This window comes from Schistosoma haematobium, chromosome 1, assembly GCF_000699445.3.
Source record: "Schistosoma haematobium chromosome 1, whole genome shotgun sequence".
NCBI classification, from domain to species: domain Eukaryota; kingdom Metazoa; phylum Platyhelminthes; class Trematoda; order Strigeidida; family Schistosomatidae; genus Schistosoma; species Schistosoma haematobium.
This window is the reverse complement of record NC_067196.1, coordinates 31,503,356-31,575,444: the sequence shown is the minus strand read 5'-3', so window position 1 is coordinate 31,575,444 and position 72,089 is coordinate 31,503,356. Positions and strand designations below refer to the sequence as shown.

Genomic DNA, 72,089 nt, shown 5'->3' with positions numbered 1-72,089 from the left:
AGTTGTAAATTTTTGTAACTTGTACGGTGAAAGGTCGTAAACATTTCACAAATGCACCTGAATAGGTTATACAATTAATTGACATAATGATCTGTTCGAACGCACAAGGAAACAGATAACTTGTTGAAGTATCCAGATGGAAGGAACAGGTAGCCGAGATATTCAAGCAGGCCTCCCGTATCATTAGAATATCATTAATGATCTCATTAAAGATTCAACAATCAACGAACAATCAATCAACTCAGTTATGCTAAGAGCCCTTTGAAATTTGTTCAGCTATCTTGTGAATCATAAAAAAATGTCGAAAACATCTTCAAACTTTTTCCCTCGTCTTCTTCCATATAGAATTCTTTCAGTGAGATTTTTGTGGTTTATTTTATTGCATAAAGTAGGATTACGTCAATAATGAAATATTTTTTTGTACAATCTGACATGTAATTTTGATTACAACACTTTCAACTCCGTGTTTTTTAATTCTGTATCATGTAATAATTCATGAAAAAAATTAACAATAGTCGCCTAATTATTCACAAAGTAAATGTAACACAGCTAGGCCTAAAAATTACTTTACCATGTTTATAACTTCGTTTAACATTGAATAAGTTATATAGGTTAATCGTCATATACTGGATATACCACCAGTTAATTAATTATTTTCAGAATGAGGGTTTGTGATGATTATAGTAATTTTATCAGTTGAATTCATGTGTCGATCTAAGATAGACCACCATTGAAAAGCTAGAAGCACTAGATGGCTGTTTCGTCCTAGCGTGAGACACCTCAGTAGTGCTCATCCACGGTCATGCAGGCGGGACTCTAACCTAGATCTTTCGGTCTTGTATGCGAATGCTTAACCTCTAAACCACTGAGCTGGCATCCGACAATATTAATGTCTAACTTTAATCGATCCATGATTTTGCGCAACCCTTCATCCATTGTCTTCGCTGGATAACGGTCTCACACTCGATGCTGAGTAAACACCACTGGTCACAGTTGCGCAAGATTATGGATCAACTGAAGCTAGACATTAACACGGTTGGATGTCTCGCGTTTGCGCGCGAGAATAAAGGTGATGTGTTCAAGTGATGCTAGTGTATGTACATTGCTAAGGAGTCCCATACTGAGACGAAACGGCCATCTAGTGTTTCCAGGTTTCCAATGGTGGTCTAACTTGATCGACTCATGAACTAAACTATTAAAATTAAATATAAATCGACCATTTTCACAAAAAGTAAATGCATATAATAGTATTTAAAAATGTTATTCTGTAACATTTAACCTTAACACGTTTGTATAAGTGAAACGATACACTAGATAGAAACCGATAACTTTATTATACTTTGAAGTCATTTATTTATCTAAAGCTAGTTAAGCTTTGATGTAAAGTAATGATAAGAATTAAAAACAAAACTGTTTATGAAAAATAATTCGCAATAACTCAATGTTATACTGAGTGACACAAAGCAAATCATCGTCAGAAGTATTACATCGCTGCATCGATGCATACTGCTCCTCTGAAAATGCATTGGATGTCCTAGAACCTGTAAGTATATCTCATTCCACAAGTGATATTATAGGAACCTTAAATGTTTAGCCATTTTTACTAGTGAATTCCCCAAGTAAAACCACCTACTTGCTGTCACTTTATGTTAACACCGTCCACAGCAAGTTTAACTAATTTGAATAACATCAACAGTATATCACTGTCACATGACACATGCATTTTGGTAGACTTGATTGACATATTTTGGTAATTACTGCTTTGTTGTTCTGTGCTCTCTGTTTTCGTTTTAATCTCTCTAGTTGTAGATGATTATCATTGATTCGATCTGGCACACGAAATGATCTTAACTACACCGTTCATAAATCAACAGACTGTCCATTTAAGAAAAATTAAAAGTTCCCGGCTGATGCATCGGATCATTGTAACGCAAGTACTACCTAAACAATTACTGAACTAGCATAGTTAAAACTTTCTTCTATTACATTTAATGTTACTATTTATATCAAATTGATCATACCTGTAAACTGGTATGAATTCTATAATTATTATTTTCAGAATATATAAATTATTATAACGTCTTCTGGATGTATAAAATTAATTAAGAAAATTAAAACCAATAATCTAACAATATAGTCTAATGTTATTAGCATACTTTACTAAATATAAATAATCTTACAAATGAACACAAGGGGATCATAACTATGAATGGTAATGATATCAAAGAGAATAAACAAATTAATGATGCAAAAATAAGGAAATAATTAAAGGTCAATATTACAAAATAAATAGAAGGAAAAAAGGGATGAAAATAAAAAATAAGAAAGGGTCAAGATCAAGACAAAGGTAAGATATATATTACTCTCTTATTAAAGACGTTATTGTTTAATTTTGTAATTAGTTCACTTATGATCATGATAATAAACAGTTTGTAATTCTGATGATTCAAATCAACTAATTTACATGGATCAACTTCATTTCATGTTAATGAATAGATTATTGTTTATAGTTTCGGTACTATATTTTTTTTTATAAATAAATAAATAAATAATTTTTAAAAAAATGTTGAAATGAACTTTGAGGTGAATTCCTGTCTGAAATATCTATTGTTTGTTTTTAAATGACAATGTACTATTATTTGTTTTATTTTTTTTTCATATTTTGTTGTACCTTCAATACATGAACTTGGGAGATAGACTGTTTACTAAACAATATATATACATAGAATAAAACAGGTCGAATTGTAGATAGATTTATTATAACGTGGAACAACTTCATTTTAACAATTCGGTAAATATAAATCTCATTTCTTTTTATATTTCAACTAAATTGAAATGAAAAATCTGGAAGCAGTAGAAGACTGTTTCGTTCTATTGTGGAACTCTTCAGCACTGAGCATTCACGATCTGGCCTCGCGAGATTCCAGGTTTTCCATTGTGGTTTAACTTCATTTGAGTCATAATCCCAACTATTGAAATTACTATAATATCCACAAAAACCGCTTCTGATACTCAATCCAAATGTTTAATAAGCAGTAAATGATCAATATTGAATTGGTATTTTCTCACTGTTTGAGGCATTTTAAATAGTTTAAATTCAATAACAGTTTATAAATGTTTATTGTTTATAGAAACGGTAACGTCTAGGATTAACTTGTGGAATATTATTATGTATATTCATATTGTATAATTGTTAAGTAAGTAGATTATTGTACACAGATGTAATGTGGTCTGGTATGTATGTAAATAAAGTACGTCTGCTTGAAATATAATGTAGTGAAGGCTGATTATTGACTTCTGAACTCAAAAGGCAGAGGAAGGTAAGAAGCTACAGAATCGAGGACCAGTAAGGACTTGGAAGTTACCTCAAGTTTACCAGTGCTAGTTGAACGTGTAGTTGGTCAGTTCAGAGTGACCAAACCAGAGAAATCCGGAATTCTCATTTGTGGTTTTTATCGTATGATTTTAGTTAGCGATTGAAAAACGTAATAAAACCCAAAAAGAAATTGTTGTTATTTGTACTGGGTGAACTTTGTCATATTCAACTTCACCATTTTAGCCGATTTCCGTTGTTTTTACATTTTGAAATTCAGTGATACAACACATTTTTACAAATTTGCCGTTGTTTCTATGACTTATTGACTCATAAAAATTCACAAGTCAAATATTATATATAAGATAGTCATTTCTTAACATAGTTTATCTATCTAAAGCATCGGAGTTTAGAAATACATCAGCTAATACAATGACATGGTAGCTCAGCTTATATAAGTCATCTGAGAAATACAGGATGTGGATAGACACATACATACCATCATAAACGTATAAATCACGATCAGGGTTACACGTGAGTAATTCAAAGGGCCAAATATTTGGATGACGGAATAAATGAAAATATTAGAATAACTCATCTCTCCACAGTTTGGAAAAAATCAAATAGGCGTGTATCAATACTAATTGTGGCACTGAGCTACCAAGTTAAGATAGCCACTAATTTGCTTGTCGGGGATGGTTTTTGTTCGTGAAGATTTGTATTATCCTATTGTTTATAGTTAGGACTAAATATTGAGCATTCTTTGTTGATATATATGCATTCAGATAAGTCGCTTTAACACAACAGCGTCTTTACATGTCTTGTCACCAGAAGGGTATATCAGAACTCGTGCTGTATCCTATTTATTCGTAAGGTTGTAACGTGTAACCAACAGAGTAAATTCTGTAAATAGATGTAGTTTCTTTGGACTGTAATGATAAACGGATTCATGTATCATTCAATGAACACACTGAGTACACCACTAAACAGGTACATTTAGTACTCACCTCAGGTGACTGCCATCCAATGTTTATACTTTTTGAAAACACTATAAATGGCCTTAACAAACAGCAACATATAAATAATATTAAAAAACCCTAAGTCTTTTAGCTCGCATTTTCAAAACCATTACGTATAAACAATTAAGTCTTAAACGCAATCCAAAATTCAAAAACTAGTAGAATAAATACTAGGCAGGTTGACTTGGGTTAATTTAAGTTCTTATATTATAAATTCAAAAACCTTTAGTTTTATATTCATTTTCTCAATAAGCAAAATTCAAGAAACCAATATCTAGAAAAAAATCAAGTTTATAACCTGGATGTTACTACATTTCACCAAGAATATGTAAATATGGTTTTCTATAATAAGAGTATACAGAAGTAACAATGGTTATTGACGAAATAAAATCGTCAAAGTATGACGACACTAATTAATATATTCAGAAAAACAATAATATTCACATTTTATCTACATGAAAGGTAATGTATTCAAAGTATGTTGACGAATAACTAAAATATTTCTCAGTACGTGGTTGTATAGATCATTATGTTTATGGTTGAGATCATGAATCAGTTGATGTTAGACCACCATTGAAAACCTGGAAGCACTGGACGGCCGTTTCGTCCTATTGTGCGATTCCTAAGCAGTGCGCATCCATGAACCTGCTCGCGCGATTCGGACCCAAGACATTCGGTCTCGAGTGCGAACGCTTAGCCTCTATTCGTTAAAACTTTGTTGTTAAAATATGGAGTTCCTTAACCCTCTTGACGAAAAAATGTGAAATTGACATCGAATATTAGAATTCATACTAAATAATATATTTAATAATGTGATCCCCTCATTCTCATTTGTATCGTTATATAAGTGAAATTATTATTATTATATTAGTGTTTATTTTGTTATATGGTCTTCGGCAAAATGATTTTTATTTTACATCATAATCATCCCTTCATTCATCATCCTTTTCATTCACTTAATTATTCAGACTTAAACTTTTCAAATCCTATTTATTTATTACGTATCTCATCTTATTGATTTCTATTTCTAGACAATTACGGATTCCACTGATTGAAATCATGAGTCAATTGAAGCTAGGCCACCATGGAAAACCTGGAAGCACTAGACGGCCGTTTCGTCCTAGTATGGGACTCCTCAGCAGTGCGCATCCACGATCCCGCACCCCACCAGACTCGAACCCAGGACCTATCAGTCTCACGGCCGTCCAGTGCTTCCAAGTTTTCCATGGTGGTCTAGCTTCAATTGACTCACGACTTCAATCAGTGAGATTTCTAAAAATCTCCACAAAACCCATTCTGATAGAATTACATATGTTAAGGGCTTAATTTTTCTTTTTGTTCACTTACACTTCATAAATTTTAGCAACATGAATTATATTCAGAGGTGAAAATTTCAGATAATTGATAATCAAACCAGAAATTTCATTCCCATATCTTCCGCTTATATTAAGTGTTCAATCCAGTGTAAATAATTTTATTTTTTATTTAGACCTTAGCCATAATGATAATCAACACCAGTGGTTCATAAAAATTTACTTTATGAAACCGGTAGTTCTTAAGCTATCTGAATACTAAATTCAGATTTATTCTAGTCAAAGCCCTGTAGATCGAAAATCATAGTAAAAATTTCATTTTCATTTATATTAAGATAAAAAAGGCTATGAACTGTTGAAATTTGGTAGAAAAGTCAAAGAAATTAAAACATACAGTGGAAAGTGTCTTTTGGTATGGTTGATTCGGGTATATATATATATATTAACAGTAATACAATACGAAACAATTCATGCCGATTATTGACATTTGTCAAAAAAAACCGAAGTTTTCGTATCCAAGGGTGATAAGTGAACTAGAAACACGCTATAATAAATATTAATGACTGCTGAATAATAGAATCGGCTTACGATAATATATAGATTGAAAATTTTGAAAGGTTTATGACTCCTCATAGATTTTACGAACGAAAAAACATTACTGAGCATTGCAATTCTTCAAGGAAAAGAGGATAATTTGATATAGAAGAACATAATAATAAAAGGATTTATAGACTATGAGCTCTTTTTAACTATGACTTCGTGTATTTCAAAAATTTTTCTAAAGCGTTTGTTGTTGATTTTCAAGATAAAATTAAGACAAGTATGTGTAAAAAAACAGTTACTTGTTTAGTGATCTCTTAACTGTAAGTGATTGAAAGTTGTAATAAATAGTTCACAGAAATCGTCTATTTCACTGATTTACACTTTAAATAGAGATTTAATAAAAAAACTAACCATGTGCTTACTAATGACGAGCTTTGTGAGGGAATTCTCCGAGTTCTAGTGAGACGCCGTGACCAGTTCAACTAATCCGTGTCAGGTAGAGACAGGTATCTACCTCAGCACAATGGAAGATAGTCGCGCAATTTCGTGGATTGGCTGAGGTTAGACATTAACACTGTTGAATGCCAGCTCAGTGGTTTAGATGTTAAACGTTTGCGTGCGAGACTGAAGGTTCTGGATTGGAACCCCGCGCTCTGCTGAGGAGTCCGGCTTCCAGGTTATCAATCGTAGTCTAACATCAATCGGTCCATGATCTTAATCAAAAAATAATAATCTCTACAATCCCATACTGATAATTAATTAATTATAAATTTCCCATGTGTATAAAATATTAAATATCTATATCTATTCGCAGTTTTTAATTAAAGTAACATATATACTAACTAAACTGTTTAGACTTGTTTACTGTTTGAAACTTTGTTTATTTTTAAACTTAAAACACTTTCTTTTTATTCTTTGTGCAGTTAAAAAGTTACAAACATAGCGGTCATTATAAAGGAGTCGTTATGGACACTAGATGTGGTTGAAAATTAGAGCGATTATTATCTATGAAATACAGCTAAAATGTAACATGTGAAACTATACTTTACAAGTATAGATACTATGAAAATGAGCTTAATTATTCAAAGTAAATAAAATCCTTTTTATATAGTTTAAGATAGTTTTATTGGTTAAATGAGTTAATAAATTGTTTGTTATATAAATACATCTGTTTGAAAACCTTAACATTCAGAAAGTAAAGAATATCTGTTTCATGGTTGTGATGTTTTAGGAGTACTTAACAGAGTATGTCCGCTATTCTTTATGTAAGGTAAATCCAACATCTTCATTTATCGCTACTGGCATTATCCTGTTCAGTCACTGAATCACAGTACAACTATTCAGAACTGTAGACTTTTTAACTGAATTCTTTAATTAGTTTCAATGATTAATCAATGTCCCATACAAAGTGATGTAATAAATCCAGAAAACCCATCATTACAACAAATATAAGATAAAGAAAGTTTAGTAAGAAAAAGTTTCTTTTTAGCCTTCTGATTTACTTGATCTGTAGAATTGTATTTATATTTAATTTAATTTGTTCAATTAGTACTCTATAGTATGATAAAATCGAGAGAGGTTTTGTGGATATTATATTAATTTAACAGTTGAATTCAAGGGTCAATTAAAGCTAGACCACTATGGAAAACTTGAAAGCACAGCTGTTTCGTCCCAGTATGGGGCTCCTCAGCAGTGCGCATCCCGCTTCGCGAGATTCCAACCCTATTAGTTGTTTGCAAATGTCAGATATTTAAAGTTATGTAATAGTCGGCTGGTGAAAAATGTTAAGATGAGGATAAGTATTCACCTGATAGCTATTTAAAAGAAAATAACTACAAGTTGTAATAATAGCTAATTAATATCTGTAAAAATAATTGCAAAGTAGTAGAGATTTAAAACAAAATGCATAGTTATTTACAAAGATTATTAAAGCTAGATTACTTAGTGCAACAGTCATTCATATATAACATGAAATCAATCTCGTACAATACAATAGGTTAACCAATAATGTATTTCATGTTAGTGACTAAATAATAATGTGCTAGTTATCATTCCTACATGCCTTCGGTTTGGTTGCGTCTAAGGTCATATATTCTATACACTGGATAAAGTTGCTTGCTACTCCCTAACTTCTGGTTTTTCGTTTACTTCTTGACGCTAATTCAAACCATCGTCATATGACATCGTATGTACTATACCATTTAAGTAGAGCAAAAAAACATTCTTTTTATGTTCTAATCATTAGAAATTTGACTAAGTGAATAATAAAAACGATAAACTAATAGGAAATCGTGGGACATCTTATATCGGTATAAAACGTTTGAGATGTATCAGGAAGGGTATATACTATAGTGTTCTTTAAAAAAACAACAGTTAAATAAACGCCTTAAAATTCTTTGTTTGATCCTTGTGCATAGATTTTATCATTATTAATTAAGCGTTATAAATTTATAATTAGGAGTATCACTGTCGCCTGTTTCACTTAAATACAATAACTTGAGAATTTTCTTTGTGAAAACTATGTACTGAATTGATTATGAGTTCTTTTGGTAAAATGCTGTTTGTTTGTTTGTTTTTTAAAAATAAAAAGCCATTATCATTTCTTCAAACTATTGCAATTCACTGAATTCACTACTGTTAAGACTTCGTTTTCTTCTATTATTTTTACGTTAAACTTGTTGGAGAACATTCGAACTATAAGTCTTTCCAACTATTAATTATATCTAGAGCTTTTATTCTTGATATACTACGTATAAATTGAGCACTAGAACGCTAGAACCCTTCCAAGTCGCAATGGGAAGACAGAAGACTAGTGAAAGAATGTTATTCCTGACAGTGTCGACGACCCTAGTCGAAAATACACTCATTTATATATTGATTCGTACACCCATTTTGAGTAATAATTAGGATGAAATCACTTATATAAAAATACTCAGGTATCACAAATCACAGACTAAGCATAGTTCATGTCAATATTGTATATTATACAGAATAAAATATTATACGAGAAAAGAAAACAAATACTACACAGAATGAATCAGAAAGGAATTAATGTTGAACAAAGCTCATAATTATTAAATCAATCGAATTTTGACTTTTCTGTCTTATCACCAACGAACGGATTTTTTACAGTTATATATAGTAAAGAATTATGAAGAATCATTCGCGAGGCGGGATTGTGGATATGCACAGTTGAGGAGTCCTACAATAGAACGAAATGGGTGTCCAATACTTCCAGATTTTCCATGGTGATCTAGCTTCAATTGACTTCTGATCTCAACTATTACATTAAATAATTGTTTAAAAGTAATCATTATTCAGTCTAAATGTGATTTTCACAAGCCTTATCATATCCCACTTGACAGATGATTTGAATTATTGTCTGATCTCTCTTTTTTTAGATTATCAAATCAAAATGATATGCACTAAAGAATACATTCATAAGCAGATATTTAAGAGGAAACTTCTACTGTTTATAAGTAGTATACCTTCAAAATTTTGAGAGCAGAAAAATTTCATTATCCTTTTTTTAATCATCCCTATGGATATACATTTACAAGACATGTTCATTAAATGTCACAAACATTTTACTGTTACGTCAATAAAAGTTTTGATAATGTAATAGATTTTCTTAACTGTTATATCATGTAATTTCAATGGTTAATATCATGAGTCAGTTGAAGCTAGACCACCATGGAAAATCTGGAAGTATTGGACAGCCGTTTCGTCCTATTGTGGGACTCTTCAGCAGTAGGACGAAACGGCGGTCCAGTGCTTCAACTGACTCATGATTTCAATCAGTGAAATTTCTAAAAATCTCCACAAAACCCCTTCTGATTATTTTAAATTGTTTACACAAACAGGGTTAAAAAACTTTCTCAGTTTATACTTAGAATATGAACATGTAAACATCGGGACTTGGTAGATTTTCAAACAATTATAGTTTCTTTCATAAACGTCACTCAAATGAACTACTGATACAATCCTCTAGTAAGATCTTTATTTAGAATATTTAATTAATCCAATAGAAAGTTTATTGTAGGATCAACTATTGTGATGGACTATGAAAAAGTTCTTCATTGAAGTGAAATGATATATTTCTCTTCAAATATACTTTATCTGATTTTATAACAAATCTAAAACTTCATGGTTAACACAGAATGAAGCTTAATTCATAACTGAATAATAGTACTTTTCACATGGGAGTTGTATTTGTTTAGATACTTTTTACAAACTCTTCTATACTATATCAGTTAATTAATTTTTAACGCTAGCCATTATTTATTAATTAGTAGTAATTAAAAGTATGCGGATAATTAACCTGAAAATGAAATGATCTTCCATTTATTACTCAATTGTTATATCCCGCTGAGAATAATGAATGGTAACTGTTGGAATCTATATGTGAACTAATATGATACATATATTTTTTATTGTGTAATTATTAAGTAGTTAAGATATGCATATTCATGTTCCTCTTATTATAAGCTTCATTTTGACCCATAGACTATTATTACAGGATTTACATTTCTTGTGTTATGTTCAGTCTATTAATTACAGTCTCCCACATTCACAACCACTTTTGTCTAGATCTCGTACAAATGTTGTTTCCTATTTTATAGTGTGATATGATCTGTTTGGTTTGGATATAAACCCAACATGTTTGAAATACATGATTTATATGGCGGAGGCTGAGATTTGTGTTCTAGACTCAACAGGCAGGACTAGTCAGGAAGAAGGATAGATAAGGACTGTAGACTGCTCATATGAGTTTATCCGTCATTGGTGCGGTCGATAAGTCACTGTTCTCTAATTGGCACAAGGCCACAAATTATAACAGCAATAATAATTTTAAATAGAACATTAAATTAATATTAAATGAAATAGTAATTAATTAGCTTATTGGAAGCTATTGTAAATAAACGAAATATTTGATAAAACATCCATTAAGATTGTTATGACTAGTTTGTTCTTTAGTTAGTGTAACTATCGGATTGTCGTTTTCATTACTGACAAACATCAAAAGATTTTCATGAAAACCAGAAAGAACAAGAAAGTAAGTTTTCCTGATTACGAGACCACTCTTAATAACGTCTATAATAAAACTCGAAACTTTTATGTGTTCCTAATACAGCACTGAAATAAAATTTACGAGACCACTAGAGCAACTCTCCTACAATCAATTTCGATTATGGTTAAATTTTGTTAAGTCCTTTGATTTGCCTACTTAACAGACAATTTTATTTGGACAGAAACAATTTGCATATTTCTTTGTACTATTATAATCACTACCATATCTGTATAAACGTGTTCGCTTGATCAAATAACAGACTCGAGCTAAAATGGTAGTCGCTTAAATATCTCTCGATAAGTCATTCTCTTCCCCACGAATATATATGTACGCGAATCCTATTATTAGCCTTTCATTTGCCTTACTGTGCCCTTATGCGATTTGACTATAAATTTACCTCTATATTTGCTCTAATATACATATTCGTCTCTCTGAATCAAATTCGCTCGATGTGTTTGTAGCCTTGTGATCTATGCCATCCGCTAGGAAGCTGTAGTTGCCGCTTCTTGTTGCCTTCTTGCTTCAAACACCGTTGAAATTTATATAATGACGGTTATCAAGGTGATTGATTAAGGAAGCTAAGCCACTACACTTCATTCTCGATTTCGCAACCTGAAGGTCCTGAGCTAAAACATCGTTGAGTAGACATCTACTAAGATGAAAATTTCTCTCAGTTACCCATGGATTCCAGTAGAATTTCATATCAGTTCTTAACAGAGTTGTCTTAAATTTTGTCATTAGTTAATCCACAAAAATAATTTATATTTATTCACCGTCGGAATTGTACCAATACTGATTACAAGTCTAGAAGTTTCAAAGTTTGAAATATGTTCTGGATTTTCATTCACTGACTTTAATAATGTTGTTTTACTAGTTTTCTTCATAACATGCTATTTTACTTTGGATGATATATATAAAAGTTATAAGGGATTCCCTATACAAGTTTCCAGGTGCAATTTTCTTAAAGAACAAACTGAACAAGCGGAAATTAGTTTTCTTCCGAAATCCATTATACCTGTCTTATTTGTAAAATCCATTCATTTTTATCAATTAGTTAGTTTTTAAACAGAAACATTATTTTATTTAAAGCTTGACCCAGTATGCTTTGTGATTATTACCACCAAACGTCTTCTAACTTGATTTGATTTATTTTTTTTATAAATTAGAGTTTTTAATAGATGAGATCATGAGTCAATTGAAGCTAGATCACCATTGAAAACCTGGAAGCACTGGACAGCGGTTTCTTCCTATTGTAGCACTCCTCAACAGTACTCATCGAACCCAGGACATATCGGTCTCGCGCGCGAACTCTTAACCTTTAGACCACTAATTGTTTAGATTTAGTTATAAAGAATTCAACAATTACTAATATAATAAAAATTAATAATTTCTTTTTAACAGATTGGGAATTTATTTCAACTTTTATAGAATCAAGGTTAGTTGTCAGTAAACATACTGTAGTGAAGGAGAACACAGGTGAGGACAACCGAATCATACTCAGCAAAAATATTACATTTACTTGGTAAAATATAAAAACCATACTATAATACTTAATTTGCAAAATGTTCAATAATTGTCTCGAACTTCATTGTTCTTGCATTTCCATACTAATTGCTTTCTGTTCCCGCTCTTCCTTTCTTGATCTTCCCCATCTTCTGCCGCCAGACATTACATTTTTAGTTATTACCAACTTCTACTTATATTTCCACAAATAACTGACCCTAGAACTATCAAATCTTTGATACAGTGCAACACTTTAATTACTATTAGAATCCAATTGTTCTTCATATTGAACGTACTTACGCCTGTTACGCCTCGTGAAGGAACATAGGCCGCTCACCGGCATTCTCCATCCAACCCTGTCCCAAGCAATCCTTTCCAGCTCCTTCCAGTTGTTATTCATCCTTTTCATATCTGATTCTATTTCCCGACATAATGTGTTCTTTTGTCTTCCTCTTTTCCGCTTCCCTTCAGGATTCCAAGTTAGAGCTTGCATAGTGATGTAGTTTGACGATTTGCGTAATGTAAATCCTATTCATTTTCTTCGTCTTTTCCTAATTTCCTCTTCATCTGGAAGCTAGTTTGTTCTTTCCCATAATAGGCTGTTGCTGATGGTATCCGGCCAATCGATGTTGAGTATCTTGTGTAGACAACTATTTATGAATACTTGTACCTTCTTGATGACGGTTGTAGTAGTTCTACAAGTTTCAGCTCCGTACAGTAGAACTGTCTTGACGTTCGTATTGAAGATTGTGACTTTGATATTGGTTGACAGATGTTTTGAGTTCCAAATGTTCTTCAATTTTAGGAATGCGACTCTTGATTTGCCAATCCTCGCTTTCACATCTGCATCTGAACCTCCTTGTTCATCGATGATGCCTCCCAGGTATATGAAGGATTCTTTATCTTCCAGAGTTTCGCCATCAAGAGTGACTGGATTGCTGTTCTCCGTTTTGAATTTGAGGACCTTGGTTTTCCCTTTGTGTATGCTGAGGCTTTCTGATGCAGAGATTGCTGCTACACTGGCTGTCTTTATCTGCATCTGTTCGTGTGTATGCGATAGGAGAGCTAGGTCATCTGCGAAGTGCAAATGGTCTAATTGGTTTTGAGCTGTTCATTGTATGCCGTGTTTTCTCTTAGATATCGAGGTCTTCATAATCCAGTCGACCACCAGAAGAAAGAGGAAGGGAGAGAGTAGACAGCCTTGTCTGACTCCGCTCCTTAATTGGAATGCGTCTGTCATCTGTCCTCCATGTACGACCTTGTACTGTAGTCCGTCGTATATTGAACTAATATTCACGAATTTCACCAATTAATCAAATTCTCTTTGGTGAATAGTTTTATAGTGTTAAAGTTGACAGTCGGAACCTGTTCCTTTTAACCACTTTTTATATGACATAGACATAACGAATCCTACGATAGTTACGCTCTATCGCGGATCAACTGACAACATATTAGATGAGATAAAGGGTTGGGTATGTGCACTGTTCCGAATTCCGTAAACAAAAAGCAACAGTCGTACAGTATTCTCTAATTTTTCTGCTGAGTATTATTTCTTGACTACAATGCTCTACATGGAGTTAAAAAAAATGTTGAGTAAAAGTCAATCTTATTGTAATTTTTCAATAACAAACCTCATAGTTGTAAGGTAGAGAAATAAACGTTTCTTTTGGCTTAATACCACATTTTTCTAAGATATTTATAGATTAAATACATGAAATTAAGAAAAAAGAAAGCCACAATAACAATCTTCTAAATGTTAAAAGGTGATATTTGTCTGTAACTGATAGTATAAAATAAAGTGATTTCAATTTGTACTTTCAAAATGTACGTCTTTATTTCAGTTTTATTTTTATACTAAACAAAAAATTACTTTGAATATAATATTAATTTAGACATTAGACACCAAAACTATTTATGTACCGATCATATGCATACATGAAAATTCCCAATTATAATCAGTGACAAAATATAGATTTTGTTTACTGTTTATTGTTATAACTTGTGGTCTAGTGATACGGCCAATTAGGGAACAGTGACTTGTCGACCGCATCAATGACGGATAAACTCATATGAGCAGTCTACAGTCCTTATCTATCCTTCTTCCTGACTAGTCCTGCCTGTTGAGTCTAGAACACAAATCTCAGCCTCCGCCATATAAATCATGTATTTCAAACATGTTGGGTTTATATACAAACCAAACAGATCATATCACACTATAGACTGAACATAACTCAAGAAATGTAAATCGTTTAATAATAGTGTATGGATTAGAATGAAGCTTATTATAAAAGGAACATGAATATGCATAACTTAACTACTTAATAATTACACAATAAAGATATATGTATCGTATTAACCCATAAATAGATCCCAACAGTTACCATTCAATATACTCGTCGGGATATAACACTTATTATATAACAAAATCATATCTAGAATATGATGGTTTGTAATTCTAGCACCTAATGACCTTCTCAGTGGAGGTCAAGTTTTGTCATTTCATTACAAATTTATCAACAAAATACCCATTTATATTTTAAAGTAAACAATACTATTTCCAATTAATCTTTAGCATTATAAATTTCATTTAAAAGTATATATTGTTCTCTAAGCAAAATAAACTGACCTTAATTGTGAAAGAAAAAGAAACTAAAACAGAGTTTAATAATGACCCATTTGAAAAAAAGATGTACATCATTTTGTTATATTGAAAATTAAAATTTTAGTGCAGATGTATAAACTGAATTAGATTGAATTGAATTTGTTGAATGTAATCTGAATAAAAATGATTCTATTTATTATTGAGTTTTAAATCGGTAAATTGAAAAAAAAAAGGTTTATAGAAACTACTAATTATCTCTTACTACAAAAGATAATAAAATAATTGTAGGTGAAGACTGGATATAAAGGTATCTTACAATAATGATAAAATCATCATATAATGATTGAGCAGAAAATAAAATAAAGTAATCAAGTTGAGTAACGTATTTATAAAAGAGTTTGTGCCCCCAAATGCCCTGGTACGGCCGAAAGTGGGGAAAGTCAGCTCTCCCTCTCGAAATGCTCTCACATAGCCACGTGTATATAGCCTCTGTCAGGGAAGTCCTACTCACTGCCTTCTCGTGGCGGGGGTGTTGTTTACTAAAATGGGAGGACGAAAAGCGGATGTCCGGCGCTTTAACCGGATTCCAAACTAATGGTGCACATGGGCTCCAGTATCCTGCGGGAACAAATGGCGTATGAACCAATTGTTGGTCACCGGCTTCCATGGGACTGCATCTCCTTACGATGTTCCACTGCCTTGTGGGTTAAACTATAGTGACTCACGTGCAATCGAGTTTAGTTCAATCAAGGTCTTTTGTTGACCTATTTAATGGACAAAGTCATCCATGATATAACAACTTGTTGTACTATCTTTATTATTATGCTTGTATGAAATACATATGCTTGAACATTGTTTAGCGCCTACGCATGTATTCATTCTGCTAGCTTCATTATTAACTGCTTAATCTATTCGCTGACTCATCCATTTTCCTATACATATATATATGTGTACATTTGCACCCATTTACTACTACTACTACAACTACTTGCTACTGCTACAATCGTAGTTCGCTTGCTCATTCATTTTGCCTCTCTGTTGTCTGGTCCGAATTATCTACTAAATAAACTGTAGTAGCTGCTTCTTTTTGCCTTCTGATTTCAAACATCGTTGAAGATTATACGATAACGGTTCGAGGGTGATTAATTAACGAAGCACAGCCACTACAGAATTGGTAATCCCGACGTGAGAACGGGAAGCGAATTTTGACGAAATAATCAAATTCCAAAAATTCGACTACCTTCATCTCAATTTGGATTATCAAATGAAATATAATTACAACTGTGGATTTATATTATTATTTTAATTACACTTACATTATTTCGCAAACATTATTAAACGTGACAATTATAATCATAATAAATAACAATCATCCATAAACAATTGATATATTGGTGCAATTTAGTAAGTCTGTTCCATTTTATAAATTGTGCCATTTTTTTACTATCATTGTTTTCGCCCGTTTATTCTTCCTTGTGATTGTTAAATTATTTTCGTGTGCTACTTAATTTTTATAAGCATGTCTTATGGAAACACAGTTTCAAGCGTACAGCAAGCCTCATCCGTGAGGTCTCTTAACCTCTCTGCCCCTTCTTTTAAAATCGCAGACCCAAAACTTTGGTTTATAAGACTTGAAAATTATTTTCTCGCTAACCGCATTCTTTTGCAAAAGGATAAGTTCGGCCTGACAAGCACACTACTCCCAGACGAAGTAGCTGACAGCGTTCGAGAGGCACTAGCAAAACCAGACACAGAAAAACCATACGACGTGCTAAAAGAGGCTGTAATTAAAACTCTCAGTGACCAACAAGCCGTCGAACAACTTCTTAACCAAGTACAAATTGGAGATAGAACCCCATCACAACTAAAAAATTATATGAAAAGTCTACTTGGCGATAGACACATTGACAATAATCTCTTTTATCAACTGTGGCTCCGCCGACTCCCTGCAAATATACAGCAGATCCTAGCTGTGGGAGATACGGATGCTGATTTAGACAATATAGCAAAGATAGCCGATAGAATATACGAAAGAAGCAAGCAAGCAAGCCCTCCACTACACAATGTGACGGTAGACGATAGACTTGATACTCTACAGAAGGAAATAAATGTTTTGTGCTGAAAACTCTCAGAGTTAACGCAGAGAGAAAAGCCACGAAGGTCATCGCGAGATCGTCCGCGTGAAAGGACCCGGTCAACTTCTAGACGACGCACAACTCCCGCGATATGTTGGTATCATCAAATGTTCGGCTACAGGGCTAGAAAGTGCCTACAACCTTGTAGATTTAACAGGGATAGTAACCGATACCCACGAGTATCAATGGCAACAGCATCAACACACATAATGCCTGAAAATAGTCGCCTCTTTTATATACAAGACCGGACCACTGGCGCACAATTCTTAGTTGACACTGGAGCGGAAATTAGCGTAGTACCTCCATTTAACGAGGAAAGAAAAAACATTAACCCGTCGTTAGTGCTAAGAGCAGCAAATAAATCAGATATTAAGACATATGGTAAACGGAAATTGTCCCTAGATTTTGGACGTGGCGCTTCATACCGTTGGAACTTTGTCATAGCAGACGTATCGATGCCCATAATAGGCATAGATTTCTTATGTAACTTTGACCTGCTAGTAGACTCTAGACGACACAGACTTATAAACGGCAGTCAAACCACTTCGATAAGAGGAATACTTACGGAAGCCGTTTCAATGAACCTTGTGATAGATAAAAGTTGTGGTGATCCATATAAATTGTTGTTAAGGGAGTTCCCTGAACTCGTAAAAGTAACATACAATAAAGCGGATCTCAAACATTCTATTCAGCATCACATCGTAACGAATGGTCCACCAATCAATGCAAGACCAAGAAGGTTAGATCCCAAAAGACTAGCCATCGCAAAACAGGAATTCGACAAGCTAATGAGGCTAGGCATTATAAGGCCATCGAACAGCCCGTGGGCATCCCCGCTACATATGGCCCCGAAAAAGAATGGAGAGATTAGGCCATGTGGGGATTACAGAGCACTAAACAAACAAACGGTAGCTGACAGATATCCTATACCGCACATTCATGATTTCACCTACAGTATAGAAGGCACTACTATCTTCTCGAAGATCGACTTAGTCAGAGCATACTACCACATCCCTGTTGCCCCACAAGACATACCGAAGACAGCAGTAACAACCCCATTTGGGCTATATGAATTCCTGCGTATGCCTTTTGGACTGACTAACGCGGCATAAACCTTTCAGCGGTTTATCGACCAGGTCATTAGAGGTTTACCTGGGGTATACGCGTATATCGACGACTTATTAGTAGCTAGCACCACTAAGGATGAGTATATGCAACAACTACGGCAATTATTTATGCGACTCAGAGAACACGGCATTTCTATAAATATTGAGAAGTGTGAATTCGGAAAAGAATCTTTACAGTTCCTAGGTCACAATATAACTTCTCAAGGCATCACACCAATAGCAACAGAAGTCGACGCCATTAGGAATTATCCCCTACCCGACTCATGGAAAAAGTTACGCCGGTTTCTCGGGTTAATAAATTATTACAGACGATTTATCCCGAATTGCGCGTCAATATTGCAACCACTAACAGATGCATTACGCGGAAACGCACGGACATTCCAATTATCACCAGACGCGATTCAAGCATTCGAGAACGCTAAAAAGCACTAAATAAAGAAGTGACACTAACTAGACGAAAGAGCGAAACACCGTTAGCTATCATGACGGATGCATCAGACGTAGCGGTAGGAGCCGTTTTACAACAATTAGTAAATGGCATATGGGAACCGCTCTCATTTTTTTCGAAAAGACTGAATCCGACACAAACAAGATATAGTACTTTTGGATGAGAACTCCTAGCGATTTACTTGGCAATAAAACATTTCCGACATATGATTGAGGGTACCATTTTCACAGTATATACAGACCATAAACCCCTCACAAAAGCATTGAATGCCAAACAGGACAACTACTCGCCGAAGGAAATCCGACAATTAGAATTTATTTCCCAATTCACGTCTAACATACAGTATATCAAAGGCAATAGTAACGAAGTGGCAGACGCGCTATCCAGAACGATGGTCAACGCTCTCGTCCAGTCCGAAATCGATTATCACAAGTTAGCAGCATTACAAAATATCGACGTCGAGTTAAACAGACTAAAGTCTGCCAATACAACCTCGTTAGTTCTCAAAGAAACTCCATTGGAAGAAGTAAGCATCATCTGCGATATTTCTACAGGTCAACCAAGACCATTTATTCCAAAGCCGCTAAGGCGAAACATTTTCGAAGCCATGCACAATATTTCGCATCCCGGAATAAAGGCCACCATCAAACTAATCAGCGAACGTTTCGTATGGCCAAGTATGAATCGGGATATTCGTAATTGGACGCAAGCGTGTATAAAATGCCAGAGAGTTAAGATACATCGCCACACCAGTTCCGCAGTAGGTCATTTCCGTCATCCCGATAACAGATTCGAGCACGTACATATCGATATTATAGGACCACTGCCGGTTTCGAATGGCTTCAGTTACATTTTCACTTGCATTGATAGATTCACGCGATGGCCTGTAGCTGTGCCCATAAAAGATATTACAGCCGAAACTATCGCAAAAACCCTAGTAGAGCATTGGATTTCCCATTATGGCGTACCTACTAATATCACAACCGATAGAGGAGCTCAATTTGAGAGCCGCCTCTTCCAACAACTCACAGAACTACTCGGAATCAAACGAATTCGCACAACATCCTACCATCCGATGTCGAATGGTATGGTAGAGAGATTGCATCGGCAACTTGAAGCTTCTCTTACAGCTGTCATCAGCAATAATGATTGGGCCAGCAAGCTACCGTTAGTCATGTTGAGCTTAAGATCAACAATCAAACAAGATATAGAATGCTGCCCAGCAGAATTGGTTTATGGAACCACACTACGTCTGCCAGGAGAGTTTTTCACTGCAAGTAAAAGCGTTTCAACTGATATAGCGGACTATGTACAGCGTCTTAAGCAGCATATGAGTAGTCTAAGGATAACGCTTCCGAGACAACATCAACGCCGTGTGTACATACCCAAACAACTAAGTGACAGTACCCATGTGTTTATCAGAAGGGATAATGTGCAACGTCCCTTACAACCGGCCTACGATGGTCCATTTAAGGTGATTAAAAGAGACGACAAAACTATCACGGTAGAAAAAGCTGGAAAAACGGATGTAATTAGCATCGACCGAGTCAAACCAGCTTTCATCGAAGCCTACGATCAGCCAGTACATACAGATACTGCGAAAACCGTTGAATCATCGAAGCGTCAGTTCCAATCATCAACGACATCGACGAACACAAGCGAAGAGAATCCAGTAACGACAAGGTCTGGCCGAAGAGTAAGATGGCCCCAACATTATGTCGCTGCAATCTTCGATTAATAATTTTCTACTATTTAAAATATTAATTATAACTTCCACTTCATTGTGCACACATGCATTACGAATTTCATGTTATACGCTATAAAACTCAACATATCTTATGTACCCCTACACTTACACGTATAATTTTTATTTAAAATGTAAAGCAATACCGCATTCCTTCTATTTATTGCTATTATTTTTTAAAACCTCACGGACGGGCGCAAACTAAATGTACAGCACACACTAACTTCATCTTAATTTTGTACAAACCATTTTTTTTTCAAACGATTGTAACTACCCTACTCAGTTTACTATTTTTTTGTGCAAACACAGACATTTTTCCATATATCTTTGTTTGCAGGGGGGAGCTATTATAGTGACTCACGTGCAATCGAGTTTAGTTCAATCAAGGTCTTTTGTTGACCTATTTAATGGACAAAGTCATCCATGATATAACAACTTGTTGTACTATCTTTATTATTATGCTTGTATGAAATACATATGCTTGAACATTGTTTAGCGCCTACGCATGTATTCATTCTGCTAGCTTCATTATTAACTGCTTAATCTATTCGCTGACTCATCCATTTTCCTATACATATATATATGTGTACATTTGCACCCATTTACTACTACTACTACAACTACTTGCTACTGCTACAATCGTAGTTCGCTTGCTCATTCATTTTGCCTCTCTGTTGTCTGGTCCGAATTATCTACTAAATAAACTGTAGTAGCTGCTTCTTTTTGCCTTCTGATTTCAAACATCGTTGATGATTATACGATAACGGTTCGAGGGTGATTAATTAACGAAGCACAGCCACTACAAGACCTTTAGGTCAAGGGCTCGGGGTGTGGCCCCCTAAGAAAACCACCTGCTTCGGTTTGGGCACCCGAGCAGTATCACAGCCCTCACACATATCAAATGAGACCTGTGTGGCACATATGTATTTGGTGCCTCCTTGTACCAATATCTATGTGTTAAAATAAATAAATAAATAAAGAGAGTTTGTGGTGTTTGTCGACTTTTATTACTTAAATCATTTGTGAGTGCATGTCTATGACTTCGAAAGGGGATGAGAAACATGATTTTCAAGTCTCACGATGAGTATCTAACATTAGGATCCTTGAACTGGCACACATTAATTTACATATCTAATTTTAATTAATTCGCCAAATTGAGTAATTATTTTTCAATAACTCCTGTAGGTAACCTTTTCACACCTGATATGGCTGAATAGTAGCTTAAATACATATATCATTTTAACGTTGAGTAATTAATTCACTAGAAAAATGAATATATGAATCTTTCCTTAAAATATAAAGTTGAACAACCGGAATTAAAATAAAAGATATAAAAGAAGTTATAGCAGCTCATATGAAATTGAATTTGTTCACATTTAATTTCGTTAAGCCCTTTTTATTAACTTATTTAACCGACAGAGTCATTCGTACAATAACAACTTATTTATATCATTGTACCTTTACTATTGTTACACTTGTATGAATATGTATGTCTAAGCATTGCTTACTGCCTACTCATATATTGATTCTGCTAGCCTTAATATTAGTCGCTTAACTGATTCAATGATTCATTCATTTCACTATGTATATGTAGGTACATTTTAATCCTGTTCATTGACTCGCTCATTCGACTTGCGCACTCACTCGCTTTTCCGCACTACTCTTTCATGTTGTAATTTTGGTGCAATAATAAACGTAATCAACACTTCGTATTCGCCTTCTGATTAATACACCGTCGGGGCGTTATCTAGTGACGGTTATACGAAGTTTAAGAATTCTATAGAATACCGACCACTACAAAGTCAAATTCAATAAGTAAATAAAACACTTTCTAACTTTTACTTCGAAATCTGAATTTATCTACCTAAAAAACTACACCCACACTATTAGTAGTTTTTGGATAGTATCTTCACAACAATGAGTAATGTTGTACAAAACAATTGCAAAGATAATGGGTTACAATAAAGTTATAAAAAATATTTTTTTGAATTTATTTAGAATCATTTAACTGATATAGAATCGAGAGCTGATTGAACTTAGAAATGTAAACTAAGAAACAGCAACTCAGAGATATGAAGGTTAAGCATTTCTAGAAAGATTTTGAAGTCTTCATTCCGTTCTATTGTATGGTAGTGGATATGGACTGGTCATAAATCTCTAACGTGAATTATGATCTAAAATATGCTTTTAATGCACTGACCTTTGTTTCATACCAACAAGGTTTGCAAAACAAACTGAAATCGTAAATATTATCCCTTTATTCAGTGTTGAATTAATTAATCTAAAGAATTCCGATAACTATAATGAAGAAAATATAAGAGTTTTGGTTTTTTTATTTGAATTATTTATAACTGCAAATGATTAACAAAATATTTGTAATTCCTTTGAGTTCATATGAAATTTTAAAACTCAATAGATTTTTAGTTATTTGAGTGTTCATTATACGTATACTGAAAATATTACTGTATGAGTGATACTTATTACGTAATGATGGCAATCGAAGCATAAGTTTAACCAAGAAACGTTAGATGGTGCTTTCGTCTTAACATTTGACTATTAAGTATTTGAAACCACAACTCAACCTTGAATCAAACTGAAGACCATTGGGTTTGTATTCAATTATAAACATTTCCAACCCCGATTGAATAACAATATAACACCGAGACTATACTATTACGGTGGTGGTGAAGGTTTCAATAAAGACTTGCATAACATCTACTGGCTACGTCTCTATATTATAGCTCCGGTAACTCATCTTCAAAAATACTATATATGACCAAATTATCATATTTCATCGAAATCATGAACCGATTAAAGTTAGACCACCATTGAAAACCTGAAAGCACTGGACGGCCATTTCGTTTTAGTATCAGACTGCTTAGCAGTGGGCAATCACGATCCCCCAAGAAGGACTTGGACACAGGACCTTTGGTCCAGAGTGGACGCTTAACCTTCAGACCACTGAACCGGGGTCCAAAGTGTTAATGTCTAACTTCGACTAATCCACCCTTCATTGTCTTCGGTGGGTAACTGACTCAGACCCGATACGGTTAAACTCCATTAGTTACGACTTCTCACTAGAACCCCAAGAATTATCTCTCGAAGCTAGTCACAGGTGAGTACACAATAATTATCAGTATAGGGTTGTGGAGACAGTTGGGATTTTATTTAGATGAAGGTTTGTGATTACTTTATACTTTAGTGGTAATTGTCACCGACTGGTTCGGGTTTTTCTATTACTAATATATATTAAACAACCTCAACCTACATGATTTCACTTGATATTTTTGGTTTTGAAAAATTCGGTCGTTTTTCAGTGTCATAAAGTTTTGTTCAATCACTTACATTAGAATTTTCTAAATTCAACCTGTAAAACTTTAACTACTTACAAATCAATCAGTAGACATGTGGTTTACTACAGAAATGTCCCACATAGATGATATTTTTTATTTTAAACGCTTATCAATATCAATTGTAATAAAATAGTTGTGTGATTTTATCACAGCAGTGTATTAGTGTATACTTTATACCCAGGTTATGAACAACGCTCAATCAGGGAGTCGTTATAAATCGACAGGACCAAGTTTTATACAGTCATGAACTCCAACACCATTTCGTATACTGGCCACCTCTCAGGTGTTTATAATCAGTTTTATCGTCGAAAAATAGTTCATAAATAGGAAGCCACTGGATAACATCAGCAATAACCAACATGGTATTGATCTCATATACAAGTCATCTATAATTTATACTTGAAACGAGGAACCGCTATTATTCCCCCAACACGAAGTAACAACACAGAAGATGGATACAACTGAAGATTTATTCAATCCAAAAAGATCCAAGAAGACCTTAGTTGAAATATGCAGTCATTTGTATATTCAGTTAGTTGAACTATTTGATTATTAATTGCAATATATCACATGAATAAGAAATATCCTTATTCATCATAAAATCACATGTTGCATTTCATATTAAACATAGTTCACTTTAATGTAATATAAAGAATATCATAACTTGAATAAACAGCATAATGAAGTAAAACAATTTTATACACAATGGAAATAAATCATCATATTGAATTGAAGACGGTAGTGAAGTTTAATAAAAGTCACAATGAATTAATAATTCTATTTTGTCTTTTTATTCTGTCATATTAGTTGAACTGAAATTCAATAATAATTTTTTAGAGACAATGATGATCGAATAAAGATAATTTTCGAACATTAATAACTTGGAGAGTTTAGGTTTTGGAAAGTATAGACTAAGGCTGATCTTACGTATAGAATGTAGACTCAACCTTTAACAACAGACTAACATCATTATGGTACCAAATATATGCCCAAACCTCTCTAACTACCACGCCAATACCAGAATATATAACTATCTACTATGTATCAGATCAAGAATGAAGAAAATTTGCAAAAATTTTTTCGATGCCTCATAGGTAAAATTCTATTTATGCCTATTTCAAAAATGTACACAAGCTCATTGGCCTAAATAGGATGAGCTTTTTAGACTATATGGTTTTGTCGATTGAATCCAACGAAAAGATATACCAATGGATTAACAGTTTACAGGTTGTTTAAAAATCTATCGAAGTATCTATATAAGCATATCTAAAACTACTCATGATGATTACCAGTGTTTCTTTAGTTTACATTACCGTTTGTTAATATTTATAACAGGTAATGATAGCTTAATCGTTTACAAAAGGAATCTCGCCGACTCAAACGTTTAGAAGTTTATCTGTTCATCTATAAAGAATGTATGCACGAGCAGTACATTTTGAAATATTTTCCTCTTAATACAGTTGTCTATCATCAATGTTTAAATAAACTTCAGGTTGACTTTATGATCCACATGTTTCATACACTGATAATCAATAATTAGTCATCTGTCTTCCATACGAAATACTTTGAATACACTTTTGTCTAGATTCAAACTAAGTTAATATTATATTTCCTTGAAGATCTACACAAACTGCGATTGCATTATCTTTCACAGACCTTATTGATTGTTGAAGTGTGAATTAAACTTCAACAAATTAGGTCATCTTTTTTACACTAATAATTGAAGTGTTTATTACTAAGATGTAAAATTCGGAAAGAATTTAACAAATGTGGTCGATTATTCATTAAAATTTTCGGCCAGTTTTATTCATTTTTGATTAAACAAGTGAGATTTATCATATAAAAAAATCCTGATAATGTTCTGACTAGATCATCTACTTTCCTCTTTCCATCTATATAACTTGATAATCACAAAGTTCATCTATAATAATTATAGTCACATGAGTATGTTTTAATACTTCAGTAGTATAAATCTCTTCGATAATTACATATGTTGTACTGTGACGTTATATATGATAGATTAGCTTCGAACGCAACTTGAACTTTCCTTTATCTGGAATATTACTCATCCATAATCAATCGCCTCAAGTTGTTCATGATTGAATTTCGTCATTACATGAATTCAGCAAATATTACAGTCTTAAAAATTAGCTGTATTAGACATATACTAAGCTTCGGTCAAATACAAAATTCAGACTATCACTTGAAGTTTTCCTATCATGTTGAAATATTATGCAATTAATTAGTTTTACGTTGGTCACTAAAGATGAGGTATAGAATTGTTTAGAAACTTGAGATAACGGGTAGCAACCTTATTGTACATCTATTTGTTTGATGACTTAACAGAACTCTTGAGGAATGCACATTTTGCTTGTTTTCCTGTTGATTAGAATAGTTTTTGAATTCGTGCTTTTTTCGAATTGTGCAATGTTTCTTTCGGTTGAATCTCCTCGCTAATTTCGTTGTTTTTACAAAATATTTCATATCCTAAGTCTATGTAATAAACTGTTGGGTTCAAACTGTCTGAATAAAGGTGGATCAGCAGTATCTGAGGTATCGGGCTTGTAAAGATATCTCCGAGTCATTTCTTTGAAGCCAGATCATCCCGATATATTATCAAACAATATCAATTACAGTTATTAGTCAAAAAGTATCCATTAGTTCGGAAATCAAATCTTCACAGAACAAATGATAATACGAGATGTTTGGATTAGAAGCACAAAGATACATAATTAAGACAGAAACTATATATGATCATGTCAATATTGTAGTAAAACTATCCGATGGAAGTTTCTCATTCAAATTATTACATGAAGGATAGATGCTGGTAGTTTATATTTAGACTTAACTCTGATAAACTATTTATAAATAGAATCTACTTAGGAAAGTATGTAATACTTCTCAGATTTATTTTAATTTCTAAAATCTATAGAATATGAATGATTTATATGACATGGGTTTTGACCTTACCATTGTTATTAAATCAAAAACACTTAGATTGATTAATTGGCATTAAGTACAAATTAAAATTAATAAGCATTGGTGATAAGTCACTGTATCGACGTGGTATTGGACACGTTTCAGATATGTCCACACGTCAGTCCCATTTTCGAGGAAATGGTGGATGAATAACAAAAATATCAATAGTAAACAAACAATTGGAGTATAAAAAGTAGGACACAAAATCATTAGAAAATTTATGTAAGTAGAGAGCGAAACTGAACCACGGTGTTCCCTTTATCATATTAAGGTAGACAGCTAAGGATACGGACAACGTAATAATCCTTTCCTTATATTTCTATGCATTAATAAATTTCTGACAAATAGTAAAACAACCTAGTTTTACTGAAAACATAAATAACCTTGACGAATGAATTAAGTAGATGGGGTCGAACGTGTGAACTCCAGGAAAAATATTGGCGGTATTTAGTGTTGTGTAAGGCTACCTTGTCAAGCCAAAATGTCCAGGTGACTCTACCGAATAATGCTTTATGTTACAACACGTATTCTTGCCTCAATTCAAAGTTACTACAAACGCTTTCATTTCCAGTTAATCGGCACAACGCTGAGTATTTCAGTACTGAAGTGTGAAATATCGTTTATTTCTCATACATACACTGTAATGAATATGGAATTGAGGCAACACAAGAAATCTTTTGATTGACATCTAAAACGACTCAAATTTCATTTGACTAGAATGACTATTCAAAACCTATCGGCTAGATTCTACGTAATTAGCAGCACAAAATAATTCAATATTTTGTCGAAACTTTGACCAGTAGGGGTAACTGGAGAAAAAGCCTCTTACGTAGTTCATGTAGATGCTTCGACGTTTCACCATAACAGTTAGAAATTACAATTTTCACTTGAGACAAGTGATCGAATTTCAGATAACATTTGCTACGGGTCTTAAAATGGAGTGTACGAAAACTTCCTTACCAACCTCAAACATACAAAAACAACTTACATAGAGTTGGAGCATACAATTATATTACTTTGAGCTAAAAAATAATTTTAAGGAAGACTTATAAATCTTTCAAAAACGCCAAAGGAATGAAAGCTTCCTGACTAAAACATTATCGGCTTTGACTAAGCTCCCCTTTGATGAATTATACGCTCCTATAATCATAACCGGTGCGAAAACAACAGTAGGACAACGTGCTTCTGTTTATTATTAGCAGGAAACAATTGGACGAAGTTAAATATTATGTACACGGAGAGAAATATGTTAAATAAGATCTGTCTTCAGATAAAAAAGTAAGGAACTGTATATACAAGTCCGAATAAACTTTTTCAGATAGAACTAACAATTCCATTGATAACTCTCGCATTCAATACGATTAAATAAGCAAAGATCAACTGTATTTTTGAGTAGGTCTTCTGACTTCAATTTTATTCGGATAAATATTTTTCTTGAATACAATATTGCAGAGGAAGAACCAACAAACATACATTACAACATATGGGAAATTGGTAGAAATCCTGAAAAAGAAAACCAACTATTTATTTATTGATAACAATAGAAAAACGTCTCATATATGACGTATTTTCACATGAATAATAAGATATACACAATATGTATGTTCATGTATATGGGCTTATTTTTACATAAGATAAACGCATAGAATAATAAATGCTTGAAAATTACGACCGTCGATGGATGATAGATATCACTAACAAAAAAAAAACGAAATGTTCAAATTTATACTGAAATAAAAACAACCAGAAAAGAAACAATGACAAAATTGAACAGAGCATGTCTCATTTGTCCCCTTCTTCCTTTTTTATGCAATAAGTGTATAAATTGATTAAATATAATTAACATAATCTAATTTTGACATAATACATACAGTTGGTTGATTAGTTAATTAATCAATGTATATCTTTTCTCTATTGATGCAACTAAAACTAAAAACAATAAGTACAGATAAAGAAAATCGCACTTTCTACTTTCTGGGCAATCGTTTTTCTAATACATTAACATAACCAATATGTATACGATGTAAGAAATCATCATCTGTCTGGAAAAGAAAACAACAATAAGAAAAGTTGGTGGTTAGTAGCAAAACAAACACAGAGAAAGTCTTAAAATTCTTACACTTCAGTGGATACAATGAGCAATCATATCTATAATGACTATATGGTTTAATATTGAAATAAAGGATTTTCAAGAGGCAGTGAAGTGAAAATCGGTTACAAGACACGAAAAGAACGTCTAGAACCAATATAAGGATACTTTTCACGAATGTTTTTGAACGATCAAGTCTTATAGTGAATTATTTCGTACATTTGGTAAGAACAATCCAAGTGAATTAGCTGGTTCTCTCTGATCTAATCAGAGATCACAGATATTCCTAGATGACGATGAAACGGGGAGCAACATTCTTCACAAGACCGAAGAGCTTGTTGGTGATTTCAACCTTCTACTACCTGACAAGTGAAATTAACCGAATCTAACCGAGTAGAAGAAATATTAAGGATAGTATTTGTAACACTACAGTTGAACCAGAAAAGTCTAACAATTAGTGAGCTAATGCGAGCATTAACAGTGATAACTGACAACTGGTATGGGAAAATGAGATAACTATTTTAATTGTAGCACAAAAAAGCATTGCAAACTAGCTTGAAATGAGCGAACTAATTAAGGTCACAAACCAACAATCAATGAGACATGTAAGCACTGGACGGCAGTGTGGGACTTCACAATATTGTATAGCGGACCCCAAAGACAAGGGTCAAACCCAGGACTTCGGTCTCGCGTACGGAAGTTTAGCCTCTAAACCATCGAGTTGGGATTCTATGATGGATCAATTTAGCTTCAATCAACCTACCATTGGATAACTACTCAGTGGTCTAGAGGTTGAACTTCAGCGCGTGAGAGTGAAGGTCCTGGGCTCGAGCCCTGGCCTAGGGGTCGTGAACGCGCAGTCCTGCGTAGTCCCATACTAGAACGAAACAACCGTCTAGTAATTCCAGGCTTTCAATAGTTGTCAAACTTAGATTGGTTCGTAATTTCAGTAAAATTTAACAAATTCCACAATACCTGAACGACTTATATTTGAAGGAAATCCGGGTATTTCTTAATTATTTGATATAAAAAATACAATGAAACCTACTTGTAACAAATGAATTAATGTTTCTCTTAGTTGATCTTTCGTAAGATATTCATTCATCGCGGATTTTTCTGTTGTCGAGGTGGGGGCTTTATTTTCTGAAAAAGGGCTCGATACAGTATGTTTACCATAATTAAATTCGGACATTAATCCGGGGAAAATCGATGATGGGATGCTGGTTAACATGTCAGGTGTAACGAGTGTGTCTTCTCCTATAATCGTTTTACACTTGGGAGTGATATTCGAGAGTTTGTTTCGATTAACCGACCGATTAGATGGTGAATGTATTTCATCTGAAAAATTTTCTTGTTGCTGACGGATATGCCGTCGTTGTTTACGTTGGCCAACTCCATAGCTTTTGGGTAAACCACGACCACAAGGGTCTTCGCATGCTTCCTCATCATCAACATCATCCACATAACCAGCATCATCACTAAGAAGGCGGCGATTTCGATCAACACGAGTATCTTTATGTCCTTCAAGGTAGCATGCAGAAGACTCCATGACTGACACATGTGATAACACCTGGTCATCTGGAGAACTATCGTCTGTAGCGACAACTGTTTTTAAATCACCGGATATCTTTGAACGTGATGTTAGCCCATCAACGTTTTCAGGAAGCTAATGGAAGAAGGCAAGGATAAATAATTACTGTTATTTGCATTTTTAATTTTGAGTATGAAAAGTTGAAATAACAACAGTATCACAACGTGTGACAACGAATAATATAGTGCACTTCAATCGCTTGTCATTCTATTGAATACGATAAAACAGAAATTTAGGAAGAATATACATTTGCTAGGTATGTAAAAAAAGCGTATCTATATGCAGATTTTGACGCGATAGAATGCAGTGATAACACTGAATGGTCGATCATCGCTACCACCACATTTCGTATTCTTATGAACCGGTAGCAACATTACTGAGGAATAAAGTGGAAATCACGTACCTGCAATAAGTAAAAACCTACTTAACTGATAATTATGCTAAATAGCATTTTCAGGGACTGGTGACTTTATCCTCATACTGTGAGCTACTACAAAAATGACAAATTCTGGATGATTAGCAAAACTACTCCATCCATACACCCGCCAACAAAAGTAACTTTACAGTACTAGGCGACGTGAATATAAACTTAGAGAACAGAAATTTTTTTCAGGGTGTTGTCTAGCTGGTAAGAAATCATATAAGATTATTATATAAGCCTAGAGTTTAAGTGAACCTCAACCTACCTACACATTACACGAAGCACAACCAGCTGTTATCTTAAATCAATTAGCTGAAGCCAATTTTTCGACTGAAATTCTAACCCGATAAGATTTCAACTAAGATTTCATGAGTGGCAAGAAATATCTCTAACTTACAGATATATGCTCCTGAAGTAATTGTTCTTCAAGTTCAGCAACAGAAATATGATTGACAATCTGAGATGACCCACAACTCAGTTTATTCTTCCTACTACTTCTAAAATAGGTAGAAATAAAAATCCGAAAACAAGTAAACGAAGAGGTTACAACCTTCAATGAAGCAACTATTTAAATATATGTAATACTTTTTACCAATGGGGCTCCCTATACATGAAGATAAGTATATCTACTGTTTACTAGAATTATGATCAATAAAATAAAACTAATGTAATGAATCATATAAATGTTGCCAGAAACTATAATTTATATTTTAATAAAATCCATGTTTTGAAGATTCAGTACTGTCCTAATAGTTCATTTCAATGAGTTCACCCCTATATATAATTTTTGATTGCTTCCATATTTGTTTTGACTGACTAAACATCCGAACCATGAATAAGGATAATAATGCTTCAAAATATACTAGAAACAAACAATTAATTTTTTTGGTTGAGATCATGAATCAATTGATGTTAGACCACCGTTGGAAACCTGGAAGCACTGGACGGCCGTTTCGTCCTAGTATGGGACTCCTCAGCAGTGCGCATCCACGATCCCGCACCCCGCGGGATTCGAACCCAGGACCTACTGGCTTCGCGCCTGAGCACTTAACCATTAGACCACTGAGCCGGCATCTAATGGTATTAGTGTCTAACATCAACCAATCCACGAAATTGCGCGATCACCTTCCATTGTACTGAGGTAGATACCTGTCTCTACCCGACACGGATTAGCTCCACTGGTCACGACTTCTCACTAGAACTCCGAGAATTCCCTCACGAAGCTAGTCACTAGTGAGCACATGTCAATTATCAGCATGGGGGTTGTGGAGATTGTTAAGTTTTTGGTTGAGATCATGAGTCAATTGGATGCCGGCTCAGTGGTCTAATGGTTAAGTGCTCAGGCGCGAAGCCAGTAGGTCCTGGGTTCGAATCCCGCGGGGTGTGGGATCGTGGATGCGCACTGCTGAGGAGTCCCATACTAGGACGAAACGGCCGTCCAGTGCTTCCAGGTTTCCAACGGTGGTCTAACATCAATTGATTCATGATCTCAACTAAAAACTTAACAATCTCCACAACCCCCATACTGATAAACAATTAATTTGCAAATAGTCTCATTTGCTTGATAATAATCTATTAACACTGTGCTAACTTTAATGAACCACATTAATCATGGTGCTCTCTGGAAACCTGGATGGATATTAATTAACGATATAAATGAGTAGGTTAACTTAGATTGATACGATAGGTTAGTAAATAAACTCACTCAGACCTTCTATCTACACATATCCATTTCTCTTAGACAAACTAGCATATGAATGAGAGGCGATGATTAATTTCAAAAAGTAGACTAATAGACACAAGGTAAGTGTTCGACGTCAAACACGAATCAGATCGATAAAAATGCCTTAATCAGACGCGTCATATAAGACTTGCGTAAGAATTAGCAGTAATAATAAGATTACTTAAATACAAATGAACTCCTAAAACGGGGAATGATTAAAACAGTGATCAACCATACAAAAAGCATTTTTGTAATATATATTCAAGTATCTAGTGGACACAGTACTGCAGACTTTATAATTTGTTCGAATTGAAAACAACCAGAGACGTAAATTTGTCCTTAAATTTTAAAATTAATCTTTAACATTGGAGAACGGTCATTTGAATCTTGTATTTACTATGAAAGCCGTAAATTTCGTACCATATGTTACATGTGACAGCTTGTAACGAAAACTTTATTTTCCGGAAATGCAGCTTTGAAGGTTTTAAAATGTCAAGAATAACCTTTCGCACCCAATTCATATGACCGCTATCAACTATTTATTCAGTTTACTTTACTTAATTTCATCATTTTAAATCGTGACCAAGTTGTGATACATGAATTGAGCCTGCTATTCAAAACTAAGGAAAAAAGTAGTGTTGTTATCAAAGCGAATGTTCGGCAACAAAAAACAAATGCTTATTTAAGATCTTTCCAGAATGACATTGAAAAACAACTCATGTAACCTATCTACAGAGTATAGATTCATGCACTCTGGGGTTTGAGTTACACTAGTAATACTACCTGGCTGCCCAAACCGAAGTGTATAGGCTGGAATTCTGACTAGTGACCTAATGGTTGAGAGCTGATTGATGTAACCATTAGGCTACGGTTTAATATTCACTATTAATATATTCAATACCCATAGAACATCTTACATGTACGCTTTTAGAAATTACACAACATGAACAGAGTTAATGGTTAACACGCATAATTTAATATAGTAAAACATTTCATAAGTACATTAAATACTGATAAGCGAAAGTCATTAAACAATTAATCATTACCAGAATACTTGGGTGTACAACACATAGATAAATATGCTACTTACGAAACTCCGCTAGCTCCTGGTCCCGAATGATTGCCGAATGAATTATTTCCATTTGAAACTGGAAGATTGCAAGCTGTACGAAAACGTTGTAGTTCATTTTTGACGGTTATGTCTAAACAAGTAAACAAAAAGAAACAAGCAAAAGTCACCACTAACTACATATACACCATTAACAAAATCAATGAATGAGACAAAAACGAGGTTTTATTCCTTTTTAAATGGAAAACGTTAATTTAAATAGATTTAATCTTACCTGATTGTGATACGCTTCGATTACTCTGGAACAAACAAGCAAACACAAAAAATATAAGTTATTAACTGATAATCAATGTCTTTTGTTTGAATAGAGAAATAGTTAAACTTTGTTGATTATACACATTCTATGTGCAAGAAATTCTGGGTTTAACGTAGCGTGTAACAGAACCCTAACTTAGTGGTTACAATACCCGGCTTCCGACCATTAAGTCATATGTTCGAACCACATTTTAGTCTACTCTGATTTAAGTAACTATATGATATTTTTGTCCTTAACACGAAGTGCAGCTTTTACTTGGTCAATAAGTAACATTCATTTATTTTCAAGGAAACTATTGCTGTTCACTGGTCTACGAAAAGATCTCTCAAAAGATTTTTATGTTTGAAACCCACTACATATCAGTTTAGGGGTTGTTGAGATTGTTAAGATTTTGATTGAGATCATGAACCGATTGATGTTAGACCACCAGTGAAAAACTGGTTGAGGTTAGACATTAACACCATGGGATGCCGGCTCAGTGGTCCAGTAGGTTAAGCGTTCACGCGTGAGACTGAAGACCCTGGGTTCGAATCCCGAGAGCGGGGTCGTGGATGCGCACTGCTGAGGAGTCCCATAATAGGACGAAACGGCCGTCCAGTGCTTCCAGATTTCCAATGGTGGTCTAACATTAATCGGTTCATGATCTCAATCAAAACCCCACTACATATGTTGGAGCCTCGGTAGCCATTTGGTGTTTCAAGCCTTGACACAAAGAAAATATTGTTCATATTCTAGTAGCATGAGTTGAAAATATTAAACGAAATAATAAACAAAAATCACAATACTAACTCCTGAATTAAAATCGGCTTCTGCCTTGTGTAACATGTCAAATATACTTGGTCCTTCGGAATGATTAGATACATTGTCATTAACTTTGGATGGGTTTGAAGAGTTTGCCTTGGAATTTTCATTGGACGCACGAACGAAATCCATTAACTGATTTAATCCTTTAGTAACTGTTTCCGGAGATTTAGGAGCAGCCACTATAGAATTCATCACAGAATTGGAAGATTTAGATTTGGAATTTGTGGATTGGCTTGTAGGAGCTATCTTTAGTCCTAAGCCACCAACGTCGTGAACAAGTCTATCAAATGAAATACAGACGGAATATGATAAACATTATTGAGAGATTTTATGTAATCATACAGACGGAAACATTGTATACGTGGACTTAAAAGTATTGTGGCCGAAAAGTAGGTCAGTCAACTACAACCTAGCTCAAGATTATGAAACAAATATGATTAGAAGTTCAGTTTATTTGTAAACATACCACAACTATGAGCTAACTGTAGTTCATGTGGATTCTAGTTGAATAAAAAGTGAAATAATTTGAAAAATAAAACCCAGTGGATGAACACAAGAAGCAGAGCAACAATAATCCAGTTTAACCAACCTAAACGATCTGGAATGTCAATAAACAACTAAATTTGTGATTACCTCGTTGCGCTGTGATTACTTTAAGTACATACACTGAGAATTCCATGTCGTGCTAAACGTTTAGTAGTCAACACAGCGACTAGTATTTATAAGATCATATTTAGGCTCATCTGATATCTTTCGATAGTGTGATAAGGAAACGAAGATTATCAGAACTATGTGATATATTAGCGAAATACATTTCGAACAATCTGATCACACATACTTGTTAAGAACACTTATATATAAAAAACAAAAGGTCAACTAGACTAGAGATGGAGGGTAAGAGGAGACAAGAATAATAAAGAAAATAATGTGAAACACATAATTGAAATAGGTCATAAGATTAATCTTAATTCGGCTTTTGTGGTGTTGTACAAAAGTGTAGTAGGGCGTATACTAAGGTTTATTGTAGCCTTAACCATACGAAAATTTAAACCCCCTTTGTCTATTCAAAAACAGTTTGTTCTCACCTTAAACCTACCCTGGTGATATTAGCTTAATATTCAGAGTGATGAGGTTTCAAATTATCTTCACATTATTTTCTTTATTATTCTTGTCTCCTCTTACCCTCCATTTCTAGTCTAGTTGACCTTTTATATTTTTTTACATACAAGTGTTCTTAACAAGTATGTATGTTCAGATTGTTCGAAATGTGTTGCGCTAATATATCACATAGTTCTGATAATCTTGACAATAATCTTAAACTTCAGCTCAAAACGTCAAACTAAGTGGATTTATCGATGCGTGTCAAATCACCATACATCATGACGTGAGACGGTATTACGTGTAAGAGTAATCTGGAGAAATAGAAAATGATCAGGTTAATACAGTAAACTAACTGTTCACTTCTGACCTAGGGGAAAGCATAGCGTTCCTAGTCTAGGTATTCCATACGTCACATGTCATGTGAGATCTAGACAGATAAAGCTCAAAATCTATAAACTGTCAAGATAAAAATTAGAAACCCTTCTACTGATAATGAAATCCTAAAGAAAACGATAGAATTTCTGGAGACACGGAAGTAGATGAATTTACACATGAAGTAGGGAGACTAATTATAAAAAAAATGTGAATACCTACTTGCCAAGTTTTTCCGCGATGCGTTCACAATCTGAACCAGAGAAGAACCAGATGGAGAATATATCCCCTATATTATTGTTGTGCTAAGGACATTTATTATTTACCTTTCGAAGTCTTATATAAAAGAAAAGGACAGTGCAGCTGAAGCTGTAAACTTGCAGTCACTAACTCAATTTGATTCAATGTCGGACTCTTACGATTCAGAATCATGAAAGCGAAAAAAGGAACTTTTGATCTGAAAGAAATATATTGGTAAGTTACACTCGACACTTACCGCTTATATAGGAAAAATATGCCACCTGTTTTCGTTTTAGCCTAAAATTATAGGGAAAGTTTGGGTACGAAAGAATAAACAATTATGTTCAATGAAACTTTATACGACAAATAACCTGGTACGGCCGAAATTCTCTCACATGGCCATGAGTATACAGCCACTGCCAGGGAAGTTCTACTCACTACCTTCTCGCCGTGTGATTGTTTACAAAATTGAAAGGATGTAAAGCAAATGTTTGGCGCTTTAACCGGGTTAATGGGTATGGAGCATCCATCTAGGGGAGCTGGAAAACCCTGATTCCAAACTAATTGTCCACATGGGCTCCAGTATCCTGAGGGAACAAGTGGTGTGTGAATCAACTGCTGATCACCGGCAACCATGGGACTGTGTTTCCTTACGTCAGTCCACTGCCTTGTGAATCAGACCTTTAGGTCGAAGACTCGGGACGTGGTCTCCCAAGAAAACCACCTACTCTGGTTTGGGCACTCGGGAAGTACCCCAGCCCTTACATAAATCGAATGATTAATGTGGCGCATATCTATTTGGTGCCTCCTTGTACCAATGTTTGTGTTTAAATATATAAACAACGACAAACCGTGGTATCACCTACTTCATCATTTTACTGTACACAATCAATGCCTTGAAGACATCTACGATCAAATAGTAATAACCAACAAATATTTCAAGACCTCAAAGACCACCTTTCAAGACCAAGAAGTGGAACAGAGAAAACCGATGTGCAATATGCTCGCCTTTTAGTAGACCGACGAATACCCATCTTATTTTTTGAGTGACGTGAGCTCATCGATGTTTCCAAATATTTGATGTGAACATTCTTGCACTGGCACTCAAGGCTTAAGGACATTTTTATTAGTATCTTCAATACATCACTATTTTATGAAAAGTTATATTTCGTCTACCGGACTAATGTACACACGATTGTTGGTTTGATAAACGTCTTACTTTCGTTGACCGAGTCCCATAACCAACAAATAATCTATAAGAAATTGCTGTCTATGACGGTCACCCTTCCAGGCAAACAGGCATCTCATTGCGGTCGGGTTAATAAAAACTACATGAACCGATGAGATATATTACCAAAAACTAAGACCGAGTTGTGTAATTGTTACTGGTAAGTTTTTGCCAAATGTAATGGGTCTTACTAGTAAAATGTATGCATACACACGGATTTCCGTAAATATCGTGTATGTAAAACTTCAGAACCAACTATTTGACGATTACTTGGGAGTAATGATAGCTATATACACATAGCTATGTATACATAAAAGGCAAAACAGGATTCAGCCTTCATATAGTGGTGTCTTACCACATCAGAAGAATGTCATCAGAATATTATAGGGTAAGTGATTCTTATTCGGGTCCAGTCCAACCACAACACCAACCGCAGTGAAAACGCTACTCATGAATTGAGTCATGAACATGAAAAAAGCCACAACCAGTAAGACGCTATGAATCAGGCAGGATTTTTAGTATGCAGGGCAGATGTGACTTGAATCTCAGGGAATGAACAGACATTTACGTCTTTACTATCAAGATAATGGGACAGATGAGAAGATTGAAACAAAAATGTATTAACTTTTGCAACAGGTATCCGAATAAATGTCCATTTCCCAATAGGAAAAGCCTTTAAAAGATTTCAGCGCCAGTTGTTTGAGTTATAGGTTTAGAATTATCATTATAAAGATCAGACAACCATATAAAGCTGAAGGCCATAATGCAGCAAGGTTGTACTAATAGGGGTTGAAAAAATCAAGGACTTACCCATGCATTTTTATCACTCTGGAAGGAATACACATGAGCACTTGGAGACTTGTCCAGGATTTGTGTGCAATACTTGTCGTACGTTTGGATCACAGTGAGGTTAAGTTCGTCCTCTTCCTTCATGTTCTACCGGTTATTTAAATGAGCGCCACCGCCCCTTTGTGTAACAAAAGCATATGTACCATACATTGTACATTTTTTTAGAATGGTTTCTTTATTTAAAAGGATATATTGGTGTTTCCTTCACTATAACTAATTTGTAGATTTATTGTTATGACGACATGAAGCGCAAAGTTTCAAAACGTTTAGTTACTAGATTGTAAAACACCTTATAATGGCTGGATTGGTGCGGCAACCTCAACGCTTCACACATGAAGAATGGACGTATAGCAACAATTTAAAGTATCGTAGTGCAGAGAAGGAACGTGAAATATCACAAGGACTACAAAATGAGTGTGATAGACTCATTGAGGAAACGGCCAAACGAACCGAAAAAACCCTGAAAGATGTGGAGAAAAAGTTTGGTAGGCCGTTGTTGTATGAAAAGTTTCATGTACCAGATCTAAGAATTGCTAACGTTAAATACTGGAAGTCAGAAGTCAACAAAAAACTGCAGGATACTTCGGAGGAAACTGAAATATTAGACGAGTACTTTATCCGATTAAAGAAAACACTCGAAGCAACCGAAGAACCTCTTCACTTTGCTCAGCAGTGTTTACTCAGTCGGTAAGTTCAGTAAAAGTTTACTATTTCGACTGTTTCCCAGTGAGGGAAGAACAGGTATTGATCTCGTCCACGACGATGCACAAATGGAGCTCATAAAAGAGATAGAAGTAATAAAAGGAGCTCAAGCAATCCTACAGAAAACTGTTGAGCAAACCAAAGAACAACTGAGGCAAGTTTCAGATTATATATCATTCTCATATTTTCTTCCGCACGATTCGAAATTCTAATCCATTTATCAATGAAAGACAGAGCCTACATCTTTTTCAAAAGACCTCTTGATTTTTGGTTGATTCAGTTGTTTATCTGTAGTTTTTAATACCTGGCTAATGAAAACTGACATAGATATGAAACGTTAATGCTCATGTCCTTTTCTATGGTGGATGGTGTGATACTAGAATTATCTGTAGTGACATTTACGTTCAGTAATTTTGCAACGACATTCTTACCATACTTAATCATAAGTATCCCAAGTTTACAAGTATAAGGTGACGGCAGTCTAATGACAATCCAGTTATTTACTTTGTATAGGTTCTTTCTAAAAAATGGTGAGATCCATGGAATTCGTTATTTGTGGTGAGTTCTCTTAGCAGTGTGAAGTTATTTTTCGTCCAACCACTTTCCAAACCTAAACAGAGGTTGGTTTGCTAATCCTCTCCCTAGAATATTTTAGATATTGTTAAATATAGTAAGAGCATTGGCGCTTTTCGACATGTTACAGAACTCTTCATTAATTGTTTGTCCATCATCTAGCTTATGCTGGTTGTCAGGAGACTTAAGGCTTGAAATGGCCTGTACCTTTAAATGTCTCTGGTGTAAAGCAACATTTTTACTCTTAAGTTAGCCCAATATACTGTCTAACAAAAAACGTTTACAGACTTTAAACACAAATCATGTAATAATAGAAGTCGAACATGGTTTACTTCCATTAATTACTAATAAAAAGAAACAACCTGTTTCCTTATCGTTATTCAAAATAAACTCAATCATATCCACTTCTGTTCAAACTTTCTACATTTAGAGTGGCCTAAAATTTATGACTTTGTCACTGTCTGTATAACAGCGAAATGTTTTGAGATTAGTTTCATGACTGAACTACTACAACGAAAGCCGAAAAAATGCACTAAACGTTTATTAGTCCATGAGTTCACGCCTTCATAGTTTAGCTACTTTCTCTAAATACATAGTTACATAGTTTACCACTGTATGCAGTCTTAATTTGTTAACTATCGGGCTTCCAAAATAAGACAATCTAAACAGTTCAACTTAATTCCCTATGAGTCATAATTGTTTATATTGCACTTAACAGATGGAATAAATGTAGCGACCAAAATAATCTTTTAACTATTTACAGCCGAATGTATGGGTGCATTCCCTCAAATTATTGAGAAACTGCAGGTGTAGTGAATAGTTAAAAGTATCTTGGAACGGCCTTATGTTAACGACTAAGTTATGTCCCACCTCTTGAGGTAGTCGGCCCGTATTTACATTTTTGACACTGAATTACATACACTAGAGATAAAGTTGTTACCAGTCGTGGTAAGTTAGCGTACAGTAAGTGAGTCATGTAGCAATTAACTGATCGAATTTGACTGGTATCTGTCGTTAAAATTGCAAATTAATCTGCTATTCAAAATACTTAATTAGTTATAGTTTGAATGCTTTGGGATGAAAATTGCTACCAGTCTACTAATTACCAATAAAATCAACTTCCAGTTCCAAGTTTGTTCAAATTGTCAAATTTTTTACCAACGTAAAAAGAAGGCATAATACTTGGTAAACATGGCACTCACATAGTGGCTAAGTATTTTGTTTTTAACGATTATGAGTAGAGTTATCATGAATACAAAATAGTATGCAAATAACCTAGTTCACATTCCTGTTTCGCATCAATAAGGTTTATGAGGAACTCACCCATCTTACTTCCAAACACTTATATCTCTTAAACTGACGCTTTAAGCTACATGAGTTCACTTTAATTGGATGTTTTTTTCCTACTGAAACAAAAGATCACCTAGTTTTATTCACAATACAACACCAATGGTTTTTCTCAAATTATATATCTAATAAAAACCATGTCATATATGTTAGACATTGGTAAACCTTACGGCTCAACTTACTTTTTAATAGTTAGGAGTTATAAACCTAAACTCTAATTCTCTTAAATTAGTTGTGGAGTATCACTAAAACTCGCATAAAAATGTGACTTCAAACAGATTATAAAAACCTACATTTCGTTATTGCCCTGCACATAAGTTTTTAATTTATAAAAGATGTAAGCAGTTACAGATTATTCAGTTAAAAGTATGGTGGATATTGCAGTAAGTAATGTTTGCGACTGGATTAAATCTAAAAGGAAAACTTGTTAATCGCTTTTGAACATAATTCCACAAAAGCTTTGCACCATGATCAATATCCTGTGTAGCTTTCCAGACTAGCAGTGCCCATTATCACAAGAGAATGTTAATCTGGGGAATCACACCAACTTTTGTTCAAATAAGACTGCAAAGTGTTGGATAATGCTAGTTTTGATGACGTACTCGTTTAATTCAGTAACACAAGTAGATACTAACCAAATCACCATAGTTTGATTTCATAATTTGTCATTAGTTTAATAACTTTAAATTTTGGAAATGCACAGTCTAATTCAAATAGTACTTAGTCGTAATAACCGTTGAAAATTTTGGAACCAAAATGAAATCATTTCTCATAATTCAACTGTTATTTTGTGAAAACATTTAATGATGGGATCAGATTAAATGATTTCAAACTACTCTATAAAGTCATTTTTTGTCACAACAATAACTTAAGTAAATATGAAGTAAACTCTTTATAACCATCACTTACGTTATGGTAAATGAGCAAACTATAGTTGTATGTTTGCTTTTTCACATTATGGTAATGATATTATTTCTAAATGATCAAATAAAATTATTTATTAGTAATCATTATCATATGATATATAAACCTACAACTATGTATGCTTCTAAAAGTCCTTAATTTTCGATTAATAAATCTTTTCTCTTGATGTATCTTTTTGATCATATGCATTATGATAACGAAAAACTTATTTCTCGACCTTGTATTCTATATTCATTTAACAATATGTATACTATTAGCACAGTAAATCATATGAATATGATGAGGGGTTATTAGATTAGTTGTGCTTTTCCATTTGGATAACGAATTTATTTATTAACTTTGGTTTATATGTTTGTGACTTTATTAGAGACATTATAAAATGAATATGCGATATAATTTTTGCATTAAAATTTATCCATAAATGAACGTTGTAATGAAATAGATATGCCATAGAAGTTCCCAGATCTGTACAAAACGTGTTATAGTAGCTACGAATTTACCATCACTTGAAGATAAAATAACGCTTGTATTGTATTAGAATTACGGGTAATATGCACAATCATGTTCACAGCATTTATCATTTGATGCTTATACCATGTGAAATTAGCAACAAGGTTAATAACAATGTGAATAAGCTACTTTTAACTATAGTAAATATTACAGATTGTGTTTAATTACCTGTACCAAAACTTGTATACTATTTGAATTGGTCAACATGACAATAAGCATTCACGATACATGGATTGACTACGTCCATATCTTATGATTGTTTTAGTCATTTCAATACCTAAGTGACTTTTCGTAATGGCTATGAATTTATGATATTGTTTTCTAGTAATAATATGTTTCGTAAATACTATTAATAATCCATATATAAATTTGTTGTTTAATGGTGTTAATACTTGACTTGTAGTCTTTGAGTCTCAAGTTCCAATCGAATTTGTCTGTGTTACTTGAGTAGGTTATAGGACAGCGATGAACTTTACGAACATTAAAATAAAATGATTTAACAGTTCATACCACTTAGGTCCAAAAACAGGCTTCCAATGAATCAAATCATACAACATGAGATCATCAGGATTCTGACGGCTTTATGGTTTAACATTCTGCTGCGCTCCCCCAAACAAATATTTTCATCTATATTAACTGTTTCTGCTTGAAAATTCACCAAATATTTCACAATTTCGTTATTTATGCATTATTTTAATGTAAAATTGATCTAAATAAGACAACACTTCACTAATATGTCTAATATTTATTATTCATTACTTTTATGCGTCTGAAATGTAACAAAGTATTATGTTTAAAAATGTTTCAGGATACAAGAGAATAATGATAGGTTTCTGTTTGTTCAGCTGTTGCAATAAAATCAAATTTTCATTCTAATAGTTTTTGCTAATCTAAATACATTGATATTTTCTGATTACTATGAACAAATAATTTTTATTGAGTCATGTTTGTAAAGATTCGTTAAATTGGAGAATAATTTTCAACACAAGTCTGCGTAAGCTGAAAAATTAATAAATATGAAGGATTACTTGATATTGTTTCGAACTAAAGGTCTGATTCACAAGGCAGTGGACTGACGTAAGGATATGCAGTCCCATGGTTGCCGGTAACCAACAATTGGTTCATGCACCATTAGTTTCCTTGGGATCCTGGAGTCCATGTACACCATTCGTTTGGAATCAGGGTTTTCCAACTCCCCTAGGTGGATCCTCCATACCCATTAAACCAGTTAAAGCGCCAAACATTTGCTTTACATCCTTTCAATTTTGTAAACAATCACACGGCGAGAAGGTAGTGAGTAGAACTTCCCTGGCAGTGGCTGTATACTCATGGCCATGTGAGAGCATTTCGTGAGGGAGGGCTGACTCTCTCCACTCTCGGCCGTACCAGGGCATTTTAGTGCAGCGTTTCTGTCTACTTTTATAAAAAATAGAAATAAATCTTATCAATAAAAAGAATTCAATCGCACTAGAAATGTAAACTGTTATGATTTACAGGAAAAAAACGTTATTCACTCAGTTTGAAATGGTAATCCTCAATTCTCGAATTTTAACATATTATTTTGTCTACCTGGGATGTCACAGGTTTATGTAGAAATTTTGCATAACAATTAAATGTTTACCACTAAAGAGTAATGGATATATACATATATATACATATATATATATATATATATATATATATATATATATCAACATTCATACCTTGAAATTATTTTTAGTCACCATTAACTCACTACCTTTTAAATTGTAGATTAAATCGTAAGGCTATTTATAATATGAAAAGGGACTCTTCTGATAAACTGCAAGCACAACATCTTGATGAATATGCTCTTAGTTTAAAGCCAACTGATGAATTACCATCTGGATTTACTAATGTTCCAAAAACTGAGCCAAAGTAAGTTTACAAATCAATAATAATAAATGAATTTAACCAGTTGTTGATTAATGCACAAGATAAACTAAAATGAAACACAATTTTTCTGGCGTTTTACGATCGTGGAGTATTTGCCACAATAGCACACTAAATAAATTTAACAAAACACTTTGAATCCTGTCCAACAAGTAAACAATTTATTTCTAAAGTATGTAGATAGTCTCGCCATCTCTTTTTCTGAAAATAGAAATTTCCAGTGAATATCATTGTAACAGACAGCAAAAACTAATCAATATGTCATCAAAAATATTTAACCTGGCATAGATGTACACCACAGTTTGCTAACAAAGTGACAGAAAATTACTAAGACACAAAAAGGACTATCAAAATAGCGGTAGTACTTGTGGTAACACAAACTAAACTTAGGAAATCTATTGGAGGAGAAATAGATGAAATTAACGAATTCAAAACATAAAGTGATTTTAAAACTTAATATTTAGGAAAACATAAACAATGAGTTCATGTGTCGCGTACCGTGACTGCTTTTGATTTACTTCATATTGACTCTTCTACCGCCAAGTAGACGAACCCTAACTAGTTTAGTTCCACTTCTAAATACAGTGCCTAATATTAATCCCATCAATTACTTGATGTGATGTCAGGAGTATTCTCAAGTACAGACATGCAATAAATGTATCATACATTTTTTAGCAATCCATTCCATCATTATTTTGTCGTGTTACTTCAGTATTCAATATTTCCAAATGGTCTTTTCTATTATCTTTAATTCATAAACAGTTTAAACATACCTTCTGAATACATTTTTCAGTTCCTTTACTCCAGAAGAATGGCAAACATTTTCAACTGCCTCAGTAGAAAGTGGTGATAGACAATTGCAAAATTCACATGAATTAAGAAGTATTATTGATGGAATTATACAACAAGTTGCATCTGACATAAAACGTCAAATTGAAACAACTAATCGTGCTTTAAATAAACGAATTTCAGAAACCCGAAGCTCTAAAGCGAAATTAGAAGAACATTTGAGTGCAGTAAGTTGCTAATTCTTTGTAGTTCAAGTAATCACTAGCTAACAGTTTAAAACCACTGCTTTACCAAATTCAGATAAATGACATAAGGGAAATGTGTATTTAGAGTCAACACTAACAAATATAACTTTTACATTACGGTCTATTTTATCAAGATCATTTTTCATAAGTTTTGGAAATAGATAAGTGCTAATTAATTGAAACATCTATGACATTAATGCTATCCAGATATTATTTTAAATATGATGAGCCTAAATTTTGTGTTAAGATAAATCGTAATTTATATAATGACGTCCTAAACTACACATTTACTATACGTTTTCTGTTTAAACCTTTTATTTTTATGACCATGTATAATCAATCAACATATGCATTTAATGTAATTCATAGATTCTCATCATTCAGTTTTTTAAAAAATACACTAAATAAGCAGGATGATTTCATCAAAGTACTGAGTTTCCATGCCTTGTATATTTACGTATCCGACTTCGTTGTTCGGTTTTTGTACTACGATAATTGACATTACAAATTTTTAAATCGAATTGAACCAACGGAGTTGAAGTTCTAACTCACAAACTAACATTATAGGTTTAAGTGATTCGATAGAGTTTCAAATCAACATCATTTGTCTAGTACTTGGTTTTACTGAAATTGCTTACAATGTTAAGTTAACCAAACATGATCATTTAGAGATATCAAATCGATTCTTTTCGAAAATTATGAATGGTTACAGTCGATTGGGTGTTCAAGTATAGAACTCCTAACTGCTTTCCTTTCAACTCGGATACGGGAACATATCCCAGCTTGGTTCTATAAGGGTGAAAGGAAAGCAGTTAGGAGTTCTATACTTGAACACCTAATCGACTGTAACCATTCTACAGATCCACAAATTGACTTTAAGGTTGTTTATATGATTCGTTCAAATCTACCCAGATTTCTTAGTATCCAACTCTTAAAAATTGCCGAAGCTCTTACCATCCAGGAGCTTAAACCAGAACTATGCGTACAATAGAAGTACGTCTTATCGTTATCGTTACCTTGGCCTTAAGTATTTTGATTATCCTATTATTATTATTGTTATTATTACTGCATTCCCCCCCCCTTTACTTATGTCTTATATTCTCATTGTTTTATTCGTAAATGCTCATCATATCACCTTATTTATTTTTTACACCTCTATGACCTTTAATTATTATAACAAAAACATTTTAATCATCTTATTATATTCACTAAATCTATTGTTATCATTCGTATTACGTAATCTAGTATTATAACCTTTTTATATTAATTGTGTTCACATTTCCTCACGGAATTAGTACTTTGACAAAAACAAAATTTTCATATATATACGATTGTACAGCTTTATAATAAATTCGTTGAAAAGAGATCCCATCGCTGAACTTCGTGTTTTAATTTTAATATTTGCAAATATTAAGTTTATATTAGTTATAATTTAACACACATATGTATGTCACAATAATGTCAACGTAAACAGTAGATCATAGCTATAGTATCTCCAAGTTAATATGAACCGTATCCATTTCGAATAATTCCTAAGTATTGGTCAACACTGGATATTTTGCCAAGATATTTGTTTAAGGAATACTAAACAATGTAAATATAATGTGCCCGGCTGGTGATGGCTGATGAAACAAGCTGTACAAATGTCACATAATAGAACAATACTATTTACCGTATGGCTTCTCTGAAGCATTTACCTAAGCAATAATACAGTTTCATTGTACAATTTATGTGATCAACTAGCTAATATACAGTTATACTTTCATTATGCTCACTTTCTCTTTTTATGTTTGCTTTGTATTACTTTCAGACTGTGAAATATTGTCTCTGAAGGTTTGCTAATATTTAGCGGTATATGCCTCCAAGCATTGCTCACATGTGATAACAGAACTGACCGAGTAGTGCATATATTTTTATTAGGGTACTGCATAGATATAGGAAATAAGTTTATAAAGTATTGAACATTTATTAACTGAGTTGGTTATGAAATGTATTAATAGCGGCCAAGTACCTACGATAATATTTTATTCCATTTAAGATAAGAACTAGTTTGGGAAACATTGCCAAGGCTATGATTACGGTTTAAGTCCACAAAGTCTTTGGCTCTTAATTTGAACCATGTCAAACAGTGCAAACTTCTTGCCCAGCGTCCACAAAGTAATCGTAAACTAATGTTGGAAACCTTAAGTAATAATTAGTTTCTCGGGATGCAAATACACTCATTCATTATATTTTTGTAGATCTTGCATCGTAGAATTGAAAAAATTTCATTGTTTCATTCCACTTGTTTCTTTTTAAAGACATTTTTGATGTGTGGTCTTCTGCTACCATTGACTTTACTGTCCATCTAGTTAATTTCTTTTTGCTGAGAGGATATGAACTAAACAAACTTGATCCAATGTACATTTTTCTCATGCCATACTGTTTTCTGATGATATCACTCATTATTTCGTCAAATAGAACATCGAATAGTTAACCGTTAACATTTATTTAAACCGAAATGGTCTGAAATTGAATATATTGGACAGTGAACTCTTATTCAGTGATTCGATGGTCAACACGCACGCTGAAATTCACGAGTTTTACCCTTGATGATATTGTGATCACTCCTTACTCAGTTGTCTTAAACTAAAAAGAAGTAGTTGTCAAGTCCTTGTCCACATTTATATACCTTCTTTTGTTGGATCAGATATATTCAAAAGATTCTACATTTTTTAATGGTATATTGTCACTGTCTAGTGACTTCACATTATATATATATATATATATATATATATAATTTATGCAAGTTAGTAAATTATTATTTTGATTGAAGTAGATTTTCCCCATCTATTCACCTCAAGATTATCAAAGAAATTTCAAACATAGAAGATACACTCCGTGAATTAGAAAAGGCTATCCAAGATAAAGATGGTGCTCTACGTCTAGCTGAAACTCGTTTAGGTATACGTAAAGAGAGACCAAATGTTGAATTGTGTCGAGATCCAGCAAATTATCGGTAAGGATATAGAATCTCAACAGTGAATTTAAATTTCTATTAGTATCTTCAATAATATCTATGATTTTCTGAGTTTTTTAGATATATGTATACGCTCATGATAAAAAGCATTAGTGTAAAGAATAAGGTTTTTATCAATAAATTAATACACGAATTACTTTCAATCTTAAATATATGGTAATGACAACATTTTTAGGCGTGAGAAACACAATACTGTGAGTTTGATATTTAACTATCTATCAAATAATCTAAGATTAATGGTCGAGAGTTGATGCTGTTTAAATCGAAGCCATTGAAGGAGCTGTGTTCTTAGATAAAAATATCAGTTTTTCGCGTCCACGAGATAACAGGATAATTCTGTTAATCTATCTATTAGATAAAGACTGAACAAAGTTATACCAAAAATATACAATCAGGTTATAAGCCAAAAGCAGTTCATGCCTAGTAAATCCAGAGTAGAAATCATTCTTCAAGTAATGGTAAACTGTGTTGTAGTTAACGTAAAAATTCCTGTTTGTCTTCAGTTGGTGTCCAATCACAGCTCACCATCACACTAAACATTCAACCCATAAAAAAGTACGAATACACTTTTTATATACTGAGAAGGCAAAGTAATCCATAAATCTGTTTCTCACATTTTTAATCTTGAGAGTCTTATTATGTGACCATTATATTTATTTAAACATTCTTTAATGTGAATTAAAATTAAGCCCACTCATTATAAAGAAGGTATTATAAGCTTTTGGTTTGTTCAATGATTCCATCTAGCATCGACTTTTAAAATTTTCATTGAAATAATTACGTTATCAGAGTTTAATAAATTTACCACAAATTCATTTGTTCCTTTTCGTAATATTTTACTTTACTAGATTAATTCAAGAAGTAGAAGAAATTAAACGCGATATTGAACAACTTAGACAAAGGTTACATGCAGCACATGCCTCCTTGAAAGCTTTATGTCGTCGTCAGTTGGATTTGGAGGAAGAAATCCAAATTAAAGCTGCGACTTTGTTTATTGATGAAGTACAATGTATGGGTATACGAGAAAGTATAAAGTTTAGTTCATTTTAATTTATAAACATAAACATATATGTACAATATAACTAGTAAGCTTTCATTTGACAAAACCAAGAATAAACACTACTTAGATATACTGCCAATAATTAAATAGATAGATATATATCATTGGTTATTTATATTTCAGTAAACGAAACTCCTTGTGATAAACATCCTTTTTTATTGGCTTTTACAATGGGGCTTTCATAATATTCTTCTTATATCCATTGATCAGTTATGAAAGGATAACTGTGTTCTTTTAAAATAAACATAAATACTTACTTCTACTTTTAAAAGTTTCTTCTATTTATACAGATAATTATATGACGCTAAAAATCTCAGTTAAGAGTAGCCTCCAGTCTATGACTATTAACAGCATGATTGCTTAGCCTTATTCCAATATAACTTGTACTTTTAATATGTTGTAAACTCCCTAATTATTGAAATAAAGGTTTTTTAGTATTCAGATATATATCTGTTCATTTTGTACTTTCTTCTAGAAAAGCTGGTCGTATATGCAGCTAATTAGTTAGATGATTGGAAAATGAGCTGTGTATCATTACTTTGCACAAAATGTAGAGAACTATAACTTTATACGTGGTTGCCTTCGATACTTTCAGACGACGCTAATACCGCACTTTTAATAAGTTTTATCTTTGTCTCACAAACATTCGGTCAATCGTGAATAGAAAATAACAAAAAACAGGTCAAGATGCAACAGTGGCGTCCTCTAGGATACCATTAACTGACAGTTAAAACTGCTTGCTAGTATCTTATAGAGTAATGAAATCAGAATTCTCATGGGAGACTTGGTATTTTCTGTATTGGAATGTTAGGAGGAATGAGTGCTAATAAAATTACAGAGAATCAAGCTGGCTTCAGACCTGGTCGTGGCTGCATCGACCACATATTCACCATTCGTCAGGTTCAGGTGTACCTCAGAAGTACATAAACCTTGTGAAGGCTCTTTACTCGAACACCATTAGTCGAGTCAGAGTTTATGGCGAGCTTTTGCAACGTCAAGTGGTGTCCGTCAAGGCTGTCCACTTCCTCCATTTTTGTTTAACTTCATCACAGACCTATTGATGGAAATAACATTCTCGTCGACTGAATTCTCTGGTATTGATCTCCTTCCAGGAGGTCCATATATTGACTTAGAATACGCAGATGACATAGCCCTGTTTGGTAAAGACGCTGATAAAATGCAGTCTTCTAGTAGCACTAAGCAACAATGCCAGAATGTTTGGAATGAACTTCTCTCCCTCTAAATGCAAGTTGTTGCTTCAGGACTGGTCTACGTCAACACCTGAACTAAGGATAGGGAGTGAAGTAGTCGAACGCGTTGACAACTTCACTTATCTTGGAAGTCTGATCAGCCCTCATGGGTTGGTGTCTGACGAAATCTCAGCACGGATTCAGAAAGCTCGTTTGGCTTTTGCCAACTTACGTCACCTATGGCGAAGGCGAGATATCCGTCTATCAATAAAAGGACGAGTATACTGCGTGGCAGTCTGTTCTGTTTTAATTTACGGCAGCGAAGCATGGCCATTAAGAGTAGAAGACACTCGTAAGCTACTAGTATTTGACCACAGATGCCTTAGAAATATTGCTGGCATCTGCTGTGATCACCGGGTAAGTAATAGTGAGGTTAGACGCAGGGTATTGGGGAATGATGGTAAATCAGTTGATGAGGTTATGAATCTTCATCGACAGATGGTTAGGCCACGTGTTACGTATGCCTGAATACCGATTACCACGACGTGCAATGCTAACCGGTGTTGGAGACGGTTGGAAGAAAGTTAGGTGCGGCCAAACCAAAACGTGGCATCAGTGCTTGAAGTCACTAACTTGTAGTCTGAGCCATGTTGGTAGATGCAGACTACTTGGTTGTGGTCCTCGTGACTATCGTAACCAATGGTTGGAGACACTTGGTGACATGGCTCGGAGTCGATCACAATGGCGTAGGTGTATATACTCTCTGTATCTCCTTAAACTAGGACATTAAAATCGCTCCATATCTTTCTTTCTAAGAACTAATTCTTTCTTCCTGTACCATATCCTTATATGAAATATTTCTTTTATACATTACCACCACTGAATTAACTACTTCTATGAATCCGGTGTTCATTTTGTTGTGTTACTGAGGTATGGCAACTTGGACCGATGTATATATGTTGTAAGGCCAGTGAAATGTCACTGAGCCCTAGCCAAATCATCCGGCAGTTGGATCACTGAATGTCGAACAGATCATCGCTCCCTGCCAAGGTCATGTACAAGCAACGCGCATTAGTTAATCATACGCCATGGACTGGCCCATGCGGCAGTGGTCTTACTTTCGCCTGTATCTACCTTAACTAATATATTTCTGTAATAACGTCCTTTGTGTTGTACAGTCTTCAAAGCATCTATAGTACCTTGTTACGTCAATGGGGGTAGTCCACGTAAGGTGCTGACCACGAGGTGTGACTTCGACGTTAGTTGGTTCGTCACACTATTCACGTCTAACTCGAGTCGGCCTCCAATCATTTCGACATAGATCATCTACGTTGGTGATCTACACTGGTGAGCAAGACTTCGAATAACGCAACCTATCACTATAATCTTTATTATTGTATTCTATACTTATTCTTTTTTATTTTTATCATCGCCTATGTTAATCTGTTACTGTGAACTTTCGTTGCTTCATGTCAATGTTGATTAGTATTTAAACTTAGATACTTAGTTCAATCGACAGAACTAACCAATCAACTACGATTACAATCGGCTATCGTGGTTCTTTAACAAACATTAGCAGCATGTAAATGCTCCTGTGTAATATGTCTGTTAAAATATCAACCACTCGTGAGTATAGCCACAAGGCAACACGAACGCACATCTGTTTGTAACTTATCCACTGGTATAAATAAGACAAGATTAACTATCGACTATAAATTCATCTTTCTGCTTAACCACTATCCACTAGAATGTTCTGCTTTTTTTTACCACTGCCTGCCTAATTTCCAATTGCTGAGTTCCATGGCCAAACAGAGGATACGAATGCTAGAAATTCACGGTGAGTTTGAACTATAAATTTCCTGCGATCTTAGATCTCGTTTAGACTGTTCGTCAGTCTACAACGCTGTGTTAATCGAAAAATTTAATCAACAGTACCTCGTACATAATCCAGATTCAAACTACTGCCTACTTCATTACTTAAAGGCAAGAGTAACCCAGGCGAGTTTCATAATTTCATTAGATTATTTCGTACTATATTTATGATGCGTGATAACATTTCGTAGTTGCTTTCACGTAAACTAGTCATATATTCTGTCACTGCCGTCAAGTTTTAGTCGAAATCATGTACATTTATGACTCGTTAGTCGACATACTGTGGTAAAACATATTGCATGTACACGAGCACGCTTAGTCCATGTCCCAAGTACACATGTCGTACTTAATATGTCACTTAATGCTAGGTAATAAGCTCTTTGTATCATCCTTTTACGAAATGGCCACGTTACCTGGACCCTCTAAACCTTAGTTACATTGGTGGTTACCATTTTAATCAATGTTTATTATACCCCTTGTATTTGCTAATAATTCACACGGTAAATCATGGCTCGATTTCCTTATTACACAACAGTCGTTTTAATTCTATTTTCGGTTTATTTACATGCGATACGGGTTTGGAAAATATCTAAACGTCCTCGAAAATTCTCCACGAACCCAACCATAATTTTCGTATATGTTTTTATTCACACATCCAACTGTTACGCTAATAATACCTAAACGAACGTTCAGTGCAACTGTCAGTATACGTAAGAACGATGTTATTTAGACTTGACATTGTAACACATCTGAACTATTGTAGTTGTTCTACTTCGATGTCGTACTTCATTTTATGAAGTATTGTTTCTTCGTGGCTGTTGTTTAACAGATGATTCCGGTACATCAATCGGCTGTTCAACTACTCGACGATTTACAACCTGTCCAGTTCAATTGGTGGTCTGACGACAATATCATTCGCGCGAATCATCAGTTTATGCAGTCGAGCGAATCTCCTGCAAACTGAAAACGATATTGTCGCCTCTATCCCAACACTGACAGCGTTTTTCACGGGTATCATTGACATGAGTCCAGAGTGACACTCTTGGTTTCTTATGTTCTTTTCGATATTTTTCTGTTCACTAACCGAACAAACACGCAGCATTCACCGTTTATCGTCTTTTAGAGACTTCATCGTGCCACCTTTTGCTGTCGATTTGTAGCCTTCAACCCTTACTGACTGTAACAGCAGTCATCGACTTTTCAAACTGTGACTACAAGTTGGTCAATAGCTTCGCACAACGAAATCACGACCACTCTTCACTGTTATACTTCTGTACTTACGGTTAGTCTGTTAGATATAGATATAACTAGAATTTGACACTAATTAATAGCTGTCAACGACACTGTCCGACTTACAACTTTAAACTAATGACAGTACAAATATGGATATCGATTGATAATACACTTATCCTACTATCGCTATAGCATCATTACTCTTGCGGCAGACTTAACGTTTGTCATCGGAGGAACTGAATTACTTTTCAAGGCTATATATTTCAGCGCGACTTGATAGAACAATAAAACGTTTTGTTCTTTTCATTATTTCTATGGTTAATCGCTTTACGTTTAACCAACGTCCTACTAACATATTATGACTCGCTGTTTCCCGACCAGTTTCTGCCGCCTCCTTTCCATTTCTTTTACAGATAAGCAATACCTGGAGGATTTATAATATTCGTTTGGCACTCTCTGGCGCGCGACTGCTCCCAACATGTTTGGTACCGATTCAAACGGCCGTCGAATCTGGTGGGGAGTATTGTAGGGCCAGTGAAATGTCACTGAGCCCTAGCCAAATCATCCGGCAGTTGGATCACTGAATGTCGAACAGATCATCGCTCCCTGCCAAGGTCATGTACAAGCAACGCGCATTAGTTAATCATACGCCATGGACTGGCCCATGCGGCAGTGGTCTTACTTTCGCCTGTATCTACCTTAACTAATATATTTCTGTAATAACGTCCTTTGTGTTGTACAGTCTTCAAAGCATCTATAGTACCTTGTTACGTCAATGGGGGTAGTCCACGTAAGGTGCTGACCACGAGGTGTGACTTCGACGTTAGTTGGTTCGTCACACTATTCACGTCTAACTCGAGTCGGCCTCCAATCATTTCGACATAGATCATCTACGTTGGTGATCTACAATGTGACTGACAGACAGTTATTCAAAGTACATTGACAGTGAATGTTCAAAAGTACTATATAGTATTTGTTATGTGATAAGTGATTTCTTCATCCAATTTTTTGATGTTAGAGGCAGTCTCAGATTTGAGGTTAGCACAAAATCTCAGATGGAATAATGCTGATGCATCCTATACATATTCTTTGGTTAACTTATTTTTCCATAGGAGGATTGGACTATCAAGTTGCATTATCTTTCTATATGATGTAAACCATGAAAATGTTTCCTTGTGTGCTTCTACACAGTTTTAAACAGTCGCAGCTGATGAACAAACGCTAAAACTTCCGACTCTGTTTCATGTATCTGTTCTTGTTCCTAGAGATTCATATTGTTTTATCGGAAGATAATTTTATTAAGTTTGAACATATTGGGTGATATGAACTTTTAATGCTATCAATAACAGTTATCGTTGTGATCATTAACACCTTGTCGTCATTTTGCAAAATATCATGTTAACTATGATATCCATTTGTTTCACTTTCGCTTTTTAAGAAACAAGCTCAAAGGGTTAGTTCGAAATTTCTATAAGACTAGGTTTATTTTCAACTTTATAGGTTACACTCAGAAAGTCATGGAAAAAGTTCAATAAGCTTGCATTTCCCGCCTCTAATATTATGATTTAACTGTTTCACACAGTCGACAGTGGTGGTTGATATTCTCTTTCACACTGAAGTACAACTACAACATTTCTTACACATAGTTCCCTTTATTATCTTAAAGAGAGCAAGAACAAAGATTGATGCAGAATAATATGGATTCATTTTATTTCGTTAGGTTCTCATCAGCTGCTTACAACCTAAATTATTTGAAATTCAAATTATTACAGATATTGACATACTTATACATAAAAGTGTGATTAAGGATCAATACATGTGTATCATGATGTAGCGAAGATTCAAATAGAGTTAATGAGCTCATAAAATGTTTGATTCGAATAAATAAATAAAGTTAGAGAGGGAAAGTTCTGGAACATTGGAATAGTGATTAGAACTCATGAAAATAGATTAATGGTAATAAAGAAAATATGAATTGAAATCAATCATTTATGTATGATGTAATTTAAAAGAGTTAGAGTAATGACGCAATAAATAAATAAATAGGAGCAAATGAATAGAAAAAGTGGGGGTTATTGTTACCAGGGTAAAGAATGATTTATTACTGTCTCTTTTTGTATACATAGATCTGGTTTTAAACGTTTGATTGCTATTGCTTCAGCAAATTTCAAAAGGTTGGAGTTTGATTGTTGGTTAATCACCTTGAAGGACTTCAGTATATCAACTTCATGTCCTGTATCAAGGAGATGTCTTGCGATGGCACTGTTGAATGCGTTCAATCCATTTAATCTTAAACTTTTCGGAATATGTTCTTTGAATCGGATGTAGGTTCTCCTTTCTGTTCTACCAATGTAACTGCTCTGGCAGATACATGTAAATTTGTATACACAGTTGGTGGTAACATGAAAGGGATACCTATCGACCTTTGATTGTGTCCAAGAATATGTTGTTTTGGACAGGACAATCAATTTCGCTGCAGGATAAGTTCTTGTCAGTGCAGTTTTTAGTCTCATATTGATTGATCCTGTGACATCGTCACCTTTGAATTGAAGTTGAATAAAAATAGGCTTTTTATTTGCTGTAATTTCTTTCGGTTTTTTATCTTCACGTTTGCCATATTTCTCAATAAATTTCAGTGGGCATCCGTTATTTCTTAAACACTTTTTAACATTCATAATTTCCTCTTCTATTGTATCGGCAGTACATATTCTTTCTGTTCTGTGAAACAGTGTTTTGACAAGTGCCTTTTTATAATTGATTGGACAAAAGCTGTTGAAATTGAGATAAATACCATTCCATGTGTCTTTCTTATGAACTGAGCGTCGAACTGCACCATCCTCTCTTCTTTTCATCGCGATATCGAGAAAACGGAACTTGTTTTCTTTTTCATGTTCCATAGTGAAATGGATATCGCATGTTGTTGATTATTACATACGATGAAGGCATCATCAACATACCTCGAACAATACGTCATTTCATCAATCACTCCTTTAAGCTTGGTTCTTTCGAGGTTAGCCATGAAAATATCTGCTAGGACAGGACCTAACGGACTTCCCATCGCTACACCATCGGTTTGTTTGTATATGATATCGTTGAACTGGAACTGAACATCTTTTGTACAAATGAGTAATAGTTGTTTGAATTCTGGTACTGGTAGAGGTAGAATGTCAGAATGTTGACAAATTATGTCTGTGGTTTCAAGAAGTGGTATTTTTGTAAACAATGATGTTACATCAAAAGAAACCATAAACTTACTAGCAATATTTGTGTGATTCATGATGTCAGCAAATACAAATGAGTCCTTTAGTGTATAGGTGGCTAATCGTCGACGCACTGGTTCTAACTTATCTGCCAACCATCGTGCAACTTTGTGGTATGGTGAAGTGATCATTGACAAAATAGGTCTAAGGGGATAACGTTGTTTATGTGTTTTCGGTAATCCATACATGTGGGGCAAACGAGACCCACGAGGTCGTAGATTATTGCAAATAGAGTTATGGATCATCTTTTTCAGAAGATCTCTGAGTACTTTGGTGATTCTTTTCTCAATGGAATCAGTTAAGTCTTTGTTACTTTTTTCTAACTTGAATCTCATATGGTCATTCAAGATGGACTTCATCTTAGACACATAGTCTGTTTTGTTCATTAGAACAACACTTGAGCCTTTGTCTGACCGTAATATCATTATATCATCATTTCGTTTAATATTTCGTAATGCTGTTTGGTGGTCTTTGGATAAAAGCTTAGATTGTGGTGCAGGTGAAACAAGATATTGGTTTGCAATATCGACTAGTTTAGATTTAAACCAGCCTTTCTTTTCTTCACTAACTGGGTGCTCTCTTTACAACATTTCTGTTAAGATCTCTTTGTCATTGAAGTTGACCGTTATCAAAAGAGGCCAAGATAATATTCAACAGTGTGCTGGCTTGAAGCTATTCGTAGTGTTGGTTTTCGACAGATAGTTAACCTTGAAAGACCTTCATGCAACACCGCAGTTAATGACTGGATTATGATCCATAAAACAACTACTGTACGAGTGAAGTGTAATTTTTCTTGTGAAGGTACCGTTGGTTTTTAGAAATATGACATCTACTTTCACTACGTTTGCTTCGTATTATTCAGTACAAATAGTATACATAAAGTCAGAAAAGATGAGACAATACATCAATCGAGTTGGGGAGCTCGAAATCCAAAATTAACTTGTGACTTTAGTTTTAACTGTATTTACAGAAACTTTCAAAAGTTCTAGTACGTATTACTTAGGTCCATTAAGTGTTGGTGGACTGAAGATAGGTGCTATGTTCCCAACAACTAACAGCAGAACGGCATGATTTACTGAAAATAAATACATCAAGTTTGTCAGCACTATTACTCCAACGGAGCAGTTTATTTAAAGAGCGATAAATTCTCAGTCGTATAGTGATAACCAATCGGGAGCAACCGTGCACCACAGACTGAAATTAATTACTTGCCTACTCTAAAACCGTCTATGATTTCGAATGAACAATTGATGAAGCCTGACTAAACATTGTTTAAAATAACGAGGATTAAGTGAACATATTCAAAGCATGAGCTTCAGTACTGACATAACTCCGAGCAACCAATAAAGCAGAGATAAGGGGGACATTCTGTTAGAAAATAAAAGGAAAATAATGTGGAAACGTGCCAAAAGTTCTCCTTTTCACCTGTCGTGGGAAAACAATGTGGATTTTGTCCTTTTTGTCCCTCTGTGTTTGAAACATTTCTCAATTGTCTACCCTTCGCGGAACTACACGCCTAATTGTCTGCTTCTCGCCTAGACATAAATGTCCCAAACAACCAATAAAGGAGATGAGAGTAAATAAGCGGGAAAAGTCGATTTTCCCCTGACGTCGAGTATTTAGGAGAAATATTCATTTTTCCCCCTTACATTGTGTTTTGGGGGGGAATTTGTTGACACATATATGTAAAGTACCCTGTTTGAACATGTCGCTTACTGAACTTATATTTTTATATATCTCTTTTGAGGTATACACTTAACATGCAATAAACTACATGCTGTTCTGAAGAACATGTCAACAACTATATCAGACTTGATGGACATGAACATACCTGAAAACTTGATATTGAACTAGAAAGTTTGCAGTTCTCTTTATCATCTAAAGACGGACAGTGAACGTTGAATGCGTAGACTCAGCAAGAAGACATGAGAGACAAATTTGTAGGTCTACTAAATTCACTGGATTATTACTTCACATACCAAATGGCTGTGGTGATGCAGTTAATGGATGAAATTCCAAAAAAGTTAACGTGCTATATTATATTATACGTCAAAACACTTAAAGTTGCCAGCCATTTCACACAATCTGACACTTCATAGGAAAGAGCGCCTCAGAAGTGCAAGTTTTACGGCAGCATACAAAGTGGAAAGTGCTTTTTTCTAATCATTAGGCGCACTGACATCGCTATTCCTAATGTTATCCGTCAACAAAAAACAATTTGCTAAAGTTTATGGCATCGCGACACAAGTGTTTTCACGGCGTGAGAGACAAAATACAAAAGTTCTATAGAAAGAAACAATCGTGTATACACTAATTTAAAGTATTAACTATTCACTCCTGTTTTATAGGTGCAGCGTTCAGTATTAATGACCATATCTGTAAGTAATACATCTGGTCGATAGTTGTATGACAAACCATGGCATTTAAACGTCGTTGTAAGTTTTTATGTCTATTAAGTTACAGAAGTCACAGGAAGATTACTTAGTTTTCGAATAAGAACATTACAGTTTAAGGGAGCGTTATTGTTGAAATGTATTCTTATGTTTGAATTAATATTTAATGAACCTTTTTCTTACTGAGATGAATTTCTGACTAGCATGTGAAACACTTGGACCAATGAAGTGTATCTTATTACAGCCAGTTTGATTTCATATGTACCTACCAACTAAAACACATTCCTAGTTAGTAATCCATTACCTGTACCGTCCTATGAAGATCTTCATACAGGAAATTGAAACTTTTCACTTGCAATGAAAATACATAACGTTCGTCGCCTGGGTATCTGTCTATTATTAATATTCTTGTACAGTTCGATGTACTCAAACATACTATACGACGACTGCAATCGGCTACATTAGGAAATGGCACTGTTTCTTGCAAGTAGGTTGTTTGGTACTAACTCTGGGGTGGGTCTAGGCGATTCCATTGTTGTTTGTTTTTTAGTGCTCATTAAAAACTCTGGTTCCATTCTGTCGACGCTAACTGTGTCATATTTATCTGCTTTTTCCACTGTGACTGTTTTGCTGTCTTTTCAGATGATTTTAAATGGAGTGTCGTAAAGAATCTGTATCGACTGTTTTACTTTATCATTCCTGACGAATACATGTAAGCGATTGTCTAGTTCATTAGGTACCAATGATCTTGCATTCCAGGTTCGTGGTTTGAAAGACCCAATATACTTCATCTGTTGTTTCAGTCTCTGTAGACGGTTGGTTATTTCTGTTGGAGTATCACTTAAACGATCACAACATTCACCTGGCAGGCGTACTGTTGTGTCATAAACCAATTCTGCAGCACAGCAACTGAGGTTTTGTCTGATAGTTGAGAGGATACTTAACAGTACAAGAGGTATCCCATTTGTAACCTTTCCTCGTGGATGTCAATGGGACTTCCAGCGGTCAATGAAACATTTCTGTCATCCAGTTAGCTGCCGAATGAAAGGCTGTGACTCTTTCCCTCCGTAAACTTAAAGTTTCCGTAAGCTACCAGAATAGCTTGCTTTCGAACCGCTCTCCACAATTGTTCGTAATTTTTGTTGTGACACCAAAGTTTATAACTCAGTTTTTCACCAATTTCTTTGCCACAGTTGATTCTGTCGTCTATTTTGACTGGACAGACACGGGTTTTCTCATTAATCTGTTTAAACATGTTAAAAAATGCGTATACTTATTGGAGCTCGTCACTGGCCTAAGGACGTTGAAATAGATTTGGTAGAAAATAGTGCTAGTGGCAGGAAAAACATGTGAAGGCATCATGATGTTTCTATAGACTCTCGACTATTAGCATTGTATATGTTCTCGTGTCCATTTTCGTAAATCTTTGTTTATGCTTGACCATACAAATCTGTCTGCAACCAGCTTTACCATGGTTTTTATGCCTGGTTGAGATATACTGTGTAACTTTTCAAAAAGGTTTCGTCTGATGTAAAAAGATACCAAGGGGCGAGTTTTACCTATCGAGATATCATAGGCCAAGGCGTCCTTGTTGTTTATAAGGATGTTTAAACATAATAATGTTGTTTCTTTGGGTTGCAGAAAATTTTCTAACTCCGTACTGAGCTTGTGACTTCGGACTATGACTTGATAAGTGATATCAAGGGTTGAAAATATGGTAGTATATAATCTCGATAATGCGTCTTCGTCGTCTTTTTATGTTTATATAACGCACGTTAGTTGAAAATTTCGAAATGAATGCCAGTCGGAGAATTTTAAGCAGACAATATTTGCCATGATTATGTATCAAGGCTTTGGTCAGAGGTTTATGGTCAGTAAACAGCGTGAAGGAATCGCCCTCTAACACGTATCGGAAGTATTTGATGGCCAATTAGACAGCTAAAAGTTCTCTATTGAAAGTGCTATATTGAATTTGTGTCACACTAAGGTTATTCGAGACAAGTACAAAAGACTGCCACTACTGATTTACACGTCGCTATAGTACAACACTTACTTTTACATTAGAAGAGTCGGTTATTACTGCTGCATCAACGTTCCTCCATACAAGCAATACTTTCATGCTCATGGTGTCTTTCCACTGTTCAAAGGCCTGGATTTCATGTAGTGTCACTGTTACTGATTTAGCAAATTGTCTTTATAATTTTGTTATTGGCCCCACTATATTAGCAAACTATGGAATGAAGCGTAGCGTTTCTTGGGTGAACCAAGTAAAAAAACATTTTTGATGAATTGAGTTCACTTGAGAACTGTTTCTGTACCTTAAATATCAAGTACATAGTTTAGGAAGGTGGAGGGCTGTTTTCCAAATTAATATTCGCCAGAATTATTATTGTTACTGTTCACAAGTTAGCATACAGATATAATTTCTCTGGTGATCATCCTTATTACAATGTGTTTCCAAGACAACCCATAATAAAAGACGGTGAAAGTTGTTAAATTTCGAGACTTTAGTAAGAGTTTTGAAACTTGATCGATAATTGGTACATCTGGAGAGCCTGACTCGACTTTGACGTTCAACGGATAAAATTGGCTCGCTTTTAACATTTCAAATTGCGATGTAGTCCGTCTGTTGCTGAATGTGCATCCGACTTAGGTAATGCATCTCAAGAGATGTTCAAAGTTGAAAAAGATCCAGGTGTATTGGTATCTTATGATCTCAAGTATTATTCTGTGATGAAAGTGCTTTCTAATAAAAATGTGCACTAGTAATTTTCAACCTATTTTTCTGGAGTTTGACAGCAAAATGTTCCATTTAACCTTTGACAGTTTTATTCAGGCCCATTTAGAGTACACTCCTCATAAGAATGAGAATACACTGGAACGTATCTTGAAGAAATCCATGAAATCAGTTCAAGAGCTTGAATTCGAACCTTATGAAGAGCGCTTTAACCCACTGAATCTTTGTCATCTGACGTTTCTAGACCCTAGAAGTGATCTTTCAGTGGTTTGTAACATCCTTAACATTCCCTGGAATCCCCTAATATGAGTCATTACACATTTTGTTATAAATACCCAGAAATTGGAGGCTTAGCGCAACAAAATGGACCAGATGGTCAGATTCTGGAACCCAATGGCGACTTAGCTGATTCAAGAGACTTCCATGTAGTCCTTCATGAGTACGCTTGATCTATTCTTAACGACTCAGCAGCTTTCTTGCAATTACTTTTCTTTCAATCATGAAATATGCCTAGGCATTTGCCTAAATGTATCGGAAGCTCATTTTAATTAGACACGGAAGCCCTTTAAGCAAAAGGTTCTTCTATATAGTCTGTAACCATTTGAACCGTTCGAAACACTTTCATGTTCTGTTCAGTTCTTTTGGGACTAAATGATGTAAAATGAGTTTTAATACTGAAAATAATGCTAGAGGCTTAGTAACAGGAAGTCAACTTTTTATTATCTCTCAACATTGATCCATTTTGAACATCTGACCTTGTCGTAGTTTTACTTTTTCAAAGATGTGATACCTTAGTTATTTACGAGGTTAATTTTTTAAATGGAGTCGAAAATTGAAAAGTCTAATTCGTTTACAAAAGCTTTAAACAATACAGAGTTTACCATTGAAGAATATCTGAAAACCGTGTTTCAAGAAAAACTACTGGTGTAACTCTTGTTACTATTTCTATTCATTTTTAAGTAATGCACCTGCAGATGAAGACAGAAACTTAACTAATTCTACCAAACTTCTAGAAAAATATAAAGAGCTAAAAAATGTTCAAAGCGCACTTACGGCCAAAAAAGAAGTACAATGATTTTAATCGCTATGGTCAATATTCTAACAGGAGTTTAGGGTTAAAATGGAATGTGTGCAAAGAAGGAGAGAAGACCTTGAGAAAAAAGAGTGTGAACTTAAAGAATCACTCATAAAGTTTGACCAGTTCTTTAAAGATAATGATGAAAAGAGAGTAAGAGCGACGAAAAAAATATCAACAGAAAAAGGCTTACAACAGCAAAAGCAAACTGAAATCAATATGTAACTAATAGTTTAACTTTAAGAAATTTCCCTAGTCTAAATGACGATATTGCAAGATTTACCAAAATGCGTGAAAAGCAAGAAAGAAAGGTCAAGTCGCTTCTTAAATACCGGCTTTTTCTGGAGTCGGTTGTTAAAATGTCCGATGAATTTTCCGATATTTATGAGCTCATATCACGATACGACGCTCTGAAAGCCAATTTAGAGGTTAGTTAATTTAAGAAAACCCACAAAGTTGCAGGATCTGAGAAGTTCAGATGCAAAAACACAGAAACTTATAGACAACAAAAGCAGTGAACTTGTTCACTTTAAGAAGGTAATTTAATTGATATACCTTGATATAGTTCATCAGACAAAACAAGATGAGAAACTCTCTCTAACTAACGAAATAGCTGAGCTTCGTAATCACTTGGAGTTGCAACAAATGAGTGGTAGAAATAAAGAGACTCAGTGGGAGCACACAAGGGACTTAGCTGCTAATCGTATTTATGAACTTAGCACCATAGTTATGTAAATCGGAATTGTATGTAATCGATTTTCATTCACAGAGCTGTTGCTAATATGTATACTATCGTACGATCACATCAGAAGTATGGCGAATCGGCCAAGCCTAATGAAACTTGTAAACAACTAAAAGCAGTGAGTTAAATATTATATATCATCATGCGGTTGTTCGGATATTTAATGGTGATTTCAAATAAACTTCGAACCAGTTGTTTCACAAACGTGAAGATGGATCTTATTATTCTGTTCAAATGCACACATGCAACCGTTCAGTTGAGTAAAAATCACTTACCATCACTATATGAAATGCTCATATGAAACAAACGTGCATATACATCAAACAGATTTTAACCTGAAGAAGATACTTGTTGCGCCTCACTTACTGGTCCACTAGCATTATTTATAATTGTTGTTTGCTCATTTTTTGACATTTTAATGTATAAAGTTGACCAACAGTATTCTATCATACAGACGGACATAAGACAAACCGAATTATAACTTTTAAAGTTAAATGAATTAAAGTTTTATTGTGAAAATCTCCCTAAAAACATTATTTGTAGCAGCAAAGTGTGTGGTACATAATTTAGTGGCATATCAACATACCACTCACATGCTTTTGAGTAAAGTCTCGAACGTCTTTAATGTGTTTTTAGCTAAGAATACTTGATATTAAATATAATTACGGATATGCCTACTTAAATTTAATATTCAGATAACTAGAAATCTTTTGATACAAAGCGTTTTTGGGTTAAAAAATAATATTTCAGTTTCAAATAAGATTATAAGAGCTTTTCTTTGATGATTCATGGAGAAGTCTGTGATGAAAATATGATGCTCCGTTTTATCATGTAAGTGTTCTGGTAAAGAGAATATGCTTTTTAATTAGTTATTGAATAATGTACCTGTTAAGTTTGATGGCTCCTATAGGTATGTCGCCTACAAAATTTCTTTAACCTGAATTTGAAGCGTTGGTAACTAGTGTAATAACAGTATAAAGGTGTAGAGGGATTTCATATTATATATACTACTTTGATTTCTCGGATTTCTATAAGTACGTTGAATAAGCTGGGGATCAGTCAAAAATTTAGTCAGATTTACCTCAATGGTTTTTACCTACGAAGAGTGCAAAGAGTGACAGAAATGGACTAATTAGACTAAAGTTTCAACCTCATGACAAATATAACCGTTTTATAGATAAACTATTTGAAAAAATCCATCATATTTATTATAAAACTAGTTAAGCTGATTTTAAAGATGTTCTGATGTTTCTGCAAAATATGATTATGTTCATATTAATGACAAAAATTAATCTCGATTTCAATTCTAAATACTTTTTCTCGTTTTAGATTAAAACTTTTATTCAAACGTTAGTCAAGATAATTGAGGAAGTAACACAAAAACATTAACGATTCGGATTATCATATTTCATCAAGTGTTACATACCATGCAAAATAAATAATTGTTTATGCTTTGTGTGAACTGTTCCCAACGTTTTTAACCCTAAAAGTGTTTGTTTTCTGCTTTCTATGATCACGAAATTGTGCTGCTGTTACACCAGGTTGAAGAAGCTTAAGTATAAAAAAACACCAACATGAGTCTACATAGATTTCCTTTAGTGATTTTACACTCGAGTCTCTATTTTATGGTGTTATTAACCATGTGAGATCAACTAAACTGTTTGTTGATTTGGATTGGATTGAATTACAATTTGTGTATGAAACAAACAAAGAAGTGTTAATAAGAAGGTTTTTAGTTTCTTTTTCTCCAACTCTGATGCATTCATAATAATTCTTATGCACAAGTCTCTAACCCTTTGTGATATTTGTACGATGTTATTTGTTACCATTAATTACGATCAACTGTTTTGTCAGAGTTTTTCCTTGTTGGTGTTTTATCAATCAGTTTGGCGCTTGACCCCCTTCATATGTGAGTACGAGTAGTATTTGTTTAATCTTTTCTCTGTCTGTGCTAAACGTTGCAATGTCTGTTGCGAGTTTCATCATGATGATTATAATTTTGCCACCGATTACTTTTCTAATATTAAAATTTCAACCCGGATATCATTTTATTCATTTTAATAGACGTAGATAACCTTTTTGGCTTATTTTATTCTCAATCCACTCAATCACATCGTTTCAGTAATATTGGGTGGAAACTGAACCATTTTATCTTTTAAGTATCAATAAAAATATAGACCTCTGAATTCTAACTAAGTGGCTTAAAGCGAAAAGATCTAGATCCACCTAAAAAATAAATGTTTTATTTCAACTACCTACAGATTATTAACACATCGTCCATCTACAAATTCCGATCATTAAATTTTTACTAACGGCGTAAACATGAATAGTCGGAGAACAGTTAGGACTGAGAGTAAGAAGTGTCACAGGCCAATTAATTAAAAACAAAAGGTCTTTCAAAAGAACATTTTATAAACTTGAACTATGTCAGCATAATATAACTGTAGCTAATGGCTGAATATAATAGTGTATTTAATGCTAATTCATATTTTCATTTTCTAGATTGTCGATGTCTTATTTAAAACTGATATCACAATAATTATAAATTTTTATACAGAAGTAAATGTTAAAAGTGAACAGAAATTAAACATTTGCATTGCTTATTGAAGGTCAGGTATCAAAATGTTGCTCTACTTTATGTGTTGATTGCTCACTGTGTAGGCCTATACAGTCACCCTAGTGTAGAAAAGTCAAATTGAGTCATTTGAATATCAATTAAGGATGGGCATTAGAGTACTATTTGTGCCGTTTATCTTTCGGTGCTCTTCTCACTCAAAATAGTGGAGATTTTTTAGCTCTTGTTCTCAGTATACATACTGACCAAGTTTCGTTTTTAACAAGAGTTCTCAGCCTGACAATCTTTAATGTCATGCACATAATTTTCTATCAGGGATTTTCCAACCGAATTCCCCCGTAACACATCAAATCACATTTGAAGGATAGTTTGTAATTGTTTTGACGATTGTTGGAAAAACTTTCATTTACTAAACCAACCTGCGATAGGCTTAAGTAGTCATATTTCTAAACTCAAGCTACACAATTCAACGATTTAATAAATTAAGCCATCCTATACAAGGGACGCGACTTTTCTGCCGCATCAGCATACACCAAAAAGCAGATTTACTAGAGAAGGTTAAATACAGTAAGTCAAAATAGTTAAAGAATTTTTAGGCAGGACTAAGAAGCTGTTGCTCATACTGGTTTCTCCAGAATTCTGATAGTTAGTTTTCAATGTTGTTTGTTGGTTATTTTGAGAGGATTAGCGTCTGACAATCTGTTTCTAGTAGTGGAAATAATATATGAGCATAACCAAGTACTTTGAGTAGGTTTCAATTCTGCTTAGTCGATCTTACAGTACTGCCACGCTAGATTTGACACCGATCCCTAGCGAGTATTCCCGCTTTAAAGATAACCAATGTCATAAGGTTATTAGTCTGTTTTGTACTTCAAAACTATATTACTTGTTAGTAGTAAAAATACTTTGTTGGAAATTCAGACAAAAGACTAAGATACAAGCCTGATATACATCATTTTAAGAATTTTTCATTACTTCAAATTCTTGTAGCTTATGTGACATTATTTTTTATCTGTAAGTATTTAAAATTTTCACGTATTCAGTTTGCTCTGATTTCTTTATGGAGTAGGGTTTTTTTACTTCACTTCAAGTTAATTAAAAATTATGGGAAGTTGGAGAAATATGTCTACTCGGTTGTTCTTTCCAGACCTTATCATTAAAATAAACTTATCTGTAGATCAAGCGGATATCTGGATAGACAAAACATGATCTGTAGGATAGGTTAATCTGTTAATCCTTGTACAGTTATAATATTTTTCAAGATTTTACATTATGGTTTTGGAAACACTCATTATACTATTTTAGTAAACTGAATTACTTCCGAGGATAACTTGAGTTTTAAAAACAATAATTCTACTGAAGACACCATCAGTGGGTTTGTGCTGAAAGATACATTCAATAAATATCGCTATTATACTACTCTTTAGGTACCCAACCTGTCGTATACCCTGATGGTGTTCTCGTGACTTTCTGGTAGCCTAATCTGTCAAGGGCGATGGGACAGTGCATGACGGTATTATTGTGTGCTAGGTTCAAAGAGAATTGTATGCTATATGCAAGCAAATCCGCCCTGTTATTGTTCCTACACTACTCGTATACGACGGTCAAAAATAGTAAATAGTTACTACCACCTTCAACTTACTGGACGTCATGTTATCTGTCAGTATATTTTCGCAATACATAGTTTTTGGTATGAATTTCCTTAAGTACCAATTTGTGGAGAGAAAAACTGGTTTTATTGTACAAAACATTGATTCTATGAGCACACATTGATCTTGTATAGCATTTTAGTTTTCTGTAATATAATCATAAGCTGAGTAGTCCATTGGTTATTACTTTTGGTAGGTTGATTGGATTTGAGAAGTTGAACGACTGAATTTTGACTCAATGGCTGCCTGTATCTCTTTCATTAAGAAATTTCTGAGTTTAGGAAAGTGTACTGATGGGGAAAGTCAGAACAAAATAATATTTCAATAGTCCCTTGTTTTCTATGGTTTTTCCGCTGAAAAACCATTAAAAAATGAAACTGACTTCAGATTGTTAGCCGTTTTGTCTTAGTTTTCCGGCTCCTCATCAGTTTGCATTTAAAAAAGCACAAAAAGTTAAGGTGAAAACTCTGTGAGTTTTGAATCCACTGTGAGTTACGTGATTTAGAACGAAATAACTGTTCATTTACACCTGATTTTCAGTCATTCCTAATTTTGTGCCTGGTTCATGATAAAAATCATTTTTAAAGTACTTGCAAAATATCCTAAACCATGTTCAAAAATTATGGTTGGATAGTCCAGATACTTTACAGGTTGTGAAATTCACTCCAGTAAAACCAAATACTTGTTTGAATCATAGGAAATATTCTTGTGCTTTCAAATATTGTCAAGATTTGTCAATGGTATATTGACATAGAGGTCAATTCATAATAAGTGGTGCTTATTCACACTTACAGTGTTTTTGCACTTTTTATGAAACTATATTCCTTGTGATTCATAATAAATACACTTAAGATAAGACGAGATTAAAAAAAGAAATAGCAACTATAGTCAAACAATTCCAAACCATTTCACAAGCAAAATTTACACCAAATCGCTCAAGGATTAATAATTGATTAGCATAGGAAATGATTATTAAGATTTTTGTGAACTTTAGTAATCACTTAAAATATTATTCAAATGGTTATTAGACTGAATAACCAAGTTTACCATAACTCCTTAATAGAGAATAGGTTTGTGTATTTAGCTTTGATTTAAGCTTTAAATATGAGAGCTAATGTTTGTTAAACGGAGAAATAGATGGAGATGAGTTCAAACCCCTTACATTGTGGTTGAGTTTAGAGAGATTCGACCAATGAACGATCATTTACTACTATTGACTTAATAAATAAGACGTAAAATAATTATGTGGTTGTATTCGCGAATCACCGATTATCATTTTATCCAACATATCCTATTACGAAAGTGAATAGGCAATCCCTTTAGGGTAAGTCAATAATGATCTGCTTTGAAGCTAATATTTTCATTAATTTCAAAATCAAAGTTGATAAAATTAGTTTACATCAGGACCTGAAATCAATAAGGGTCTGTTTAAAAGCAGAAAGTGACGGATAACCGTAATGTTTCAACTTAGAATTCTTCGCAGCAATAATATCACATGAGATTAGAAAAACGAGTATTCAACTTACAAAATGAACCATATATTTAGACCATTGTATTTCACATGCTCGGCACTAGTCAATCCGAAAACTATAACCCGACCATCTAATGACTTTAGAAATTCCCCTTTCAATCTCAATTAAACTGAACTCCTTCGATTATGTCTTCTATTGAAAAATCCTTTGAAATACAGAAACTAATAAATAGGTGATTAAACTTGATGTTCATTCATGCTAAACATAGAAATAATCACTAGTGAAGGTATATGAAGATTGTTTGATCTGAATTTAACTATCACCACTTTTCAATGTTCCTTAGTTAACAATATTCCTACAGTATACAAATCCTAATTGTATGCTCAAAAACAAAGAATATTTGAGCGACTAATTGTTTGAAATAACTTCATCATTATTCCCTACTGATTAAAACGAAATGATGTCACTCTTTGGAGTTAGATCATCAAGTTTTGAAGCTGAATGGATATTTGTGTAACCTGAACTTTCTAATAAATCTTCATTGGCTAACATTTTTTTCAGTAACTTCTTTATATTGATAACTATTTCTTCTACACTAATTATTTTTCTATCTGAATCTAACAGATATATAAGTACTTCTGACACCAGCTATCTTATTAAGTATTCACATGTGATTTATTTCCTCTTTTTTAATTCATTGTGAATTCAAAAGAAGTAGAAAAAAACCCGAACTTGTTCCCCACCATTTCAACATACCGGTAATTTTATATGAGCTGTATAAGACATGTGTGTATGTATTTCAGTAGTAGATCAATATTAATCTTACGAATGACTTTATATATGTATACATGTATGGAGTACTTCAAAGGTTGTTATTTAACTCAGAAAAACAAATAGAATTAAAAATGAAAGATAAAGATTAATAAAAAAGTCTTAAACAATTAAACTTATGTAAATAGCTGCAATTCTAACTAATGCTGAAAGGTCTGTATTATGAATATACTTGGTTTCATGTTGAAATGGTTTATTTTTTTATAGTAAATACTACAATTTCATACTATCAGATAAACTGAACAAAAAAACGCTTTGGTGTGGTATTATTTGTTTTTCACTTCATGTCTTCGTCTTATATCGCTAAGATTAAAATAATGAAACATTTTTAAACGGTATGATTCGTTAAGTAATTGTTTATCATCTACTTTAATTCTTTCAGTAGCCTGGAGTTAGAATATTCCATGGTTGAAATGCTATTTAAACCCTGGATAAAACTTGACTTAGTCAAAAGAACTATTGGTGAGAATATAAATAAAATAATATATTTGTAATATCGCAGTGAGCCAAAAATCTAATTTTTCTACTCACTGAGATATTACAAATTTATTATTTTATTTATAACAATCTACCCAATGCTCAATTTATTCGAAATTATCGAGTCTAACCTTGGTAATAGTATCTACATACTGGTGAGAATCATTGCTTAGAGCAGATAGAAGCAAGACGATTAGTTTTAACACTGAATATTTAATAATTGTCTTTAATTCAACTGAAATAGAGGAATGTATGGATATTCAACACTCAAAAATTTTAACTAGTTATATCCAACTTTGCACCAATATCTTGGATATTTCATAAATTTATGCTATCATCAAGATGAAAAGTAGATTATTCTTTTAGAAATCCGCAAAATGTAAAATTTCTTTTTTTCAACATCTAATCAGTAATAGTCTCCAGCTGAAAATTAAGCGAAATTCAGCTCGAGTAATCTTAAAGTAAATTATATTGTTCCCGTGATATGTCAGGCATTATCATGAAATATAAGTAACTATAAATGAACTTTGATTTATTCATACTGTCAGTG

At 33.9% G+C, this 72,089-nt stretch overlaps 3 protein-coding genes across 3 annotated transcripts; 2 read left to right on the top strand and 1 right to left on the bottom strand.

Annotated features, from left to right (window-relative positions):
* Positions 1-26,241: 26,241 nt before the first annotated feature.
* Positions 26,242-39,081, bottom strand: DCP1B (mRNA-decapping enzyme 1B). The gene is made up of 10 exons (XM_051215820.1): positions 38,915-39,081; positions 37,133-37,173; positions 36,963-37,093; positions 36,859-36,925; positions 35,149-35,443; positions 34,318-34,342; positions 34,065-34,176; positions 31,649-31,748; positions 30,288-30,905; positions 26,242-29,192 (listed from the first exon to the last, which is right to left on the bottom strand). Exons 1-10 carry the CDS (start codon positions 39,035-39,037, stop codon positions 29,118-29,120), a joined length of 1,587 nt encoding a protein of 528 aa, XP_051073719.1. The 5' UTR covers positions 39,038-39,081; the 3' UTR covers positions 26,242-29,117.
* Positions 39,082-39,212: 131 nt separating this feature from the next.
* On the top strand, positions 39,213-50,475 carry TEKT1 (Tektin-1). The gene is made up of 7 exons (XM_051218431.1): positions 39,213-39,438; positions 39,475-39,640; positions 39,681-39,809; positions 44,762-44,905; positions 45,714-45,936; positions 48,798-48,952; positions 49,822-50,475. The coding sequence occupies exons 1-7, from the start codon at positions 39,249-39,251 to the stop codon at positions 50,021-50,023; spliced, it is 1,209 nt and encodes a 402-aa protein (XP_051073718.1). The 5' UTR covers positions 39,213-39,248; the 3' UTR covers positions 50,024-50,475.
* Positions 50,476-63,461: 12,986 nt separating this feature from the next.
* On the top strand, positions 63,462-66,906 carry CCDC42 (Coiled-coil domain-containing protein 42). Its single transcript, XM_051215792.1, has 8 exons — positions 63,462-63,644; positions 63,679-63,784; positions 63,824-64,014; positions 64,050-64,221; positions 64,256-64,330; positions 64,367-64,524; positions 64,563-64,653; positions 65,865-66,906. The coding sequence occupies exons 1-8, from the start codon at positions 63,538-63,540 to the stop codon at positions 65,922-65,924; spliced, it is 960 nt and encodes a 319-aa protein (XP_051073717.1). The 5' UTR covers positions 63,462-63,537; the 3' UTR covers positions 65,925-66,906.
* Positions 66,907-72,089: the final 5,183 nt, after the last annotated feature.

Excerpts from the sequence above, each read along its gene's own strand:
- DCP1B (XM_051215820.1), bottom strand. The coding sequence starts at position 39,037 with ATGAAGGAAGAGGACGAACTTAACCTCACTGTGATCCAAACGTACGAC. Across the intron at positions 34,343-35,148 it reads AAGCCGATTTTAATTCAGGA|AGTAATCGAAGCGTATCACA; the intron begins GTTAGTATTGTG and ends TGTTTGTTCCAG. Across the intron at positions 30,906-31,648 it reads TACTTCAGGAGCATATATCT|CTTCCTGAAAACGTTGATGG; the intron begins GTAAGTTAGAGA and ends TTCTTCCATTAG.
- TEKT1 (XM_051218431.1), top strand. The coding sequence starts at position 39,249 with ATGGCTGGATTGGTGCGGCAACCTCAACGCTTCACACATGAAGAATGG. Across the intron at positions 45,937-48,797 it reads TAGAAGAACATTTGAGTGCA|ATTATCAAAGAAATTTCAAA; the intron begins GTAAGTTGCTAA and ends ATTCACCTCAAG. Across the intron at positions 48,953-49,821 it reads CGAGATCCAGCAAATTATCG|ATTAATTCAAGAAGTAGAAG; the intron begins GTAAGGATATAG and ends TTACTTTACTAG.
- CCDC42 (XM_051215792.1), top strand. The coding sequence starts at position 63,538 with ATGGAGTCGAAAATTGAAAAGTCTAATTCGTTTACAAAAGCTTTAAAC. Across the intron at positions 64,015-64,049 it reads AAGCAAACTGAAATCAATAT|TCTAAATGACGATATTGCAA; the intron begins GTAACTAATAGT and ends AAATTTCCCTAG. Across the intron at positions 64,525-64,562 it reads GAACTTAGCACCATAGTTAT|AGCTGTTGCTAATATGTATA; the intron begins GTAAATCGGAAT and ends TTTCATTCACAG.